The sequence below is a fragment of the Actinia tenebrosa genome, unplaced genomic scaffold (genome assembly GCF_029948245.1).
Source record: "Actinia tenebrosa isolate PJP-AT-01 unplaced genomic scaffold, QUT_ActTen_1.0 PGA_scaffold4__44_contigs__length_22323623, whole genome shotgun sequence".
Classification (NCBI taxonomy): Eukaryota; Metazoa; Cnidaria; class Anthozoa; order Actiniaria; family Actiniidae; genus Actinia; species Actinia tenebrosa.
The window spans coordinates 14,197,654-14,257,035 of record NW_028292581.1 but is presented as its reverse complement, the minus strand read 5'-3'; the positions used below and the strand labels follow the sequence as shown (position 1 = coordinate 14,257,035).

The 59,382-nt window shown below is 38.4% G+C and overlaps 3 protein-coding genes across 3 annotated transcripts; all 3 read right to left on the bottom strand.

Moving 5' to 3' along the window:
* Positions 1 to 3,201: 3,201 nt before the first annotated feature.
* On the bottom strand, positions 3,202 to 58,943 carry LOC116288109 (spectrin beta chain, non-erythrocytic 5). Its single transcript, XM_089036369.1, has 62 exons — positions 58,534 to 58,943; positions 58,020 to 58,119; positions 57,400 to 57,467; positions 56,789 to 56,902; positions 55,861 to 55,931; positions 54,971 to 55,051; positions 54,454 to 54,569; positions 53,700 to 53,812; positions 53,404 to 53,588; positions 52,926 to 53,108; positions 52,441 to 52,483; positions 51,951 to 52,082; positions 51,250 to 51,332; positions 50,846 to 50,984; positions 34,889 to 35,095; positions 34,198 to 34,377; positions 33,584 to 33,784; positions 32,969 to 33,064; positions 32,469 to 32,594; positions 32,092 to 32,262; positions 31,380 to 31,426; positions 30,910 to 31,115; positions 30,629 to 30,744; positions 29,941 to 30,027; positions 29,548 to 29,619; positions 29,344 to 29,474; positions 28,902 to 28,961; positions 28,677 to 28,803; positions 28,177 to 28,241; positions 27,700 to 27,781; positions 26,852 to 26,929; positions 26,147 to 26,274; positions 25,667 to 25,826; positions 25,217 to 25,294; positions 24,567 to 24,706; positions 23,535 to 23,658; positions 22,924 to 23,070; positions 21,915 to 22,309; positions 21,372 to 21,759; positions 20,465 to 20,695; positions 20,156 to 20,338; positions 19,718 to 19,863; positions 18,568 to 18,845; positions 18,329 to 18,459; positions 17,703 to 17,906; positions 17,238 to 17,387; positions 16,637 to 16,927; positions 15,830 to 16,168; positions 15,002 to 15,319; positions 14,456 to 14,691; positions 13,421 to 13,583; positions 12,778 to 12,963; positions 12,157 to 12,498; positions 11,255 to 11,796; positions 10,863 to 11,020; positions 10,227 to 10,456; positions 8,614 to 8,844; positions 7,830 to 8,129; positions 7,090 to 7,323; positions 6,446 to 6,663; positions 4,330 to 5,807; positions 3,202 to 4,249 (listed from the first exon to the last, which is right to left on the bottom strand). The coding sequence occupies exons 1-62, from the start codon at positions 58,645 to 58,647 to the stop codon at positions 3,639 to 3,641; spliced, it is 12,354 nt and encodes a 4,117-aa protein (XP_088892495.1). The 5' UTR covers positions 58,648 to 58,943; the 3' UTR covers positions 3,202 to 3,638.
* On the bottom strand, positions 37,726 to 39,620 carry LOC148907166 (uncharacterized). Its single transcript, XM_089036404.1, has 2 exons — positions 39,117 to 39,620; positions 37,726 to 38,994 (listed from the first exon to the last, which is right to left on the bottom strand). The coding sequence occupies exons 1-2, from the start codon at positions 39,618 to 39,620 to the stop codon at positions 37,726 to 37,728; spliced, it is 1,773 nt and encodes a 590-aa protein (XP_088892530.1).
* On the bottom strand, positions 46,561 to 47,181 carry LOC148907165 (uncharacterized). The gene has a single exon (XM_089036403.1). It carries the CDS (start codon positions 47,179 to 47,181, stop codon positions 46,561 to 46,563), a length of 621 nt encoding a protein of 206 aa, XP_088892529.1.
* Positions 58,944 to 59,382: the final 439 nt, after the last annotated feature.

The window sequence follows — 59,382 nt, the reverse complement described above, 5'->3', positions numbered from 1 at the left end:
GAGCGTTTTGTTGTGTAAATCATTTTCCCGCCAAACGACCAACGTTTTCCAGGAAATGTTTGTCATCTGCGAGAAGATTATTCCTGGAATTTGTACAATATGATTAATTTCTTTTCAATAAAACCCAAGGCTATATATCACTACAATGCATTCGGATTTAATAAGAAAAGCTTTTAGATAAGTGCTCGGTGTTATTGTCGAATAAATCATATCTTATTCAGGTAAGCTGACAGGTAAGGCCAGATATTTTATTCAATGAGCAGCGGGCGGTATCAGGCGTTGGAACTTTCTTGAAAAATCTAGAAATTTCCATTCAGCATCAAGCTATTTGAAAGGAAAAGAAAAAAATACATTAAATGACAGAATTACAGTCTTTTTGTAGTCTTTTCGAGGGAAGTTTAATGAATGTTCATTGAAAAGGCAAGAATTATACCAAGATAACAGGTTTTAGTTATTGTGTCAAGCGAGTCCGTCCATCACTCGTCGCTTCAGCTAGTGCGTACGTGCTGCCATATTAAAGAAGAGACAGCTTTGCACTTTAGTAAATCAGTTAAAAACCAAATAACAACTGATTGAAAAGAAACATTTCAAACAATCATATGGCAATGAATTAAAGAAATGGCAAAAGTAAAATTTCGATAGAATTGAAAAGTAATTTGAAAGATGTTTTCATAAATTATATGTATCTGGGGCATGCATATGCAGCGATATCAAAATCTAAACTATCCAGCTTTTAAAAATCTTCCGAGTTTAATCTAGGCGAAGTTAATCCGGCGAACACTCGGAAATCGAGTTCAATCGAATAAGGTTGATGAATCCGATTCCGAACATTCTGAACAAAATCGAAAACAATCGAATCTGTATCGTATCGAACGTTCGATTTTGTTGTCCGAGTGGAACCATTTTGTTGTGAATTCGACTGTACATGTGTTCGCTAATGGTTCGATGTCATCGCACGTTCGATTTTTGTTCGAGTATTTAAAAAAAATGAAAATTCAAGATAATTATTATGCATTTTTAGTGCAATTGTCGAAAAGATAAAATCAATTTTCAGCCATCATTCAAAATTCTGTTAAATATCGATTCATGGGCAAAATATTGTCATACATAGCATTTATGTTTGGAGATAATTGCCCTGAGTGCCGCGTGTTGAGAATAATTTCTAAAGCCGAAATCATGAACAGTCAATGCAAGTTACGTTAGACTTCACTCGAGAGCGAGTGTACGTGACTTCAGTGTCAAGACCAAATAATCCTTCTGTGACGGTGGGAACTAAATACGTACTTGTGAAGTATAATATGCGTAGGGTTTCCCAAGTAATTTTTAGTCAAAACTCTGCAACTTGTCTCGCAACAGCGTTGCGACACAATTTGCAGGAGTGGCGCAAAGTAGAAACGAATTCTGCATTTGGCAACGATTGCTGCAACTTGTTTCTCAACATTTTTCAAATTGCGCTGTGGGTTACACGCTGCAATGCTCCATGCAACTTGTGTCGCAACGCTTTTGCAACACAAGTTGCAGAGAAAATTGCTCCGTACGCGTGCTTTAAGCCGTTCACCCAGCTATGATCAGCATTGAGTGGTAAATGCATTAGACTTTTTAATTTTTTTCAGAGTAACTAGAGTTTTCACATAGAATCTCGTTTACGGCTATGTCGACCATTAAGAAATTCTTTAAAATCAGTAGAAAAGAATCGCAAAAATAGTCAAGTCAAGTAGTAGGTACCTGCCCTCCTGTTATTGTTGGTTACTGATACAGCAATAAAAAGGATCGACACTTCATAATTATAAATGGTTCTTTCAGCAAATGTATGTCAATAGTACCTCGATAATCCTTTATGGGCCAAGATTAAGCATAATTTATTAGGATATAAATAAGAAATTTATTAAGATATTTTTAGTAATGTACAATTAGGCAAAAGCTATTATTACAAAGGTTGTCGAAAACATTAGTAATGGATTCCCTTCTGGGACCCGTCATCACAAATGAACAGATTATGTTTGTTCTTTCCTTTGCTTCAGGGTTTTTCTCCGGTTCTCTAGTTTTCCTACCTCCGCAAAAATCGATCGACTTCTAAATTCTAATTGAATTTTTTTCACCTAGATTGGAACATGGCTCTCTTGCAATTAGTGTTCCACACTTTCCTTTGTATTGGGATAACTAGTTTATTTATAACCAGCGAAAAATATCAACGTCTGCCATTGCGATAGAGATATAAGCTATTGTTAGGGAAACACGGGTGGCGTAGCGGTGAGAGCGCTCGCCTCACCAATGCGACTCGGGTTCGAGTCCCGCTGAGCTCGGTGTCGTATGTGAGTAGAGTTGTTTGTTAATTGGTTCTCTACTGTTCTTCGAGGGTTCTCCGGCTTTCCTCCCTCCCGCAAAAATCAACTCCTAAATTCCAATTGGAATGACAGTGGATGAATAGCTACTCTGTAGAAATGCCACTGCTAAATCCCATTTATTTATTTATTTATTGTGTCACTATCAACCTCTTATTAACTTTATTTTGTTCATTTGGTGGCCTGGAAATCCATAATTTCAGGAGGAAAAGTGGCACTTCAGTTTTGCAAATTTTCTCGATTCTAATTGGCTAACATTTTAATCTCTCTCGGATCAGCTGGCTATGTGGTTTGAAGAATCAAACGGGAAAAAAATCGTGGCTTTTTCGCTGTCGTACCACATAAAAGGCGATCAAAATAATGAAAGTTGGAATCTATTACAAATTGGGAAAGACGTACGAGTAGCATATCATTAATAGTTTAGTCTCATCCCAAGTTAAAATCTTAGCATATTAAAATAGGGATTGTCCTGGGACAAACAGGAAAAACGACCACTAGTGATGAAAGAATGTGTGCCAATCCTTTTATTTCCCACGCATCCTAAAATAAATAATCATGGTCCAGTGTCTTCGTTGTTTTTATGATGTGCCGTTGTGGATTCCGGTAAATATTATCTCATAAAAGAGCTAATGTCGAGGTGTAAACAGAAAGCTCCTAAACTCTAAGAAAAGAAACGAATCTCTCTTTAAAGGTCAAGATCTAAAAAGATAATTGAAAAAATAAAATAAATAGATTGAGTAAATTTCTAACATATCGTTTCAAAGGGTAGTTTTCATTAGAAGAGGGGCCAACCCACACACACCCACGCCAAGATGTAAAAAAAAAAAAAGACTGAACCTCGTATACCACAAATTTCAAATATCTTCGGTTATCCATCAATTTTTATTAAAAATACACTATGACCCATGATTCCTAGTCTAGTTTTAAATAAATGAACTTTTGTATAATAAAATATATATGTAAAAATATTTGATCTACGTACAAAATTAAGCAGATCATGCATATTAAAAGGATAACATTTTGTTTACTATGGGATGATAAGTGTTTTATTGAGCGGGGCCGGGTGGGAGGAGGAAGGGAGTGGGGGAGGTGGGCAATTGCCAGATCTTTATAGCTGGTATAGCCTTCCCCATTTTTACTCATTAAATAATTATGACCCTTGTATTGAGTCAACAAGGGAACAGCTTTTGTCAAAATAAAAAGGTTTACCCTCCACAAAAATTTTACTGGTGCACCAGCCATCCCCCCAATAAAAACCGTACCTTCCTTAATCATAAATACAGCGATGAATTAGGATTACTTTTTCTTTTTCAAAAACCCAAACATTCCTTTCTTTTTCTCGTGTTTTTTATCATCGTGGCTGTCCATAGGTTTGGGTTTGGGTTTAACAGGCGGTTTTGGCGGGAGAACGTTCGGCGAAAAGTCGTCTGAATCTCGGCTATCGGAACGATATCGTGCTTCCCTTGGAGGTGGAGGTGCACGTTTTTTTCTTGAAGGTCTAGAAGGCTGCTTACAAGCATCTGGTTTTGTTGGTACCAGAGGTGTAGGTGTGGAAGGAAGTCCTTCGCTACCACTAGACAAGTAAGCTGCTTCTTCGAGCCCTAAGCTTGGCGCAGGCTCTTTAGGGAAAGTACCAGGGGGTGGAGGGGCTTTGGGGTAATCAATCAAGTCGTCTTCATCTACTGCCCCCTCCTCGAGGTCTCCGAGGTCGAATGGCGGCACGTCGGGAGGCGGAATGCATGGAATGTCTGGGATCATATTATCGTTGAAATCTGTAGGGGCATCGGGGTAAAACTCCGGATGTATGTCCTCTTCGGATAATATATCCGTGTATTCGTCGGCGATATCTTCGGGATAAGTGTCGCGGTTGGTTTTATCGTGGTTTTTGTGTGTAGAGTCTGAAGTGTCTGGTTCAAAGTTGATATCAATGTCTTCTGGAACCACTGGAGGTGGTACGTCAGGAGGTAGTGCCGTGAATGATTCTAACAGGTCACCACCATCAATAATATATCGTCATCATCATTTTCTTCACCATTATCATATATATTAACATTGTCATCATTCTCAATTGCTTCATCACTATCGAAACTCGTAACCTTGATCACTGGAGTCTGAGGGCGAGCGATTTTCTCATTCTTTACTGGGAAATCATTTGTCGTCGGAAGTAAATTTGGTGGTCTCGGAGATTGCAGACTTGGTCGCGAAACCTGTGAATGTTTCTCAATACATTTGTTTATCTCGCTAATCCATTGAAAAGAATCCTTTTCGCTTTTAGAATTGAACAAGAAAACGGAATCATTTTCAAGCTGTAAACGAAAAGCATTATTTCCCGACATGGCTTCGTCAAATGCAGTACAAGAAGCACCTTTTAGGTTAATAGCATGCGACGCATGAGTTTCTTGCCTTGATGCTCCACTTTTATCACTAAAAAACTCGAGTTTCCCATCTGCTAAAGTTGTATAAAAGGTTTTCCAGCCTCGAATCCCAGGTCTTTGTCCTCGTTGATCTAACTCGTGTTTTCTTTGAAGGAATCCTTCACAAATGTTATGGGCATCTTGTTGTGCCGGCGAAGAAGATTGCATGGAAAGCTGCTCTTGTTGAATTTTCGCTTCTTCAATGCGCTGTTCTTCTTCCAGCATTTTCCTTTTCTCATCTTCTTTACGTTTTTCTTCCAATATTTTCTTCTTTTCCCTGTCGATTCTGTTTTTTTCCCTTTCTTTTCTCTTCAATTCCTCTTGTTTAATTTGCACATCCAATTGTTTCTGTTTTATTTCTTCGTCCCGTTTTTGTTGTTCTTGACGTCTTTTCTCCTCTTGTTGTTGCTCTTCTAAAAATTCTTTTCGCTTCCTCTCTTCTTCTTCTCGTAGGGCTCTTCGTCGTTCTTTCTCCAGCCGTTCTTTCTCCTGTTTCTTTTTCATCTGTCTTTCCATCTCTTTTTGCTTTTCCATTTCTCTTTCTTTTTTTATCTTAAGCTTTTCATTTTCCATCTCCTGATTTGTAAGCCTCGTCAGATCCTCAAAATGCTCGCCCTTGGCTAACAACATCTTTTCAAATTCATCTTGTTTCTTCAGTAGCTCTTCCACCGCCTCTAGAGAATCTCCTACATCTTCTGATAAAATATCAGAACCACGTGCATACAGCCAGCCCTCTAACTGGTCTGCCTCTCTTTTAAATCTTTGTACCTCTCTAACTTGTTCCAGATGGTCTTGTTTATTGTCAACGCTTTCCAACAGCCTAGACCACGCATCCTTGACACTTTGGCTCTTTTCCTTGATGTCTGTACTATTTGGGTGACCAGATTTAATCAACTTTTGAGCCGCTTCCTGGAATTCTTGTACACTCTTTTCGTGAGCAGCAACTTCTGTTCGATATTCCTGGTGTTGGGCAAAGAGTTTTTCTGCAGAAGCAAAGTCGGCTGCGACTTCTCTTGATGCTATGGAAGAAGCCATGGTGTCGATCCAAGCCCTGAAACATAAATGAAGTGTTAATATGATGAGGTCACTGAGGATCGGCCTATGGACCTCTTGCTTAGCAGGTAGCACACTAACCAACCAAGCAACACTTGCTCCTTAAAACAAGTGTGTGAGGTCATTGAGGATCAAACTAATATGAACCTCTTGCTTAGCAGACAGCACTCTAACCAACCAAGCCACACTTGCTTCTTAAAACATGTGTGTGAGGATCAAACTATGGAGTCTTGCTTAGACAGCAGCACACTAACCAACCAAGCAACATTTGCTCCTTAAAACAAGTGTTTGAGGTCACTGAGGACCAAACTATGGACCTCTTGCTTAACAGGCAGCACACTAACCAACCAAGCCACACTTCCTCCTTAAAACTAGTGCATGTATAAAGCGCCCGAAGTTGCGCCCTTTACCCCCTAAACTATTTGTACTCCTTATTAAAGCTAAAGCTACACAGAACGGAGACAAGTTGAAATCGAAATGGAGACCCTGAGAACTGAACTGTGGCCGAAGACCGCGTACTAACCAACTGAGCTACACCATGGTGTAAATTGCTTAAAGTGCTAGTAGCTGTAAAGTGCTTACAGCACAATTTTTTTTAAATAAAGAGCTATTTTTATGTGTACAATTACTACTTACATTAAGTCTCTGTAATCGTTGAGGAACGACTGCAGTCCCTCTGATTGGCTCAACACTGATTTCTTACTGGTCGCTCGTTGCTGCAGTTTTTGCCATGCCTCGATAATCATTTGTTTTTGTTCGGCAAAATGGTTTCTGTTCTGTGGCAGCTTGTCGATCAGCATGTCTGCATCTTGACTCAGGCTGCTCACTTTTTCACCAAGTGCTGTCAAATCGCGCTGAAAAATTTAACAAATGAATGAAAGGATGAAAGAAAGAAAATAAAACAAAGAGAAAGAAAGAAAGAACAAAAGAAAGAAACGAAAAGAAAGAAAGGAAGGAAGGAAAATGGGAGAGAGGGAGGGAGGAAGGAAGAAAGGAAGGAAGAAAGAAGGCAAGGACAAAAAAAAAAAAAAAAAAAAAAGAAAAGAGAAAGAAAGAAAGGAAAAAGAAAAGAAAAGAAAAGAAAAGAAAAGAAAAGAAAAGAAAAGAAAAGAAAAGAAAGAAAGAAAGAAAGTAGGTAGGTGGTACAAACATCTCCAAAGAATTCTTCCAACGTATCGTTTGGTCCTAGGGTATCATTTTTTTTTAACGATTTTTTAAAGGTTCAAAATCTGAACTAAGTTTTAAAAATAATTAAATTCAAACGACAAACAACCGCATACTTGAAAGCCCTCGTGTTTCCTTTGCAAAGCCTGCACGCTGCTCAAGTCAAGTGCGCCATCATCAGTATGCATCAGCGTTGCTTCCTTCTCCTGAATCCACGCATTTGTCTCCTCTACGTTACGGTTGAAGGTGTGCAAGTCCTTAGCTCGATCTAAAGCATCAAGGCGCTCATTCGTTCGTTCCTTTAGGACGTCCCATCTGGTACAAATCTGTTCCGCACGCTGTTCGATCGTCTAAATATAGAAAATTACTGTTATAAAGGGGTTTTGCGGTATATTTGAAACACGTATTTTATTTTGTATATACTGTAGATTCGATATTTGTGATATGCATCCCTTCCCATGAGAGTAAAAGGAGAAAAGACGTGTCCGCCATGTTGGTTCATGGACATGACAAAAGGCCCCAAGACCAAATCTTTTGTCAAAGTCAACCAAAATGGCGGCTATGACGTCGAATGCACCCCAAGAATATTGCAGACCAATAGACCTAATCTACTGTTTTCCAATTTCAGTCCACGTGTCATACCCTAGAGTATTATTTCTTTGTTTAACGGTTGCACGTAAGAAGACGCATGAATATGGATAAAGCTCAAACAAAGAATCTTATTCTCAAGAGAATGACACGTGGTCTGAACATGGGCAAAACATTATGCCCAAGTGAATTAGGTCTATATCAGGCCCAGAACTCTTCATTTCTATCTCCAATGCACAAGTTGGGATGAAAACAAAATTATACGTACCTCACTATCACTGTGTTCATCATTCAACAACTCCTGCGCATGCGCCGTAAGCTTGGCAACTCTCTCACCGGACATGACAAGGTCACGTGTAAATGCTTCGAATTTCTCCATCAACATATCCACGTGTTCGAGGTCACGCCCACAATCGTCTGACGTCACTATGGTTTCTTTTTCCTCGATCCAGGCTTCCACTTCATCTACCTCCCGTAAGAAGTTGAGAAGACGAGAAGATTCCAACAGACGCCGATGTCGATAAGAAGATATGTCGCTGAGTTCAGAATATCTGTCTTCTAGTTCTCTCTATGGCAAGGCAAATAGAATATCATAAAAACACGAAACATTGGTCCACGAATAGCTAACCCAAGCAGAAATCTCAAGATTAGCCACATGCGAAACATTGCTGCCTGCAACAACTTTTACTTCTAAGCTGCAAAACTGTTTCTGCTGTGCGGCAGAAACATTTCATGCTTCCAAGACGCATGGAAACAATATTTCTCGATGTTTCCTCGTTTAGCCACGAAAGTTACTTAGCAACCCTCGCTCTTTCTTGTCAAAACAAGATGGTAGCAACTTCTACTGTCGCCATTTTGTTACAACCATCGAGGGTCATTAAAAAGTGCGCATGCGCTAACCGATGTTGAGTAAACATGTTTCCCGATGTTTCCTGACAGTTTTGCCAACTTTGGAAACATGTTTCTGGAAACATCGTCTAGGGAGGGCGAAAGAAAGAAAGTAATGAACTAAAAACATGCAACTCTTCATGTTTAATTTGCTTGACAAGTACCTGTCGTTGTTTAACGTTCTCTGCATCAAAGTTTTCCCCCAGGACCAGAGTATTACAGAGGCTTCTCAGCTCGTCAATCTTTTTTCCAAATCTTTCGAATTCAAGCTCCAGCATTTCGTGTCTACGTAAGAGAGCCTGGGCACTAGTCTCGTCGCGTCCGTAATCTTCGTTGGAGACAAAGGGGAGTTTCTCTTGGACCCAGGCTTCTACTTCTGACACTTGAGAATAATACTGGAAAACGATGGATACAGGATATATCAGTGATATAGGAATCAAACACACAAACACATAGATAGCCCTTGTTTTATGAGGGTAGCACTAAGTAGATGGATACAGGGTACGTATATCAGTGATATAGGAATCAAACACACAAACACATATATAGCCCTTGTTTTACGAGGGTAGCACTAAGTAGATAGATACAGGGTACGTATATTAGTGATATAGGAATCAAAAACACAAACATATATAGCCCTTGTTTTACGAGGGTAGCACTTAATAGATGAATACAGGGTATGTATATCAGTGATATAGGAATCAAACACGCAAACACATATATAGCCCTTGGGTGGCACTTAATTCATAGTCCCGTCTCAGACAACCAATCACCGTTGAAGCAGTTTTCCCAATTGAATTTTAATCTTGTCCCTCAAACAACTACACAGTATTCGTTTTAAAGAGTATTGTAAAATTGTAATGAGGGTCTAAGCAAATGCAGCTTTAGAAATCAGGTCACATGAATGACGTGTAAACCCGATGCAAACCTTACACTAGTGGAAATATACAGTTCTAAAACAGCAGTAGCGATTGTATCTATGATTAGCACATGAATTAAAAATATATCCCAAAGGATTTATGGATTATTGGTGAATTTCACAAGAGAATGAAACGTGATCTGAAATGGGGAAAACAGTTTAATAATAAAAGCCCAAAGTGAAGAGGTCTGTCCGATAGTAAGCTAATGTCTTTCCTTCACCTAGTGACGCATTTCTTTTTCTAATTTAATACCAGAAATTTCTATTTTTATTTTTAATAATGTTTTAAGATAAAGTGTTGCCACAAATACTCTCCGCCTGTAGTTATTTTGAGGAAACATGAGCCAAACAATACCAATAAGTGCTTTAAAAATTTGAATATAAAAGGTCTTTGAAACAAGAATTAAAGTTATAGTTTTTGTTAATGGGGCGGGCTTTGTTTGTGGTCGCAAGTCTGATGGCCATCTAGATGATCGAGGAACCTTTATTCTGACATGCAATAAACCTCGAGATCTACTAGAATGGACCAAATCTCCTTGGAAGTAATATTTTGCCCATTTTCAACCAGCTGTCATTCTCTCGAGAATAAGATTCTTTGTTTGAGTTGTATCCATATTCATGTGTCTTCTTACGTGCAACCGTTAAACAAAGAAATGATACTCTAGGGAATGACATGTGGTCTGAAACATTGCGCCCAAGGTGAGTTATACCGCAAACATGATCTGGATAAACAAAGTTGGCTGGAGCAATCGTAATTTTGTTTCCCCGTAGTCTCGTTTCTGCCCATATTGTTAGTAATCAATCAATCAAAATATCAAAAATTGTTGTCTATCTTCAACGTAGTCCAATAGTACTTACCTGCTGTGTGGCGAGTGACTCTTTCAGTTTTGCTTTCCTAATTTGCGTCAGACGATGAAATTCATTCCATGACGTTTGTAGTTTACTGGAATGTTCCATGATCACACCACTGGCGTAATGCCCACGCGTGATGACATCATTGGCCGTTGCCATGACAGCCTGGACCAGTTGTTCGTGGGTCGTGAATTCGGCTTCAAACGCCTCGTGTTTCTTTAGAAGGTTTTGGACTCCTAGAAAAATATAGAGAAATAAAATAAAAAAAATTAGAAAGCCTATAAAGGAACTACAGCTCAAGTTATTTTCTCGTATCCCGCGAAGCCACCACTAACGATGTATTTGGCTCGGTTGGTTGAGCATCGTGACTTTCAATGACGTCACAGAAATACCAATGGTAACCGCCGCTGGTAGTTCTTGGGCCAGCTGTACATTAGTCAACATGGCCGTCTGGAATCTTCATTGAATTATTTTTCTCGATAAAAACTTTTAATTTAAAACAAAAAGGCAGCTGTATATTGATTACTGCAACGCAACTCACGCAATTCAGTTAATTGCTTTGTGGTAAGCAATGTTATTTGGCAACGACCCGAAAACAGACAATCTGTAAATACAAGATATTTAAAAGGCTATAATACAAACCGTTTAGATTGTGTCCATAATCTTCTGAAGACACTAACGATTCTTTTTCCCGGAGCCAATCAGTCTCTGCCTGGGCGTCATTCAGGAACTGGTGTAGAACCAGGCTGTCTTGAAGCTTTTCTTTTCGTTCTGCAGCCGGTGAGGAAAGTTGATCAAATCTAAAATATAATAATAATAATAATAATGAAGAAATAAATACATGGGGAAAAAAGAACCTTTTATGTGCATGCAGGGAATAAAACGGAAATAAGAAAGAGAAAAAGAAAGGAAGGAAGAGCGAAAGGAAGGAAGGAAAGAAAGAAGGAAGCAAGCAAGCAAGCAAGGAAGGAGGCAAGGAAGAAAGAAAGGAAGGAAGGAAGGAAGGAAGGAAGGAAGGAAAATTTGTGTTAAACCTTTCAGCAACATCAGCTGCTCGTTCGCCAATCTCTTCCTTCTGAAAGTGTCCCGCTTCCTCGAATTCCTCTGCCTGCTGCAGCAACTCACGCACGCGATCCTCGTGATTCACGATGCCTTCCTCTAACATGCCATGCTTCTTGATCAAATTCTTGACACTTTTCAGGTCTTTACCGTACTCCTTGATTGCCAAAGCATACTCTATCTCATCTATCCATGTTTCCAACTCGGTGACATTTCTTTCAAACGTCTGTTTTTGGATCGCTTCTTTTAGTCTTTTTGCTTTGTTAGCCGAGAGATCTTCCAGTAAAGTCCAAAGATCACTGAGGTCTTTGAGTCTCTTCTCTACAGTTTCACAGTGGGTTGGAGAGGTATTAATAAGACAGTTGCCATCTTTTATCACACTTTCTAGTTGTCCTCTGTTGGCACTCACTTCTGCTTCGAACGTCTGGTGTTTTTGAAGCTTCAGGTTCAGGTGTTTTGCTTCTCTGTAAGAAGCTTCAGCTGCTGTTTGGAGTTTTTCATTGATCCACGACTCAAGCTGATAAAAGAAAGAATATTGGTAATAAGGTGCGATTACATAGAACAATTTTCTCTGTAGCTTGTCTAGCAACACCGACACAAGTTGCAAGAGTATTTACACGGTGCAACGGAGACGCAATCGTTGTCAAGCAATTAAAAACGAATTCTACTTTGCTGCAACTTGTCTCGCTTTTTTTTCAAATTGCGCTTGAGGTTACACACTGCAATGCACCATGCAACTTGTGTCAAAACGCTGTTGCGAGACAAGTTTTAGGGAAAATTGCTCCGTGTAATCGCGCTTTAGTACCTCGTTTAGAGAATACCCAACACAAATAGACCCTGTCAAACGTTGAGCTTGTGAGACATAGCTAATACTGACCTCTTTCGCATCTCTTAGGAACTGGAAAAGTAACTTAGATTCTCCCAGTTGTTCGCTCTTCTCTGCCACCATTCGTTTCAGCTTGGCCCACTTGTCCAGAACTTCATCTCTTCGACTTGTAATAATGTCAGAGTCATAATGCGCCTTATTTATCAACAGCTGGGCTGAGGTTTCAAGGGATTTGATGCTTTCCTCATAAGCAGCAATTGATTTCTCAAAATTGACTTGGTTTTTTAGCAGAGATTCTACAGTGTCGAGGCTGTCTTTTGATTTGTTGTCTATCGCTACAGCTTGTTTGTTTGTTATCCAGTTATCAGCTTGCTCTGCACTAGCAAGGAAAACCTGCAGAACAAGTCGCAATAAATAAGATTAAATAGAAATAGACTCCAAAAACATTTTCAAAATACTTTTTCCCCTTGTGAGATACTTTCGATTTCAAGTTACGAAGCAGTTTAAAGTTTGTTTGCCATCCAGCAGAGCCTTCCCCAAGGAACCTTTAGCTGAATTGATTCGTTATCAAAGTGATGTATCAGCACGTGGTTGTTTGTTGCAGATGGCCTATTAATATGCAAACATGGTCCTCTATGCAGCAGAGATGAAAGGTGATACGTAGAGTCTTACCTCTAACTCATAAGACTGCTGCAGCATCTGTTGTCTGTCCACCCACAGTTCCTGCAGCTTTGAGTTCATTTCTTTCAGGTTCTCATTGTCTTCCTGTACCTCTTCAGCGAAGTTGTTCTGAGCGATCAGAGTTAATCCAAATGCAAGCGTTGCGTTTATTGTCTCCTGTCGAGCCTCTATTTCGCTCTATAAAGAATAAAGTATCAAGGTATATTGAAACAAATAAATAAAATGGGGATCTAGCAGTGGCTTTATTGTCTCCTGTCGAGCCTCTATTTCACTCTATAAAGAATAAAATATCAAAGTATATTGAAACAAATAAATAAAATGGGGATCTAGCAGTGGCTTTACACAGACATAGTGGGTCTTCATGCACTGAAATTCCAATAAAAAATTGTAAAATTTGATATTTTTTTTGCAGCGGAGTCAAAGTCGGAAGCAGTAGGTCCATTGAAAGTCTCGTCATAAGAATAAGAACAACCCAAGCAAAAGGAAACCATCCCACTTCTGACTCCGATTTCGTCGCAAGTAAAAACTAGGCCTTAGACTGACACATTCGGGATCGTGTCAGAAGTCAGCTAAATAGAAGTATCACAGCCTGAACGAGTTGACTACATGAAAAGTACTAACATACATAACTCACTTTTCTTTCCTTGTGCAAATCCAACAAGGCCTGCGCATCTTGCACGCTCTTGGCCAATTCCCCGGATGAGATCTTGGAGGCGAGGTCGCTCATCCAAGACATGACGTCACGATAATCGACAAGGAAAATTTGACGCAATCGATTGGCTTCGAGTTGGCTTTTCCTGCAAAAAACCCACAACTACCTCATTATTTGTAAATAGAAATCAGGGACAATGGTCCCTCGATATAAGAGAATACAGCTAACGGACTATGATGACAGCTATGGATAGCTAGGAAAAAAATCGAATTCACAGGAAAATTCAATCCCTTTTATGTAAACCTTGGTGTAAGGCCTTATGCGCAACCGAGCGCGAAGAGGTTAGGTGAGGTGAGATTTAGTCTTCTCTGCAGCCGTCATTAGTTTCGGTCCCAGATCCTCACGGGCCCAAATGTTACCCTTTTAAAAAATTAAGATTTCATGTTAATTTATATGTTTTATTGTTCTCTTCTCCTGCCATCCAAAAAAGACCTTTTTTGAGTTCTAAATTACCGCTGTGTTCCTTGATTACAGACTCATTTACTCATAAATAATATTCACAAACACCAAGAGTAAAAAAAAAAAGAATGCACAACTTCAACAATGCAAACACTTTGACATTCTATGGGCCTTCACAGATCAAGTTAATATTCTGCAGGCTAACCCTGAGCAACAGAGAACTAGAAACTGGAGTAACAGCGTTTTGCACAGATGACATCATAATTGTGCATCATGAGATTGAAATGCAGACAAGCCAAGCCAATCGCCCATGCTAATATGTTGCAACAATGTTTTGTAGTCTCATTGTTTCCATTTCATGGAAGAACTATGGCTTTACGGCTGTTACTATTCATCTTTTCCTTGTAATCGAAGCCTATATTTGCAATGTTTGTCCGCATTTCGATCCCAGAAGGCTTTGCAATATCTATGTTTAGTAACCTTAAAAAATGCTATTCCTGCCGTCTAGTGATCAACCAACCCTTTGACCCTCGATTACAATTGTTCTTCATTACCAACCTCTCATCAAATTTGTCATTCAGTCGTTCCCAGTTCTCTATGATTTCAGTCTGTTTATTTTGGACGGTGCGAGCCATGTGAGGCTGGGAACGAACTAATCGATGAGCCTCGTTCTCAAGCATCTCCATTTTGTTCTCAATGACTGTCAGAGCTCTTTCTACGTCATCATGTTTACGAATGAGAGCCTCGACGCCAGGTAGATCACGACCCAAATCATTAGTTGACAGTATTGCGACCTGAAGAACAATATAAAAAACTTGGTAAAGACAAACATCATAAGAATTCATAGGGAGGAAAGAGGCGAGCTAATTGAGCTTCTTCCGTCAACACAACGGAAAACAATAAAAAAAGCATCTAATTCTTCAGTTTTAATTTTTTTTTTTTTTTTTCTGCTGAGGGGGGCTTCAGCCCCCCTTCCCCCCTTCCCCCCTGGATCCGCCCTTGGGGCCGGAAGAAACCTCAGAAAGAAAACCAACCAAGTCAGCTCATATGGGGCGCCTGGGATTCGAATTGATCATATTAGCTAGCTCAACATATTAGCTATACCTTCTCATTGATCATATTAGCTATTTCAACACAGCTTTGATCAAATGCATGGATCTCACAAGCTTCCGCCAGTCTCTGTCTCCTCTCGCTCGCTTTGTCTTGAAGTGCATTCCATCGCTCGTTAAGCGCTTGTTGTCTGCGGTAAATTAGATCACCTCCAGCATGGCCCTGGTTTATTAGCTTATCTGCTAAGTGATTGATGGTGTAAACTCGGTCTTCTTCTACTGCAAGGTCTTGGTCAAACTCATTCATCTTTTTCTGCAAGCGAATGCAGTGGTCGTAGTCTCTGCCTATGTCTTCTGATGAGACAATGGCTTCCTAGTGTGAGATAAGACGTGAAAAAAGGATGGATGTTACATGGGTATAAGAACATATAACACAAGGATGATAAATGGCTGGCTGGGTAAATTAATAATCAATCAAAACCGGCAATGATAAAAGGATGGATGGATGGATAAGAGAATAATGGTCGTATAAATGGAAGGGGGACTGAAGAAGTAGATGAGATGAATGGATACAAGTAAAGATTCCTTGGATGGGCGCATAGTGATAATTTGATGTATTCAAGAAACAGTTAATGACACATTTATTCAATAAAGCCCATCGTTGCTAATAAGTGACACTAGATTTTTATGATATTCTTTTAGATTTTCTTAGAATCCTTCTAAGATATTCATTATATATTACTATGGTTGCTTATGACAGTTAGATGCATCCTCCTCCTCCTCCTCATTATTCTTATTGTTATTACCATTATCATTGTTATTATTATCATTATTAATGAATAAGCAAACTAATGAATAAATAGATATACATATCCTCCCATACCTTATCTGCGATGCACGAGTCCGCGATGTCCACCTCTTGATTAAACATCTTGTGGTCCCTAGCTTCTTCCAGCTTTTTCGCCTTGTTCTCAGACGCCTCAAGTAGTTCTTCCCACTGAATATATAAAGACTCAATCCGGAACTCCACTTCATTGGCAGCAAAATGCCCGGATGATATCAACTCTTCACCATTCCTCTGTACAGCATCGATAACACCCCTATGTGCAGTCAGCTCTGCTTCGAAAGCCTGATGCTTTTGGACTTTACTTACAAGGTTTGACGGATCTTTATAACATTCATCTAAGGCTGTTTGAAGTTTTTCAACTATCCAAGATTCCGCCTTAAGAAAAATATTGATCATAATATTAGACAATAATTTCAGTAAGCTATTTCTCATTTCGCATATGTGGGAAGATTTTCTTTACGTTTCTGTACGAAACCAAACAAAGACGCGACAAAATATCTGCAATTAGACAATACATTTTTGGTTTTGTTTTAGGGATATATGACGTGCACTCTATTTTGGACCATTGTTTTGATCTTATTGTCTAAGTTTATTCCCCGATAAATAGTTTGCAAGGTTATTTTCTAATAGCCCCTTTCACAGGTCCCTGCGACATCTTGAAAGATAGCCGTGCCTCGAAGCGAGACGAACGGTGAGCTCGAGACCTTTTTTTAACACCTTAAGATTATTCACATGTATCTATCATTGCAAGCTCACCGCTCGTCTCTCTTCGATGCAAAGGCACGGGCTACCTTTCAAGATGGCGCAGGGAACTGTGACGGGGGACTATTCAAATATCCTCACCTCAATTACATCTTGATAGAACTGAGAAATCTTCCTCGAGTCTTCTAGCTTTACTCTTCTTTCTCGTAGGTCCTTTTTCAGCTTGTTTCTTCTTTCATTGATGACAGTGAGTCGTTGACTTATCATACTGGAATCCTTATGTTTACTTTCGAGTAGTTGTTTGCCGAAGGTATTGAGAGCATTGACCTTTTCGTCCTGCGAGAGGACCAGCTTTTCTACGTTTTCATGCTTCTTGAGGAGAAAATCTACTTCATCAACGCTGTTGCCGAGCTCAGCTTTTGCAAGAACAGCCTGTAGAACAAATAGATCACCTTTGATTAGGGTGCCAAAAGAAACTCCAATATCATTGAACCCTGAAACAAATGATCTCTGGTCTGAACAAGTCAGCACACCGCGGCTAACTCACAGTTCGAACCCTGAAACAACCTCTGGGCTGATCTAAGTCAGGGCATAACTATCTCACAGAGCGAACCCTGAAACAACCTCTGGACTGATCTAAGTCAGGGCACGGCCAACTCACAAATCGAACCCTGAAACAGCCTCTGGGCTAAACTTAGTGAGAGCACGGCAACCTCGCATATCGAATTGGAACGATAAATACCTCTTGCGAACTGTAAAGCGAGTCAACTTGTCTGGCATCCCTTAGGAATACATGTAGATCACAGGCCTGGTCTACTTCTGTTTTCCTGTCGTCCCAAGTGGCGTATAAACTCTCTCGTTCAGTCAGAAGCAGCTCCAACCTCTCTGTCAACTTTTGTAATGAGAGGAGAAAACATGAAATCTTTTGTTTGAATATGTTGGTCAATGTCAACATTGGAAGGTTTTTCCTTAGTTAACGAATTAAACATTGTACTGTACGTACGACATTCATTCATCCATTCATTAATGTCTTCAAGTAATTCATATCCATTGATATTATTGATTCATTAATTCATTTAAAACCATTCAATCATTTATTCCTTCCTTCCTTCCTTCCTTCCTTCCTTCCTTCCTTCATCTATTCTTTGTTCGTTCCGCGTTCGTTCGTCGTTCGTTCATTCATTCATCCTCTCCTTGATCTAGTTACCTCTTCGCTAGCAAAGTGACCATCTTCGATCATCTTCTCCCCAGTCTCCAACAACCGAGTAAAAGTTTCTTCACGTGACTCCATAACCACGTGTTGCTCTTCCAGCCGACGTAGCATAGCCTCGGCATCGGACAGGTTGTGGATTGGTTCATCGGAAGAGATGACGCGTCCCATATCAATACACCACGTGACCTGATCGCGAATCTAATTTGACCAACCATCATAAAAAAGCAGTTAAAACTTTACCTTGGGATCAATATGCCATCCGATTTCAGACCATGTGTCATTCCCTAGAGTATCATTTCTTTGTTTAATGGTTGCACACGAGAAGACAAATGAATATCGATACAACTCAAACAAAGAATCTTATTCTAAAGAGAATGACAAGTGGTCTGAATTGAGACCGTATTACGCCCTATTATATCTTCAGCGGTTACTTACAGAGCTGTAGAGTTTATGAAACGTAATGTTGTCACGCAGTTTGTGGTGTACGTGCATTTTTTGTCAACGGTTACTCACAGAGGTGGTGAGTTTGTGTAACGCAATGTTGTCACGCAGCTTGGTTTTTGTATTCCTCATCAGCGGTTAATCATAGAGTTGTTAATTTCTCATCAGCCGTTACTTACAGAGTTGTTGAGCTTGTGTAACGCAATGTTGTCCCGCAGTTTGTGTTTCTTTCTGGAGGATTTTCGTTTCAGTTCTTCCCACAAACCAAGTAAAGACTGCTCGTGGTTTTGAATTGTTTGAGCTGTTTGACCTGGGAGTGAAAAGGAAGGAAAAACAATGAATGAATGAAAGAAAGAAAAATGAATGAAAGAAAGAAAGCGGTAATTTGGAAGGTCGAAAATGTTTCTTGTCTGCCTACCTTTATATGTGTTTTGAAGTCGTCTTGATTCAGTTATCAAAGTCTTGACTTGTTGTTCTACAGCCACCAACTCACGCTCAAAAACATCGTGCTTGCGCTGTAGAGCCTGGGCACTAGCAAGGTCTCGCCCCAGGTCATCAAGGGTGAGGTTGGCATCCTTCTCCTGTATTCGACTGATCAGTTCGTTCAAGTCTCGGTTAAAACGGTGGATTTCAGCTGCGCTTTTTAAGCGTTTCTTTCGTAACTCGATCTGGTCTTGAAGTTGAGCCCACATTGATCTGGTAATACAAATTAAAATAAAAATTATAATTCAGATAAAAGAGTGTTCATATCTTTAAAATGCGGAACAAATTTTGCATCAATGCTGCGATAAGAAAGAATTCAGTTTCCCAGGGGGAAAAGACTCTTTTGTTGTGCCTCCTGTCATGGCTGCCATCATGTGATGGTGCAAAACCTCTATAGCTGGTTAGGTAAACCTATTATGTGCGTTCATTAGATTGAGTTTTGTATGGCAATGAAAATGCGCGGCACGAAAGAGGTCACATGGCATTTTAGTAGTGGTAGTAAAATGACGCCATCATGCAAACGGCCTATCGACGTTATTTTTTGAACCCTGAATACAAGCATTAAGATTTCCAGCTTTCAGGTGGCGAGGACACGGAAACTTCACGGCCACAGAAGGGGATGTTCACAGTCATACACGAAAACGTCTTTTCTCATGTAAATCAGATTAGAACAGATTCAATTGCTACTGCCTCTTGTTATGGCTGCCATCATGTGATGGTGCAACGCTTCTATTGCGTGGATATGATTTGTGTGAATAAGTAAATGAAACAGATTTACTGCTGCCAAGAATATTGCCAGATCTTACACATTTTTAATTTTCTTAATACATTATTAGGTAATAATGAAGAGAAGAAACAAGGATGTGAGGAGGAAGCAAGGAAGGGGGGAACGGTGGAGGAAGGAATATATCGAGAAGGAAACGGGGGAAAAAAGGGGTGAAGGAAGGGAAGAAAGGAACACCGCAAGGAATCGAAGGAAAAAAGGAAAAGAAAGAACGGAAATTTAAAAGGAAGAACGAAAGGATGGATGGGAAAAAAGTACCTGAAACTAGGAAGTTTGTTCTGAACGTTGTTGCCATACACACCTCAATATATCTTGCTGTTCTTTAATAGCTACAGTGTCTGTGTGTCCCTCGGCTACAAGTTTCTTGGCCAGGTTATCTACAGCCCGATATGTTTTAGTGTTTGCACCAACGCTTCCTTGGAAGTCATCAAATTTATTTTGAACAGTCTGAACATAACGACAACAGAAATAAGTCAAGAAAGCAAAAACTGACCAATTTACTGCTAATGAATAAACATCTTTGTTTTAAGACCAATTTAATTGAGCTTGACATTTGACTCAGCCGGTCGAACTTAATTAAATGAGTCGATCCGATGATACAGTTTGGTACGGCTAACTAAGTTCGTCGTTGGACCTTAGCCTAAGTTGGTAGGTGGATCGATATCATTTTTACAGCAACATCATAAGGCCAATCAACAAAAACCAAGCATTAAAAAACAAACATTCAGGACATTCAAACCTCTAGATGTTCAAAATCTTTGCCATAGTCTTCAGAGCCCGCGATATGCAGTTGGTCGTTTATCCATTCAGCGGTTTCGTCCACTTCACGCATGTAGTGGTGTAGCTTCTTGGATTCGTCAAGTCTCAAGCGCCGTGAGCTTACTAAAGTCCTCAGACCTGATAACTGCTCTTCGAGGTCCCTCTGAGAACGATCAAAAAATAATTTGTTTTATTCAAGAGACCATGAATCATGGTAAATCCATGGAAACGCCTCAGTATGGGAATAAATAATGGACCGAAACATTACAGTAGATTTAAATCAACGTACCTGCATTAATTTCACTTTATTCGCATCAAAATGGCCACTCTCCACCAGTCTCCTCGCGTCCTTCCCCAGATTTGTGATGACGGTGCTGATTGACTCGACATCGGTCTCCAGAGCTTTGTGTCTTGTCAAGAGCTTCTCAGTAGCTGCGTCATCTTTGCCGTAGTCCTGGCTTGCTGCTAGACCTGCTTTGTCGTTCATCCATGAATCAGCTTCATTTGCCTCGGCGAAATACTGGAAGCAATATTTAATATTTTACTATTTGAGTGCCATTGATAAGGACGGCACTTTTCATTCAATTTTCATTCAAAAGACCTCTTCACCTTGGAGGTAATGTTTTTTCATTTCAGACCATGCGTGTCATTCCCTAGAGTATGATATGATTGGTTTTAAGGTTGCGCACGAGAAGCAAAAAGGATCGTATTTTCAGGATAATGACACATGGTCTGGATTAACTGGGAAAACATATATTTACACCCAGACGAATAAGGTTCACAAACTCCTTGAAACAACCGCTGGCTAACTCAGATTGAACCCTAAACAACCTCTAGGCTGATCTAAGTCAGGGCATGGCCAACTCACAGATGGAGCCCTAAATCAACCTCTGGGCTGATCTAAGTTAGGGCACGGCTAACTCACAGATTGAGCCCTGAATCAACCTCTGGGTGGATCAAGTCAGGGCATGGCTAACTTAGATCGAATTGAAAATTGGGTTGTTACGTTTTGTGGAGCGAAGCAAAACCGGAGAACTCGAAGAGAGCTACCAAACAAAATATATTCCATGTGATGCCAGTTCAAGAATTCGAATCTAATCCGAGACCCCAGAGGTGAGACGCGAGTGCACTACCGTTACATACACTACCCTTGATTCCCTCGGAACACAAAGCATTTATAAAAGGCTCTTACTCACTTTCTGTGATTCATGTGACTCGTCAAGTTTCAACTTCCGGTGAGCTGTAGCCTCCAACAGCTCTCCCCAAGCCGTCCTTAACTCATCAATGCGTTCCTCCACTTTATCTGACGCATGATGACAGCTGTCAATCAAATCCTGACCACGTGTTAACGCCGATTTTATTTTCGGCTCATGATTGGTCAACTCGTTCTCAAATGCTAGGTGTCGTTTTTGAAGCCGTTGGACAGACACTAAATTAGATCCCAGATCCCCGGAAGTAGCAAGCTGCTCATGTTCTCGTACCCAGGCCATCTCCATTTCAATGTCGTAGAAAAGCTGGTTCAACCCGAAGGAATCCTCGAGTTGCGCTCGACGACTGGATGAAAGACTTTTTAAATCTTTGAATCTGTAAAGGATAAAGGATCAATAAAATAACTTTAGTAACCATCAGATTCTTGTGTTTACATGATAAAATAAAATGAAAATGAAAATATAACATTGAGGGGGGGAGGGGGGGTAGAGTCTGAGAACATATGTATGTGATATAGTGAGAACGATTACCTTTTAAGACTGTCTTTCATAGTACGTTGAATGTCTTTCGCATTAAAGTGGTTATCATCTATTAACTCCTGTGCTTGTCTGCTAAGAGCCTGGGCCTCAGTCACGTGGACCTCAATGTCTGCCTCGACTAACTGATGCTTTTTCAGTAAAAACTTGACACTTGATAAGTCTCGTCCCAGGTCCTCAGATCCCAGTAAGGCCTCGACATCATGCATCCATTCAATAAAGTCGCCCAGAGATCTGTTGAACTGCATTTGTGAATGTGCTTGGTGAAGCTTGCAGCCCTTGCTGGAGGAGCTGGCGAGTAGCTCTTGCCAGTCTTGGTTCAGCGTTTTGAGCCTCATTTGAACTTCTTTAGAACCAAAGTGCTTCTTGTGGATGAGATTTTTACCAACCTGAAAAACGTATGTACATGAAGCATGAAAAACAATTTGATATAATACCACAATGATACAACGTACATTCAAAGATGAAACCCTGAAACAACCTCTGGGCTGATCTAAGTCAGGGCACGGCTAACTCAAAGATGAAACCCTGAAACAATCTCTGGGCTGATCTAAGTCAAGTCACGCTTACTACCAGATGAACAACCTCAAAAACAAAAAACAACCTCTACGCTGATACAAGTCAGAGCTAGCACGGTTAACTCACAATTGGAATCGAAATTCAGCCCAGGAACAGAACTCAAAACCAAAGAGGTGAGAAGCGAAGAAGCGAAGAAGCGAACGCACTATTGCTTATTATCAATCACGTTACTTTTTGGAGTTGACTAGGGGGCAAACAAGTGGTTGACTGAAGGGCAACTAGCGGATGTTAAGTCGAAACATGTCAAAATAAGTCCTCTAGCTATTGTATTTGACTATTTCTACGACATGAAACCAGAAAACAAGAGATCAAAACAACCTACAAGATTCTACAAGCCATTAAAAGCGCAGCTATTACCAGCATTATTGCATTATTAAAAAACGCAGCTATTATTTCTCTACCATTGTTCCCCACATCTCCTTACCGTATTGATGCGGTCGATACCATCTTTGTTTGCTGTAATTTCAGCCTCGAATGCCTCGTGTCGTTGTAGTTTTCCCTGGATGTTTTTAGGATCTCGATAAGACTCATCAGTCGCGATCTGTGACTTTTCGAAGATCCAAGCCCCAAACTAAAACAGGCAACAATTAACATAAACCAACAATAGAAAAGAAAAAGATGGAAGGAAGGAGGGAGGGCCTTCGCGCCCACGGGGCCCGGGGGGAGGGGACATGTTTTAACAATAGGTAACAACAGACCCCTTGTAGCACGTCGGAATGCAGCTTAATTTGGAGGACATACGTTTCCAATTCTCAGGAGATTGAAATGCTTATGTTTTGTCCTCCAAATTGAGCTGCTTCGACGTCCCATTCGAGGGGTCTATTAAATATTCATTTTTTTGTGATCTTGTGTTACAAAATGACTTTGTCCCTTGTCAGTGTTTCAAGGCTTGCTACAGAGTAAGGAATGCCCGAAAGAAGGAAAGATCTTAGAGGAGGAGGGATGAAAGGCGAGAAGCCTGGCGAGCGAGGGTTGTCGTCCTCCTTACTCAAATCATTCTAAAGGTTGCTTTTAGTGATTTGGTTTTTTAGATACCTCGTCAGCATCCCTTAGAAAATTCTGTAGTAACTGAGACTGGATCAAAGATTCTCGTCGTTGTCCTGCGTGATGTTTGACGGCCTTCCTTCTTTGTACCACTTCGTCTCTACGCTTTGAAATCCTACACTCGGTCAACACAAAGCATTGTTAAAAAAACTTAAAAGAATAAAACTACTTTTTAACAACCTGGGTTTATAGGTAAACGTTACCTCTAACTCTCCTCTAACTTCAATTTAACGAATAGTCCCTTCACAGTTCCCCGCGCCATCTTGAAAGGTAACATGTCTGTGCATCGAAGCGAGAATGACCTCGAAGGTTAATAGTCCCTTTTGGAGTTCCCTGCGCCACCTTGGACAATTATTCACATGTCTCTATCATTGCAAGGTTACCGTCGTTCTTGCTTCGAGGCACAGGCCCGATTAGCTTTCAAGATGGCGCTGGGAACTGTGAAGCCGTATTTAGTCTTCACGAGTGCGGTTGTTGTGAACCTTGTTGTGAACCAAATTTTAACGACACCCAGAAACAACCCAGGCTACTCAAAGTAAATGCATGGCTAATTCTCAGATAGAATTGCAATTTAGTATGTTAGATTTGCGGAGGGATACCAGAGAAAATCCCTCAGATCAAGGGAGACAGACACCTGCATGAAAAATCTCTGCTCACATGTGATGATGCCAAGCTCTCTTTTACTTCTGTGCAATGTATTCCCATTTCAGACCACGTGTCATTCTTTTGAGATTGTTCGTTTGAGTCGTATCCATATTCATGTGTCTTCTCATGCGCAACCGTTAAACAAATAAATGATACTCTAGGGAATGGCACGTGCCAAAGCTAAAGTGGTCTATTGAACCCGAGATCCCAGATGAAAGCAAGTGGCACTATCTCTACGCCACCCTTGATTCCCTCGTGTTAGAATTCGCGATTAAAATTTTTTTTAAATCAGGGGCAAAAAATATATATTAGCAACAGAATATTATGAATCCAGGAGTGTTGTTCAACTGTATAATTTCATCAGCTTGTTGTACTTACCAGTTCTTTTCAAAGTGTTGAGCTCTGATCAAAGAGGTGGCCATGTCAGACAAGTCACGCACTCTTTCGTCCTGAGCGAGTAACGTTTTATCCATGTCTTCATGTTTCTTTAACAATCTTTCGACGTCATCAACGGTTGCCTAATAAAGATTTAACTGCCCTTATTGAGATTTCATTTAGTTATCTCAAGAACGGTTGCCTTAAATAATACCCCAGGAGGAGGGGGGCTTATTGGAAAAGGGCGGACAGAGATATTCGTTGTACCTTTTAGGATTTTGGGATTTCAGACCTCACTGCGATTCGGTACCTATTAGGGTGACACAAAATTAAAAGGACAACCAGAGAGTAATCCGGTACCTTTTAGGGTGTTTCTCAGGTAATACGATACCTGAGATCACATGAAATGACAGCCAGAATGGCAGTTGTTTTGGGTTCATAATCCGATTTCTATCACCTACATGATATATTGGTACCTTTTAGGGGTAAAAAAAAAACATGCCGCGCCCACCTGAACTAGACTTAGGTACCTTTGAGGGAACACTTTCAAAATTTCCGACGAGCATCCCCGCCCTTCTATCTATGGGATTAGCTTTCCGGGCTAATTCTACAAAGGGAATGGTGCTTAAATAATGGAATGAAACATTACTCACCCCAAGGTCTTTGTTAGCAAAGTATGCTTCATGGGATGCAGTAGCGGCATCCAAGTGTTCAGCGTCACGAATAAAAACCTAAAATGATCAAAAACATTCCTTTGAATACATTGTCAGTCTCCAAGCTACATCAAGGACGTCCTTATTAATAAATAATAATGGGACGTCCTCATATGTCGTGCATTACTCGTGCGTCTCAATTCGCTTTATAATCTTTAATTTTCAGTGGAGGACTTTACTGGCTGCTAGACCGAAGCACCATTATTGCAAAGGCAGCACTTTATCAGTTATTTTAACACCCTGGGTGTTGTTCCGGCCGCACAACAGATCGATGCTCCACCAATTGAGCGGTTAAAGGACGTCCCTCAACTTTATGTTCCTGAAAGTACCTAGTAGATTTTCAAATGCAGTTTTATAATAATCTCCATGCGTGCTGCTTTTAAATCTTACCTGTAAATCTTGTGCCTGTTGTAAGCGATCATTTCGTTCGGCCCAACACCTGCTGAGCTTGTCCTTTGCTTCGTTCAAAGATGCTACATTCTGTTTGACTTTCACAGCCCGTGGATTTGCAGATAGGAGTTTCTGGGAGTAATCATTTAGACGGTCAAACCTAAATGACAAAGGAATATAACAGCTAAGCAGTTTTCTTTCTTGACTATAACATTATAAACAAATAACCAGATGTGTAGCGAGGTCTTGGTTAAAAGGAGGAGGTACAATGAACCATTTTCCCGCCAATACACACGCTTGCAATTTTCCCGCCAAATAAACCGGTGTAGTGCAACCGGCCAAACCTTCAGTCTCACCTGTCATAATATGTTTGGATGTCTTCAATACAATCATTTCATTGTGTTGTGGAATAAAACTATCGATGACAACAAGTACTGACCCCTCCCCCCTCAATGTTACTGACCGAACATTCAGTCTCACCTGTCTAAATGCGTTTGGATGTCTTCAAGCATTTCATTGTGTTTTTGTGTCATTGCTTCAGCGCTGCTGATGTCATGCGGATCCTCTGCTGAATTGAGTGACTGTGTGACTTCATTTGCCCAGGACAACTACATATATAGGAGAACAAAACAATAATAGTACATTTTCTATTTGGTGGTAAGCAACCATTCTCAAGACACTTGAGGGACAAAGACATGGAGGTTATGTTAGTGCCATTAAGGAAAATGAGAAATCTTTTGTCTGATACCGCCAACATGGCCGTGTTAAAACATGGCACCCAAGTTGGAGGTGTCAACAAAGAAGGCTCATGAAAAATCTTTTGTACCTCCAACATGGGCGTGATGCAAAGACATAGGGATCATTCTGTCTAAGCTAAGGAGAAATATTTTGTTAAATACTGCCAAAATGACCATGATACAAGGACATGGCGGCCATGTTGGTGGTATCAACAATGGAAGCTAATGAGAAATATTTTGTCAAATACCGTCAACATAGCGGCGATGACATAACGTGCAAACAAAGATAGGTGAACCTTCCTTTGTTTGCATGTTTTACTTATTTTTTCAGTAAAGCATTAAAACAATATTCTTCTATCATTCCTGCAGTCTGCTTGTTTGGTGTTTAATTCATGTTGATAAAAACGGATGATCAAGTGGATCTTATTCTTCACTTCCTACTACTTACCAGATCTCTTGTGTCGGCCAAGAATCCTTGTTGCCCATACGCATCATCCAACACAGCTTTTCTTTGAGCTGCTTTCGTCTGAGAAAAAAAACACAAACAAGATAGAATCAGAACATATTAACAGTTTGATTTAGTTTGCGTACGATTTCGAATCAAATATCTACCTTCATAAAGAAAAATACTATAGACGCTATGCACCATCATGTTGCTGGTGTCCATAATACAGCTTGTACTGCCTGTGGTTAGATGGCAGAACAATTAAATCCCTTTGCTCTTGGGGTTGAATTGAGTTCTTTCTCGTGTAAAAAGATTGTATTGTTCGTGCCATCTAACATGGCTGCCATCACGTGATGGTGCAAAGCCTTTATTAGGAATTCCAATGTCAAGTTTAAAAATCTGGATCGAATTGTTATCGCAGTGCATTGTGGGACAGTTTTAGGTACGAAATAGACACCATCTTCGAAATCTTTCCCATAAAACATTCCCATAATGCACTGCAATCCCAACTTGACCCAGTTTGTTCCTCATCCTCGGAAAGCCTAAAAATTGATTTCTCTTTCGCAGGTCTTTCTTATTTACTATTTCCATTTCTAGAATCTCCATTTCATCTTATTGTTTCTTTTTTCATTTTCTATTTTGAGTTTTGATCACCATTGATTTATATCCCTGTTCTTATTCCCTATTCTTCTTCGCAGCTGTCTTCATTTTAGATCTCAGATTATCAAGTGAGGGCTCGTGAGCATCTGGGACCGAAACTATGACTACTGCAGGTGCCGGAGAATATATTTTTTCTTGATGATACTGTAATAATAATTCAATACCCTAGTATCATTTGTTGTTGTTTTTACCTTCAGTCCGTTCCATAGTCGAATAATCTCTTCTTCTCTCGCTTTTATTTGACGACCTTGACGAGGATGTTGGGAAACCAGCCTGCATAACGAAAACAGATATAAACAGAATGCTATCCCTTAAGGTATTAGGAGGGGATTTGATTCCCTATAGATCCTATCAGCGCTACCTCAAAATTTTTGCGAATTTTACAATATGTCTTGAACGCAAAAAAGTAGTTGGGTTCCTCCGAAATATTTGAGTAACAAAAACGGCTTCTTTAAAACGTTATAATGCATTCGGATTACATCAAATCGAACTGAAACTTTGGATAATAATAAATCACTAAATGATCTAAAGATTGTCTCAGATTTTTGTTTCTGTTAATTTAAGAAATATAGTCTATTTTGCGGTCACAACCACCGAAAACTAAAAAAAAAAAACGGGTAAAAACTGGGGCCAGTTGTTGCGCGCAATGCTGCGTTAGGTTTACTTACGATTGCGCTTGTGCTTTTAGTTTTGTTACTTTGTCCTCTACGGCTGCAAGGTCTCTCTCGACGCCCTGAAAAAGTTTATAAATCGTAAATTATTTATTTAAGATATGAATTACTGATATGAATAGCACATCTAGCGCATATGCAGTCTCGTAATTTAAGGCGAAAGTAAAGAAACAGAAAGAAATGCATTGATCATTGGCGGGTCAAGGGATCGAATCCGTGACCACATCGGAAAGCGGCAATACATTAGAAGCGCACACCACACACTAACCTGATGTCTCCTTTGTAACGCGCGCACCGTCTCAATATCCCTACCAACATCTTCATCATATAGCATGCCATCCTCTTTAATCCATGACCGCATTTCCTACACCACACACTAACCTGATGTCTCCTTTGTAACGCGCGCACCGTCTCAATATCCCGACCAACATCTTCATCATATAGCATTCCATCTTTCTCTTTAATCCATGACCGCATTTCATACACCACACACTAACCTGATGTCTCCTTTGCAACGCGCGCACCGTCTCAATATCCCTACCAACATCTTCATCATATAGCATTCCATCTTTCTCTTTAATCCATGACCGCATTTCCTCGCAAGAATTGAAAAATAATTCCACGCTGAAATGAAAATATTTTTCATGAATAATGACAGACTAAAATTAATGATAACTAGTTTCTTAAAGCATGAAGAAAGTCAGTGTTACATGTGTCCTTACCCGTGTTTTTCCTCGAGTTCCTCTTCTTTTTGTTGATTTAACTGCTGTAATCTTCCCCATCTAAAAAGTAAATATGCAAAAACGTTTAAATATATTTGGACTACGAAGTAAAACAAGTGTGTGAGGTCACAGGGGACCAAACTATGGACCTCTTGCTTAGCAGGCAGTACACTAACCAACCAAGCCACACTTGCTCCTTAAAACAAGTGTGTGAGGTCACTGAGGATCAAACTATGGAGTCTTGCTTAGTGAGCAGCACACTAACCAACCAAGCCACAATTAATCCTTAAAACAAGTGTGTGAGGTCAATGAGGATCAAACTATAGACCACTTGCTTAACAGGCAGCATACACTAACCAACCAAGCCACACTTGCTCCTTAAAACAAGTGTGTGAGGTCACCTCTTGCTTAGCATGCCGAATACCATATCTATATATCTAACCTTTCATTCAGTTCCTTTCTTCTTCTTTTCACATTCACAACATCATAGTGTCCATTATTGATCAGTTCATCTGCCAGGCGGTTGATTTCTGACATGGAGCTGTTTTTAGCCGAAACTTCGGTCTGAAAGCGCTGTGGAGTAAAAAGTAATTAAATATGAACTATATTTTACAGTCAATAGTCGAATAGTAACTACATCAGGTACCTCTAGGTTCTTGCGAATAGTTTGGATGATATCACCAGCTTGGAGAGAGTCTTTGGAGTTCAACTGCTTTTCCTTTGAACGTAAGAAACAGTAACGTGCTTAAAAATGACGTTTGTCCCAGACAGCGAATAGACCACATGGGTAAACGTGAGCCAGTCAGGACGACGGTACTAAAATTGTTAGTCATCCAATCAGGAAGACGGTACTAACCTTGTTAGTCATCCACACTATCAGGATGACGGTCGGTACTAACCTTTTTAGTCATCCAATCCGCATGACGGTACTAACCTTGATAGTCATCCAATCAGGATGACGGTACTAAAATTGTTAGTCATCCAATCAGGAAGACGGTAATAACCTTGTTAGTCATCCAATCAGGATGACGGTACTAACCTTGTTAGTCATCCACACGTCCATGTCATCACATTCACGACTAAAGTGGTAAAATTTGATGGCGTTCTCTAAATTCTGTTCCCGAATCTGGAATCGGAAGAAAAAAATGGAAACACATTCAAAATCCTAAAAATTGAGTAGAGGTACGAATTCGAAGCCATTCTCCTAATGGCTGACGGAGCGCACGAAAATTCGCCGCCCAGTCATATTTTGCAAGGCTGAGCAAGGCTGCTCATTCAAAATAAAGATGGATAGCGCGAATTCAGGTCAATGTGCTTTTACATCTTTTATTGTGAACTAATTGCCGGATGAACTTGTTTTAGTGCACTTGTCAGTCAATATGATAGTGGTGTATGGGTGGTTTGCAATTCCTACAAGGAACACTACATGGCGGTCATGTTGGTATTTATGACGAAGGAGACAAATGTGAATTTTTTCTGAATTAAGTCAAGATGCGAGTAATAGGTCGAAATTGTAGTCACTATGCGTAAAAAGAGAATCCAATCCAAACATTGCAATTCAGTCTGAGTGCACATATTCTAACCAAGTTCGTACTGGAAACAGGCAGCAGCTTTGGTTTAGAATACCGACTCAACGACAGCATTTCCATGGTTTTATTGAAGTTTGCTCAGCACCACAGAAGCGGCTGCAAAGATGAGATTTACATTAAGAAGTTATTGATCTTTACCTTGGATACTTCAAGAAGTCTGTTGTAGGTGTTAGTAAGTGTTATCTGCCGTACAGCTACGTTATCGCGATCAAAATGAGCTGTAAAATGACGCTTGAGACCTCGCTTTAGCTTGCCTGGATAAAACACAAGCAGAAAAAAATGTGTTTGAAACTTTACATTTTTCTCTGTCGGTATAATAAAAAGGACCATGATTAAATTTTTCTCCTTGATAGAATTCCTGTGGATTTGGCGGGAATTTTCGCGCCATATTACGCGCGCGCGATCTCATGACGTCATACCTCTTCTTGGTGACCGAGGTGAAGCGGCAGTATTGGCGGGAACAGGTCTTTGTCTTTCCACAGATACCATCTTCTTGACTTTTCTTTTCACTTTAACAGTTTGTGGTACCATTACTTTTTGTTTGGTTGTTTTCTGGACAACACGAGGCTCGATTTCCTTAACGTATTTGGCGGGAACATAACCAGCTTCTTTGGTTTTTGTGCGTCTACAATCATTTTGAAAATCTAGCAATAAGATTGACTAAACTAAACAGTCATCATGCAGAGTAGTTTTACGGCAGACATGGCATTGGGCAAAACAATATCAATTTTCTCCTTTGGGAATTCGAAATGAAATTTCTAGTCATGCAAAAACATTGATTTAATTGTTCCTGTCGTAAAACATTAGACAGTAAAACAATAGCGAAAGTCGTTTTCGTAAAATATTCGGTACGATATTCATTTTTAGTGAATATCTTCCGCGTCCTTACCTTACACTCCACCAGTCCTTATTTGTCTTGTTAATCAAATATAGGGCCTAAAAACAGTAAAAAGACTCGGCTTAAAAAACGGGTCCAATGAAACACTTGATCTTCAAAAATTCAAGAGTATATCCCTACTAGCAGAGTCTTGCCTAGTGAAAAAAAAACATTTCGCTACCTAAGGGACACTCTGCTAGAGGCGAAGGCGCTCATAACTCATAACCGGGGAGGGGGGGGGGGGGGTGGACTTACACCTATTCAAGAAACGTTGTCATCGCTAAAGGCAAAAGGCGATCCTTTTGTCATTCTGACATGGAAATGGTTTCGTTGAATACAAAGAACATTGAATCAGTCTCAACAATAAGGTCCATGTTCTTGACGAGAATAAGAAACATTAACACACTGAAGTCATTCCAGCTATTCTTGGATCTTGGAGTGACATATCTCCCATCGCCTATCGCCTTTGGCGATGACAACGTTTTTTGAATTAGGTGTATAAATTAAATAAATTGTATTCCTTTACCTCCCCCTTTCTCCACTATCTAAGGGGGACTATGATTAATTGCATGCATAGAAAAAAAATTGGACCGAAGGATATTGTATTTGCGTTTGCATGCCCATCAGTGAATAATCTGGGGAGGGAGGGGGGGGGGGGGGGCGCTCAGATAACTGTGGGTAGCAATAAATGGGATTTTATTGCAATCATTTACAACCAGCTTACCTCCCCTTTTTCGACAGCGAGACCTTGACCACCTGCATAAGGGTACAACACTATCACCTGTGGGACCTTCACTTCCCGTACCACATCCTGTAAGATTTCTTTTTCGATCGTCTCTTCCACCTCTTCGTCTGTCTCTACTTCCATTTCCTCTGTGTATGACTCGTATGTTGGCTGAAGATTTCAGATAACATAAAAATAGTATTGTATTCTCGGTGATCTCACAATGTGAATGAGAGGAGAGGCAGGTCTGTTCTTTTCCAAAGAACCAAAACAGCTCAAGAGGGGTAGGGTGGATCGAACTTATTACCACAGGGATGAAAGAGCGCGCATTAGCTGAACTCACCCTGCATCCGCACTTCAAGAAAATAAAGACTAACCTGGGATTGAGCAGTAGCTTCCTTGCTAGATTCACCCATCAATTTGCTTTGTTCTTTAAGTCTTGAAATATCGTCTGCAAACGAGCTGATTTCTTCTTGTACTTGACGGTGACGTTGAAGAAGAGACTAGTGAGGTGAGAACAACAAAATTAAAGCAGTGCATCAATATCGTAAATAATCTTACAGCCCTTCTCAGTAGCACGCGTGGAATCGTCGCTGCGACAAAGTAGGTTTTTTTCGTAATCTCCCTACTAACTATGGAGCCTCTCTATAGGACCGACAATAATGACGCAAAGAAAATACGAAAAGACAGACGAGTTTTAAATGCGCAAATGTTATTATCAATACTGTAGTATTAGCGCTAAAATTTCCAAATCAGATTTTTAAAAAATGCTTATCTGGCGATATAATTATAGAACAATAAATGGATGAATACATTTATCCAAACTGACGTGCGCTGTGGTTTAACTAACGTGGGCTCCCTGTGGCCCAGTACTCACCGTTGCGCTCTGTTCATCGCGACCGTAATCGTCACTTTTTACTACTGATAGCTTCTCTTTCATCCAAGATTCCGCATCGTTTGCATCTGAATAGTACTGAGACAAAAAGACATAAATAAATATAATTAAAATGAAAGGCGTAGATAATAAAGGGGGGGAGGGGGATAGTAATAGTAGCAAAAACGCAAGCAACAACAGAGCAGCAGCAGCAGCAACAGCAGCAGCAACAACGACAGGAGCAAAAGCAACGAAAGAAAAGCAAAACGAATAACAGCAACAGCAGCAGCAATATTAACAGCGCTAGCAGCATCAACAGCAACGACCACAGCAGCAACAATAAAAACAACAGAAAAAAACCCAATAGCAACAATAATAGGAACACAACAGCAACAACTAACAGCAGCAATAACAAAAGTTGCAGCAACATCAACAGCATTATTAACAGCAGCAACGACAGCAGCAACAGCAACAGCTTAACAGCAGTAACAACAGCAATAAACTCAACAGCAACAACTTAACAGCAGCAACAACAGTAACAATAACAGCAAGAGCAACGACAACAACAGCTAGCAAGGGCAGCGATAACTATCAGGAAAAGAATAGTTTAATAAATACCTGAAGGGATTGAGCTGCATCTTTCAATCGTTCTCTTCTATTTTGAGACAACTCTTTCACACGTATCCAGTTCCCCTGAACTTGTTTAATCTTTGCCTTGATCTCCTTGGAAGCGAAGTGTTCTTTATCGATCAATGACTGACCTCGGGCACAAACCTGCTCGCAATGCGCTAAACGTCCACTGATCTCCGCATCAAGGGCCTAAGAAAATGCAAACAAATTTTGGATGTTTTTATTTGCCCAACAATTATACCAGATAAGCCGTCTCGATGTGAAACACCACCTTATAGTGTTTGAGCGGTTTGCGTGTTCCAGTGACCCCTAGAGCTATGCCGGCGGGAGTCGTGTACTCCTGGAAGGGTCACTTATGCCGGACAGGTCAAAGGGTAGGGGCCAGACGAAGAGTGATCCCACTGGTCCTCCAGGTTGGTGGTTGGGCTTAGGGCTGTTAACCCGCTCTCATATAAAAAAGGGTTATTACAGAACCAAGGTCCTATGTGGCATGAGGCGCGAGTAGGATAGGTACCAAGTGGGATAAGGGCACCGATGAGTTGATGTGATGGGGTTCAATCGACGATCTTTAGTTGATACTGAAATGCGTGTACTTGTCTTACCTCGTGTCTTTGCTGAAACCTAGTTAAACTGGCGAGGTCTTTCCCGACTTCTTTAGAAGATGCTAATTGTTCGGTTTCTTTGATAAATATATCTTCTTCCTCCAAGTCTCCAAAGAATTTGTAGAGCTTGAGTGAATCTTCCAGCCTAGCTCTTCGTTCTTTTCCTAGTTGGACTAATGCCTAGAAAAACCCGCGCAGCAAAGTATGATTAGACAATTTACGTGCACAGACTAGATACTCACATGTGCATGTATAAGATTTGGAAGCCCTTTACAACTTGGTCAAAATCCAACTAGAAGTAGTCTATCAGCAATGCTGCGTTCTGATTGGATGAGCTACTACTAGGCTATAAGTTATATCCCACTAGTAGCAAAAAGTGCCTGCTTTGAAAACCAAATTAAAACATCAACTCTAACTTTAAATATTAGGCCGACTAGTTGGATTTGACTAAAACAATTAGTTCTCTCGCCCTCATAACCTATAATTCAATAGCCCATTCGAGGTCGAGAACTACTGAATTGCTAAATTCTCTGATGAAACATAATTTTCACCCAATCAGAGAAAGCGAACGTAAAAAAATATATTATATATTTCTATGTCTAGTTTCTATGTTTGGTATAGAAAGATAGTGTCTAGTTTCTATATTTGGTATAGAAAGATAGTTTCAACGTCATAACTATTATGTTATTACCTGATAAGCTTGAGTAATGAGTTTTTGTCTTTCCTTGATCACTTTAGTCTCAGGATGATCAGCGTTCACAAACGCGAGCGCATGCACATTAATCTTCTGAATTCTCTCGCCTTGTGCTTGAATTTGGGATTCCAGGAGGCTGTGCTTTTGGAGGATGTTCTCAACGTCAAGAAGATGGCGGCCGTAGTCCTCAGAACGAAGACCGGTCTATGAATTGAAATATTTACTCAGCAAAGGAATGTTTGCTGCATGAGGTTGAGCGAGTTGGAATGACAACTCGACCCAGGTTTTTCTCAACCTCAGAATGGCTAATGCCGCTGTGTTCATTAATTGCGAACTCAGAAACCCATTGAAGAGACAGGTTTGTGGGAAGGCAGTTACAAGGTTTTCCTGTTTTCCTCCTTCCGCAAACCCAATGTGCTAAATTGCGATTCGATCTGTGAGTTAGGCGTGCCATGACTTAGAACAGCCCAGAGGTTGTTTCAGGGTTCGATCTGTGAGTTAGGCCTGTTCTGACTTAGATCAGCCAAGAGGTTGTTTCAGGGTTCGATATGTGAGTTAGGCCTGTTCTGACTTAGATCAGCCAAGAGGTTGTTTCAGGGTTCGATATGTGAGTTAGGCCTGTCCTGACTTTAGAACAGCCAAGAGGTTGTTTCAGGGTTCGATCTGTGAGTTAGGCGTGCCCTGACTTAGATCAGCCAAGAGGTTGTTTCAGGGTTCGATATGTGAGTTAGGCGTGCCCAGTAGAGGGCACTGGCCGATTCGGGGACAAAATTCTCTATTAGATTTTTCGACTGGTTTTTTGGAGTAATAACACCTGATTAAAATAGTGTCTGGTTTTTTGAGGCTAAGACTCCCGATTAAAATAGTGCCTGGGTTTATTGATGAATTATGAAGATTTTTATATTGGAGGAATGATTATATAGGAATGGCTTAAAGAAATAAATCTTTAGTATATTATAAAGAAATGTGTTTTAATTGTTTAAGGGATGGTGATATGACGAATGATGTTCAAGAAGTTTATTATAGATTGAAAATTAGGGAGAATATTGCTAAAAATATGCGTGAAGCGATTAGGGTTTTAAGAGAAAATGTAGATAAACATGGGTATAACGTTTATATTTTACGTGATTATAAATTAGACCACGATTTCGATGTACATTTAGAGGTTCAACAAAGTAAAATTCTTATTAGGATAGATAGTCCGAGGGTTTTAAATGAAGAAGGAGCTGTCGAGAATATTTACATGAAGCTAACTTGTAAACGATGTACTCGGAATAATAAAGTTGAAAGACATTTTACTCGGGATAATAATTTTGAAATACCTTTATCGATTGATATATGAATTTCGGCTTAAAAAAATAAAACGTATTAAAATTATGACTGAAGAAATGCAAAATAGAATTATTATTAGTGGAAAATCATATAATATGCACCCCGTTTATGATAGGTATTCTGGTAGTGAAGATGGGGTTATTTTTAGCATAATTAGGATGAAAACCATGAAAGAGATAATTGGGGGTAATGGATATTCACGAGTAGCTGTTAGGAAGAATGGGGAAACTGTTCAAAAATTATATTATTCGCACCGATTTATATGGGAATGTTATAATGGGTTGATCGAAGATGGTAAAGTCATTGATCATATCAATAATGATAGAAAAGATAACCGATTGTGTAATTTGCAACTAGTAACGCAACAACAGAATTGTCTGAAATCTGCTGCGAATAGAGATTATTCATTCGTTAAGAATAATCATAGAAATAAGAAATACGTTAAAGCTATCAATGTCGATAAGGATGATGAAGAATCGTTTTACGGTAGCATGTATGCAGTGCAACAGCATTTAGGGGTAAATGTCGGGATCGTAAAGATGGTGTGTGAAGGATTAAATAATTGTAAATCAGGCATTTCTAAAGTGGATAAACATAGATATAAATTCGAGTATATCGAAAGAGAGCAATTGCCAGAAGGATATAATAAGTCTGCCAACAAACGTCCAAGAAAGAAGAATGCTAATAGTCAGAAATGATTTGTATATTTGACTATCGTATGATAGTAAAGACATCATAATATTTATAATGTAATTATTAGGGACATTATAAATAGATAGTCATTACTTTAAACCATTTTTGGTTAGCGGAACATATACCAAGATAGGTCAGCAACGACGGTAGTAATACCTGTTAGGTTCGATAGATGGGGTTGGTTTTATGTCAGGTTTATTGATCAATTATGTAATTTGGATAATTTACGAACTAAATGACATGATATCGTAAGAGTTTTTAATAATTTTGTTTGTAACTAACCACGAGACTAAACTCGTTACCCTTGATCGTTCCAGAGCTTTGATGGACACCCACATTAATTAATCTTATATTTTCGTAATTATCGATATTTTTCAAATAATATTTTTCGAATATCGAGTAATTATGTGTAATACCTGAGTTATCATTTATTTGTAAATCTGTATAATTTGATATGTTCATAGTAAAGAAATTAGTTTCAATTTTAGTATTATCGTTGAACACGCATTGTAGTATGAATTTTAAATCAGAATTAGAATCCAAACCCCCACCATCATTATCAGTACCTAGTGATACAACCAAAATTCTAGATGTGATGTTTGGTGTCACATGCATACAAAAACCGTTAATATCCCCAGCTGTAAGCGCGCCAGGATACCTAATAGTACTTCTAAGTCCTAAATACGTCCATTCTCGCCAAAAGTTTAGTTTATTATCTATTTTTTCAATTATTTGATTTGAGTTGAGATCGCTAGTTATTACCATATATATTAGCATACATTTTTTATTCTTATATGCAGCTTAACATATTATCTAAACATATACCAAGCTAAACCAGCAACGACAACAGTAATAGCTGTTAGGTTAGTATCATGTGTTTGTGATGTTTTTGTAGGTTTTATGATTGGTTTATCCGGCGTACTAGGTTTATTGGTTGTATCTGGCTTTTTATTATTAGTTTCTGGTTTATTGGTTGTATCTGGCTTTTTATCGTTAGTTTCTGGTTTATCGACCTGGTGTGGTAGTTTTGTCTTTGAGCCACCCATATTATGCTTTTTTATACCGGCTGATTTAGTCTCATTATTTATATCATTTACACCGAAACTCATATCGTTTGTAGCCCTTTGTAATTTATTATTGTACCCAACAGTTGATTCAGTATTTATGATTAAAGTAGACGGTAATAACCAACAGCCTGGTGATATAGCTAAATCGAGCTTTACTTTTGCTTCTTGAATAGCAAACTGGTATCTCTGAATGCTTTTAGAAATATCTTTTTCGATTATAGAGTCTCTAAAAAGTTTTAAGAACACATCTTGAGTTTCTTTGGCCGAACCTGAATCGCCAATGATTGATGATCTAGTATTGACCTGTGAGCCTAGCACGCAATAAACGAATGCTTCAATACTTTGGTTCAATCGTGACAATCCTGCTTTCGTGATACCATGGCCCTTCTGAGGTATAAACCAATTATATTGACTACGATCTTTGTGGGTAGATGTATAATATGCTGTCAAGCTATCTTTATAGGGGCTTCTATAATGGAAATTGAACATGTCTTCTTCTGTGGATTTACCTTTGAATCTGAAATCTGGGTTTGATGAATCGATACCAAACTCGTTGCATAATGACATTAAAGCGCTCTTATCATATCTAGTACCATTCCATACGAACGTGTTATCCCATGGTAGTGGAACTTTTAGATCGTTTAGGATGCATCTGATCGTATATACTACATGGAATTTTAGGATAGATCCGATTTGAGTATCAGGCTCTATGATATGATAGCTAATCCCACATCCACTAGTTGCACACCAGCAAGCGAAATTTAGCTGTTGAGACCAGTATTTGAAATTCGGCTCCTCAATCCATGCAGTGTAATCACTTACATTTTGTACTACCGGTGGTGTCAATTGAAAGACATTGTTAAGAGGAACGGAGAAGCTTTTCGAGGAAGTAACATATATTTTTAGCGGGTTTAGAATTTTATTAACATCATCTGCTTTATCATATATATCGACAGCTGGAATTGGATAGTTTTTGTTAGTAGGCATGACCTCCTTTGGGAATTTATTCATCTATTATAATATATTATAAGAGATAAACTTTTATACGTTTATGTTTTTGTCATACCTTACCTTATACATATACCCTCCAAACGGATCTCTGTTGAATGAAAGAGTTATTTCTTTTGATTTACGAGTTGGTTTACAAGCTCCTTTTTCAATTCCTCTCTCAACTTGTTCACATCCACATCGTTTTTTAAAAGATTTTCGTTTTTCTTACGCCGGATACTTGATTTGAGTTTTTCATATTTAGTTAGCTCAGTCATTATAAGTTCGAATTCTTTCTCGTCTATATGATTGTTGTGTAATGCTTTTGACACGAGATCATTTATACTATTTTCCTTTGATTTGATGAGTTGAATAGTCTTTTCATGTTTCGAGATTTTCTTAGTCAGTTTCTTAGTCATAACACCACAACCAGCTGAAACCAATCCAAGGATACCTCCAACAGCGCTGAGAGGTACACCAACTACAACACCAGGACCTGTCAAACTTGTCCCAATCCCTGAAGCTGTTAGTATACCACTGAGGGTTCCTGTCGTTATTGCTGTTCCATGGAATGCTGATCTAAATCTTGTGTACTTCTTTCTAACATGTTCATAATGTCTATACTCCCCACCTAGTTGAGATAAGACCATGTTTACTTTATGCAGTCTAAAGTTATCACCATTTTCTAATACATTTTTTGGTAATTTAGGATAAATTTCCTCTGTGATTATATCTTGATTTGACATGTATATAATATAGTATTATACTATATTCATTTATATGATTTCAATATCTAGATAGGTACTCTGAATATTTGTAAGTTTCTGCAAACTATTATCGACGATCGATATTGTTAATTGTGGTAAGATTTTGCACGCTAAATCGATATATGTCTTATGTATTGTTTCGAATACTATCTGATTATCGTTTCTTTTATTTATTAGTAGGAGTAACTTTGACTGTGTTCCATTGTAGAGTCTATCACTACTTATTTCTTGACATAATATACTAATTTCATCAGGTATTGAATTATTGGTAAGTTTATGACAACAGAAACTAATGATATTTTTGAAACATTTTGTAGTGGTAAATCGATATACTGTATAAAATCATTTGGAGAATTTGTATTTTTTATTGTCAATAGAACCATTATAATATATACTCATTTTTTCTTTTTATACCTTTCTACGATATACAAAACGACAGCTACTATGAGGAGCCATGCATTCTTAGCAAGGAAGCCAACGACCTCCCCAGCTGTTCTAAATATGAAACTAGCTATTGCTCCAATCATACCAGGTAGTATTTGAGCTAGTTTCTTACCAATAGTTTTCAAACCATTACCAACACCCTTAGCAACACTAGTTAAACCAGCTTTCAAACTATTAATTATAACACCAATGATAGTGCCAACAGCTAGAGCAATACCTGTAATTGTAAGACCATAACGTTTTATTATTTGTTTTATACGTTCTCTTAATGGCAATTTTTCATTGATTTCACTGATTATATCTTCCTGCATTTCTGAATTAGTTTCGAGTTCGTCTTCATTGACCCTCAAAGCATCGAGTCTTCCTTGGATTTCCTTATCTTTTTCCAACCCTTTCTCATAATCACTTTTTAATTGTTTTAACTCAGTTGGATTAACTTCTTGATTATCCATCTGTTCCACCAGCATATTTAAATTAGAAGCGTTTTCCTGATATTGTATCTCTATTAAATCTATATTTGTACGAACTTTATCCAGTTTTTCCCTAGTTTTCTTTAGTGCTGCTTCAGCATCAGCCCTTCGATCGAAATTAGATTCACCTAAATCGTTTATAATTTCTTTAGTTAATTGAGAAACAGCCCCTCTATAACTTTTCGTGTAAAAATCTCCAGATTTAGTATGTAATTTCCTCCATTTTTCATTATTCCTTTTTATTGAGATAATACCGTTCTCCTCTTTAAGATCATATCCATTTTCCCTAGTTATTTTATTGTTCTCGAACCATGAGTCTATATTTCGTTTGATTTTATTATAACGGGTTAAATGTTCTCTACTCCAACCCAATGATTTTTTTACCTGTTGAGGTAAACTATTATCATCTTGGGTTAGTTCAACCCAATCTTCTTTTATTGGTCTATACACATCTAAACCATTATCACCCACTCGAAAATATTTGAATAATTTATCACGATCACCATCATATCTAAACTCTGGATATCTATGACTTATTTCAGTAGCCAGCACGACAGCATATTGTTTGCTATCCTCTTTTTCCTCCATATCACCAAGCTCCATATAGACTGGAAGATTCTTTCCTTTGTTTTTGGTTTTAAAAATATCATTGATACGTTTGATTCCATACCTATAATATTTCCCAAATTTTTGTTTCATTCTAGAAAAGAATTTTAAATTATCTTCACCATCCTGAGGTATTAATTGATCATATTCATCATCAATTACATCATTAACATCAGCCTTACCCTCTTCAGTTAATGGATCAAAGTCGAGTCCGCCTTCAGCCATCTAATATATATTAATATACTAAATAGTTTTTTATACCTATTTACAAGAATTTCGACGCTAAATAACCAACGCCTAACATACCACCACCAACATAAATCATCTCATATTGTTTCTGTTTATTACTCGGTTTATAATAGTTACTAAACTTTGGTTCATCCTCAATATCGAATTTAGCATCTGGGTGAGCTTTGCTATATAGTTTGAACGCCATATCTGTATTATCCAAAACTTCATCAGCGTTTTTCTTATCGATATACTCCTTATTTAACCAGTCTTGGTATGCCTGTCTTTTCTTTTCGTACTCGCCCTATTTGTCTTTGGTATTCTTCTAGAGCCTTGTCATGTCTTTTCTTCTCTTCATCAACTCTAGATGAACTCCCATCGAGTGTCTTAGCTAGATAAGAACCACCCACAAATGCTGTAGCGTTTAATACAGCCCCAGCTACCATTACAGCTATTGTTGCCATTTATACTATTACTCATTATAATATATTTATTTTTTATACCAATTACAAATTTGTTGGTATAATCTTTTTAGTTTCGAGATAGTCCTTCAAATACATTGAACCAGCTAGGACTAACACCCATTTTCCATAGTTAGGCAAGGAGCTTGATGGATCATTAATAAATGATTCTCTCACTACTTTCTTTCCCACATAACCAATACCAGCAGCAATTCCTACAGTTACGCTAGCATCCATGACAGTTTTAACCAATTTGTTTTCTGTTGAGCTTGACATATTATATAATATTAATAAATATTTTATTTTTATACCATTTTACTCCATACCTATTCTCGGCACTGGTATTTTAGATGATTTAGTTTGTTTTGGTGTTAATTGTAGCTCATTCATAGATGAGGGTGTTGTTAATTTAGGCTTTTCATCTGTATTGACAGCATGAGGTGCATTCAACTCATGTTTATTCTGCTTTCTCCATCTAAAATATAAATCGACAGCAGTCAGAGTTATTCCAACCATTGTTAATGCAGTTGTTAGTGATATTTCAGGCATCCACTTATGTTCACCATTATCTTTTTCCTCAGTATCAGTATCAGCTTTAAGGGCCAGTTTAGCTTTCTTATGGTACTCGGCCAAACGTTTACCTGCTGCTACCTTCTTAGGGTCCTTAATGCGTTCTACTTTCTGTTCAGGCATCTTAGTTATTTGTTCTATTTGTGCGCTATCGTTTTCAGACATTCTATATATGAATAACAAAATAATTATTTATATACATTTAGCTCAATAGATGCTCAAGAGTCTGCTCAAGAAATCGTCAAGAGAATCATCGTCTGCTCAAGAGTCTGCTCAAGAGGTGCTTAAGAGGTGTTTAAGACTGCTCAAGAGATTGAAGAGTAGTATCATGAATGTACTTATCCATGTCTTCTACTGCTTCTTTATTACTAGTATGGTTAAGATCTATATGTTTAGCAACTTGAAATAATCCTGTTGCTAATGCAATGAATCTTCCACCTTTTAGGATAGCATAACCAGCTGCGTTAGTAAGCTCTTGTCTTATCATCTGATTTTCCTTAAGATCACGGGATAAAGATTTTTTATTGTCTATAGGCAATATATAACTAGTTAACTCAGTTGCAGCATCTATTGTCGTATCGACTAATGTCCCTGCAACTTGTGCACCCATGATTACTTGATATCTATTATATAATCTATCAACATCTTTTGCTGATAATTTCTTAACATCCCCGAGACTCATCTTATTACCTGTGTATACCTCGATTGTCCCTAGAACTGCTAAAATACATAGTTGTTCACGTTTTTCTTCTACATCTACACTATCGTCTTTCTTAACCGTAGACTTTTTCTTTCTAATCGGTTTCTTTTCATCTACTATTTGTTCTTCTTCGTGTATGGTTTCTAAGCTATCATTATTGAACTGATCTAGAACTGTTTCCATCTTATAATTAACATACATATTTTATCTTAAAGCATTTTCGGAATTTCTACATATGAATTGAATGGGTGACGTAGACATATGCAAATCCTAGCATACTTTTCTGATTTCAGCATTTCCATATAATTCTTCCTAAGCTCAGTATCTAGATCTCCACCATATTCATCAAATAATGTTTGATTAGATATTCTGTTCGGTGTGAAGAAGCTAATTATACAGCTTATGTTATCCCTAAAAGGTTTAGAAATAGATGTCAAATGTTGTGTCAACACCCAAACTGATATATTAGAATGTCTTGCGCTAAATGCTAGGTTAACGAATTGATTAGACCGTTTTTTTACCTCACTACTAGATGCAACATCGTCTAGAATTATTAGTGTTGTATACCCACTGAAAACTGTTTCGACATCTAGTAATATTTGGTTAAGATCATCTATATCGCTACTATCAGGTTGAATTACTATGAATCTAGGGTCATTATTAGCAAAACCTTGGTATGTTTTATTTTTAGAATACGTGGGGCAAACTAGGATAATATACTCGAATCTGTCTTTATAACCACCTCTAAGAGTATCGACTAAGAATCGCGTCTTTCCACAGTTAGTAGGACCAACTATTATACAGTTATAGGGAATTTGATTTATTAACTCTTCCATATATATATTATAACGCTAATTTTTTAATACACTATCGATTTCAAATTAGATTTTTCCACTTCTAAGACAGCATCACCCACAACATACATGTAGCATTTCATGTTGCCAGATCCTCCGGTCGTACGATTAATAGTTAGACGCACACCGTCTTTCGTGCTATTCAGATGAAGACCTGCACCGTGTAAAATATTGTCATAAAATGTTCTTAGATCAATCCATACAGCATATTTGTCAGTATAAAATTGTTTTTGTGTGATATTATCGCTTAAACCATATCGTTTGACAATACTGTCCCATATATCTATAGGGAGCATACCTTTACTAAATAGTTTATTAGGCATTCCATCGATATTTAGCTCAATTTTTGTGATATTAGGATTTACAAATTTCTCACTATCTCTCGCACCTGCTGTATATGGTTCTACAAACAGCATTAAGATGCCTGTGAGGCTACGTCTTGGAACGTTTACATGCTCATTAATAACACTATCAGCTGCTTTAGCGATGGTGAATGATTTGTGAAGGAGTACATTTTCATAGTAAAACCCTTTTCCAAGTTGATAACTATTAGCTGCATCTTGAGAAAGATATTCACTTTGAATTGTCTCATACTCTAATTCGATATTACTCAGGCTATATGCATAAGTTTCTGTATTATCGCTAGTTACACCTATAGCGCTACTCTGCGCTAGTGTCAATTCAAACATAAGATCGTTATTCAAAGCTCTCATATTCAAAACACCATGTTTATCCAAAATTTCATGTGGTATTGCTATTTTATACTTATTACTATGGATATTAGCCAAAGCAACTTCTCCAGTATCAGTAGTCACCTTGTCCCCCGCATTTGTCCTTAGCTTACGCATATTAAGACTTGATACACCCTCACGGAGCATGTTATCACGTTCTCTAACAAGCTTGAACAGATCCTTATACGTATAGTATAAATCATATCGGTTAATATCCGTTATAACCTCACCTCCATATATAACCCTCATCCTTTCTATAAGATTCCTACCTAGGTTGTTAATAACTGTATTGTTAGCTTGTCCCATATTTAGTGTTAAATTAGTAACCAAACCAATACTATTTGGAACATATACATACTCATTTGATAGTTTTGGTATATTCACATACAATGTTTCCTCTGGGGATGCTTTACTAGGGTTAAATGTTACTCTATGTAGGGTTCTTTCAGCTTTCAATGCGAATGGCTTTCTTGATTCGTGATTGACGTCAAGCACTTGCGATATCGATTGACTCATTATATAATATTATAAAAGATTATTGTTTTATATAATTTATATGATTAGCAAGAAATTAACAAACCATTATTACAACCCACAGGGTTATTGGAAGGGTTATGAAGCTATCGATAAACTAGCTGACGCCACTAATATTGAAAAACAATCTGTAAAAAAATGGTTGGAAAAACAAGCTTTGTGGCAGATATATTTACCTAAACCACATTATATCCCCAGATATCACTGGAATGTCGAGCGTGTTAATCAGATACATCAAGCAGACTTATTATTCTTACCCCATGATAGAGTAAGAAGAAAGTTATACAAATATTCACTCGTGGTCGTTGACATTGCAAGTAGATATATAGATGCTGAGCCCTTGACGTCTAAGTACTCGGCAGAGGTATCTAGAGGGTTTGAAAAAATATATTCCAGACGTTTGAAATGGCCTGAAACAATTATCGTAGATCCTGGTACTGAATTTATGGGTGAAGTTACTAGAATAATGAAAGATAAATCTGTTAAAGTACAAAGATCGGAAGCTAATAACCATAGATCCCAAGCATTAGTCGAGCGCGCTAATCGAACCATTGCAGAGAAACTATTTAGTCATCAGTATGCAAAAGAAATGATTATGGAAGGAAATGAACGATCCCGTGAATGGGTTGAAAGGCTGCCAGCTGTCATACGTGGTATAAACAGTGGTGTAAAGAGAATAACTGGAAAAGCACCTATCGAAGGAATAAAATTGAAAGAAGTATATGAAAACCATGTTAATTACGAAAGACCTGTTGGATTATTAGAACAAAGATTACCAGCAGGTGTGAAAGTCAGATATCTTTATCAACCTGGTGAGTTGGAAGGTGGTGGTAAAAGAGCAACAGATCCTGTATGGTCATTGGAAATATATGACATATCGAGAACTGTCGTGTCAGCTAATCAACCTGTATTGTATTACCTCTCTGATGGTGCACCGAAAAGAAATTTCGTCAGAGAAGAATTACAAGTCGTACCTGAAGATACTATGCTCCCACCTATCCATCTATAGTAATGTATTGTAGACCGGCACAGCTGTGCCGTGACGTCACAACTTTCGAGATCTTACTTCGATAATTTTTTCATTACCAACTTTTGTATACCAACTTTTTTAATATGATTTGCTCTTCTTACTTGGTTTATCGACTTTCTGTGAAGCTATCCTATCATAATGATCAATTACACCCTCATAACGTTTTACGAGTTCACCTTTTTCATGATCATATAGTCATTCATCAATATTTCTATAGCCTATAGCCTTAGTACTGATACCATCTGATTCTATTTCTCTTTTATCATCATCCCTCGATAATGCTACTTTGTTAACAGTTTCCGTATATATTTGATGTTCATGACTCCTGATTACATTCATCTTCCTCATAATTTGCTGCCCCTCAAATAGACATTCCTTATAGTCCTCGAATGATATCTCCCCTTTAACGACTGACCTTTTAACACCCTTACAACGTTTTGCTTCTTCAATATCTGTTTTATAAGCGTATAACTTAGCTCTAAGACCTACAAATTCAGTAATCTCTTGACCTGCTGTCTCATCTTTCATCATACCAATAACCTTTTTATTAACCCTTTGTTTTACTCCTTGGTGATCTTCTGGATAATTACTCGTATCAAACTTTGCCTCGATATCTTTCTTAATATCTTTATAAAAGTCATCTGTTTCAATCTCATACATAAGACTGTCAGTATCTGTGAACAGTAGATTCGATCTATTACCATATTTTGGTTTTATATAATTATATTGAAAGTCGTACATCAAATTCTTCGAAAGATCAAGGATTGACATACCTACGTATATAGGTTTATTGAAAACTAACTCTGTCTTACCCATATGAATAGCAGCTAGATTTTCTGAAAATATCGTCCTTTTCTTATAATTGGGCATATTAATTAATTTCGCTGTCTGTTTTTCATTTGTTACTAGTCTAATATCCTGTCTGTTACGTATGTTCTCCATCGTCTTCCCAAAGACGCTATTGTTCATCAGTTTGAAAAAGTCTTTTTCGAAATCATTTTTAGCCTTTGTACGGAGTTCTGTGTTAAGACTAATATATTGTTTCAACCACTCAGACTCATGAAATGTAACACCTCTGTGGATATTCGTTATTTTCAATCCAAGGCTTTCATACAATTTCAACGTCTCATGATGTACTACATATTTAGTCTTATCAGCTAGGTTAGGAATAAGTTTTTCTACTCTATTAATCATTAGTCTCTCAGGTGCTAATGGGTACTCATTATGAAGATTATGCAATTCAACTGGATAACCTAAATCTACTTCTAGGATGCATGGGTGTTTTCTCCAATTCTTGAGCTCTAGTTTATTCATCCATTTGAACCCGTGGGATGGTAACTTCTGTGACATAGCCCATCCGTATAAATTATTAGCATCTAGGTATTTGATGAATTTCGACTTTTCCTTATTATTGAACGATTTCATGTATTTGTTATTAGCTTGTGCATAACGTTTACTAATCATTGAGATCCCTCCTCTTATTCCAGATTCTATCATTAATAGCATTTCACTATCTGACAACAACTCGAGATTAATTTTCATCTTTTTCAGCATAGCATCCCAAGATAGTCCCGGAGCTGTGTAATACCAACATGGGTCTAACTTATAATTCTCCATACACACATCTCTGAACGCCTCAAACACATCAGCTAATAGGATGACATCACTCTTAAGATATAAGTCATGATACTCTTTCATAGATTTTATTTTGAATGTTTTCCATATTTCTTGTGCATGTTCGTAATCGGTTATGGTAGTTGGTGTATTATTCAACTTGTTAAAAAATGCTTCTATCGGGGGTAGAGATGTTTCATTTAATTTATCTAATGTACTAACATAGTCATATGGATAAACACCTTTTCTAAGTAATAGATCAAGCTTTTTACCCTTATAGAAAAAATTCATATTCTTACACTGTTTCTTCTCTAGATTGCTAACTAATGAATCTAGACTTGAGGCCATAAATTTTAAACTGTCAATGAATCTAATCTCACGTTTAATGTTAACGACCTTACCACTCTTGTCTTCAAATGTATCTACTATTATCTCCTTTTTGAAACTAATATACTTTTCTTCGTTGTTGGGAATACAATCTATTTTCCCTTCTGTAGAACCTAGATTTTTGATAAATAAATGCGCATCATAACCCGCTAAATTATGGAATATCACTGGTATATGCTTCGGTATCTTGTAATTCAAATTACACTCGTTATGTGCTGCACCTCGATACTTACCTGTAAGATGGTCATGATCTAATACCTTATCACCATTCAACTCCTCATCACAAATATGACATCGTGTAGCTTTATCATAATTCATATTATCCTTGTCCGTCATATTAACCTTCTTATTGTAATGATATTTTTTATAGATATTTTTAACAGCATTTTCTATCGATTCTACAAATCTTTGACTAATATCCTCATCCTCTGACTTAGCTGTATATCTATACAATTTTGGTTTATATATACTATCATCATAACATTTTACCATATAACAATAACCAGATGGTTCATGTTTTTGGTATCGTTGAGTATATGATCTTTCATCATTTTGTTGGCATGTATCGATACTCTCTGTGAAGCATTCAAAATCTGCATAGATGGTAAAGGGAACTCGCATGGAGTGTTTATAATTGTTAAACGAGATTGTTGACCCCTTTTTTGGTAATGTAATTTTCACTGCATCATGGTTCTTACAGTATTCAATATGCTTATCTAAAGACTTTTTCGTTTTGAATGAGTTGAGACACCTTTCACAATAGTATCTACTATGCCCGTTATTATTAGTTTGAGAATTAATCAATCTAGACATACTTTTTATCCAACAAAAATGATTTACCTTTTCATTCGATATTAATAGGAGGTTTATTGTTTTTTCTCGATCGTTGTTTACACTTATTCTAATCGGATATACTTCTTTCTTTTCTTCATAACCGTATACATTGATTGCATATTTCGAGTTATTCTTTTCGAAGACTCCTATCTTATCTATTTGAACAGGGAATTCAATATCATCCCAACATAGTTTTTCACTATTATTCCTAAGAGATTTTGAAATCCTTTCTTGGTGCGCTTTTACTGGGAATATAGCTGTTGTAACCGCCCATTTGAAACATTGATTATCCTTATTAATAGGATTAACAATAGCCTCTTTACTCTTCAATTTTCCTGGTAATGGAATATAAGATTTTGCTGCTATAGGTTTATATTTATCTATATGAATATCTAAATTCTCCACTTTATTGAATATCCAACCCGATCCACTATTTTGGAAATTACTAATCTTTTCTAATATATCACCTGTCAATGTTCTATAAACATCTTCTATATCCGTAGCTTGTGTAATAATGACTATATTACTATGAAAATATCCAAATGTGTATACAATCTCTTTTTTCTCCTTTTTATAAAATGCACACTCTAGTACTAACTTCATTTTAATTGGCTTTTGCTGTTTTTTAACCGTTCTAATAACTATGGTCTTATACTTTTCTATAAACGATTTGGGATCAATCTTTTCCTCACCTTTTATTCTGTAAGACGATAAAAAACCCTTCATTGCTGACTCTTTCTTCTTCATGATTGCTTCCTTCTTCAAAGCTACTACCTGCTTCTTAATCCTATTGATATTCCTCTTATACCCATAATCATCTCTTGGTGTGTATTCTCTTTGCTTCACTGAGTACTTTTTATTCATTACTTTATCAAGATTAAGATATTCATCTGAATCTGAAACAATATCTTCACCCTCATCCACCTTATTATTATGGTAGATAGTATCTTCACCTAGGTATGTGTTATGTAATCCGCGATCTCTCGATAGATGTAAAACATCTGGTGTATCAAGATCATATTTCGACATATTATTATCCATTATATTATTATTAATCAGTTTATTCTTATATACTTTTTCCGAGGACATTTTCATTCTCTATATAATATACTAAAGATTTATTTCTTTAAGCCATTTTTATATAATCATTCCTCCAATATAAAAATCTTCATAATTCATCAATAAACCCAGGCACTATTTTAATCGGGAGTCTTAGCCTCAAAAAACCAGACACTATTTTAATCAGGGGTTATTACTCCAAAAAACCAGTCGAAAAATCTAATAGAGAATTTTGTCCCCGAATCGGCCAGTGCCCTCTACTTGCCCTGACTTAGAACAGCCCAGAGGTTGTTTCAGGGTTCGATCTGTGAGTTAGGCTGGCGTGTCCTGACTTAGATCTAACCAGTTTGTTTCAGGGTTCGATCTGTGAGTCACCCATGCCCTGACTTAGATCAGCCAAGAGGTTGTTTCAGGGTTCTATCTGTGAGTTAGGCGTGCCCTGACTTAGAACAGCCCAGAGGTCGTTTCAGGGTTCGACGATTCAGTATGAGTTGCCGTGCCCTGAATTATGATGAAAATGATCATTCGTTTGTTCGTTTGTTTGTTTTAACAGGTGTTAAGGTCACACATAAAACACGTGACCTACCTCGATATCCATCATGTCCGAGTGAGCGCTGTCCATGTCCCTGAACACACCCACTAGATCCCTTAATCCCATCAACGTAGTACAACGTCCTTGCAGCTTGTTGACCAGTTTGTCCCACTTAGTCATAATCACCTCTTCTCTGTGGAGTTTAAAACATACGAACGTTTACCTCAAAAGAACTGAGGTGGTCACTCCTCCTTGTTTACCACGAAGGGTGGTTACGTAACCCCTGGAACTCTCCCCTGCACACGCCCTTGCAAGATGATAATTTCTTTGTTTAAAAGTTGCACATGAGAAGACACATAAATATAGATGCAACTCAAACAGAGAGTCTTATTCTCGAGAGAATGACACGTGGTCTGAAATGGACTAAACATTACGCCCAAGTGGATTAGGTCCATTACCTTTTCCTAACAGCATCTGCTCGGTGATAATCTTCATCGATGAGTTCTTGCGCGAGATCAAACACCATTTGAAATCGTTCCTCCTAGAAATAGGACAAAACAAGAACGTGCATAAAACCATGCGTACACAGAAAACTACACAATTTGATAGTGTAACTACAATCTTCTGCAAAAATAATGTAAACTTTCCCCCCTTTCCCCCTAGCAATGTTGGTCAAGGAAGTTTTCTACACTGTGAAGCGGTTGGCTGGTAAAATGCATGTGAGACAATATTGCTACGGGGGGAGAGGGGGATGGTCCGCCTCCAGAATACTAGGTGACATATTTTATTTTGCAGAAGATTCTAGATTTACACAGAGTAACTTTCATCTCGGCTCTTTCTAGATCGAATTAGAATTTGGAAACCGATTTTTGCGGAGGGAGGAAAAACGGAGAACCCGGAGGAAAAACCCTCGAAGCACATGAGAACCAACAAGTACATGGAGAAAGTTTCTATTGTTTTGCAATTTGTACATCAATATGACTACCTTGTTACATGAGTGAAAACACTCTAAAGTGATTTTCATTAACCCGTGAAACAAAAGTTACTTATTAGATGGTAATAGCCAGATTCAAACAATAGAAAACAAAGGAGTTAGAGCGTAATAGTACTAAATACGTTAAAATGTATTTCACAGGTTTATGAAAATCACTCTATATACCCTGGCTTTGACGTCCGTGCTAATGGCTTCGTGTCTCTTTAGTGCTGCTTCTACTGTGGCTGCATCTTGAGCGAGTCGTTCTTCTTCTAAAACATGCATCATGTCATCCAGCCATGATTCGCGTAACGCGGCCTGATAAACAAAGACAAATGAAATAAAACTGGGGATTATGATAGCGTTGTTGCCGGCAATGCGGCGTAAAGTCGTACCAAAATAATTGGAACTGCGGAGGATTAGAGGATTAACATATTTAACTATCTACCTCAAGATATTGTTATTATATTGATGTTATTTAATTGACGGTTGTTGAAATGTTATTCGGCGAAAGAGAAATTGAACTTCGCAGGTCGCACTTTAATGATGTAATGGTGGTAATGCAGTTTTCTTTTTTCGTTTAAGTTATTTAAAAAACTTAGAGGATAGAAAATGAAAATATGCTTTGACCAAAGAAGCAGCAGACGCCATACAAAGTGTATCAATAAAGTTATACCTTTCTTTCAAACTTGTCAGCCATTTTCTCCAGCATTTCTTGTCTAAATGGAAGGGAAAATATAAAAAAGTATAAGCAAGTCAAAATTTAAACAAAAAACAAAATGCTAGGGATGTTTGAGATCCTAGAAAAGGACGAAATCTCTTATTTCCACGGAGAAACATCAATTAAATAAAGTAAAGGAAAGAACTTTTAAAAATGCTATGGGATTTTATCTGAGGACATAGTCTTATTGCGACGGGAAAACATGTAAACGAAGGAAAGCAAAGAAAAGGAAGAAAAAAAAAAAAAGAAAAGAAAAGAAAAGAAAAGAAAAGAAAAGAAAAGAAAAGAAAAGAAAAGAAAAGAAAAGAAAAGAAAGGAAATAAAGTGGTTCTTCTTCTACTGAAAGTAATTGAAATTTAGCAGTTGGTTTTCTCCGGAGGGAACAAAAATTGACGAAACTCTACTGATAACTCCATCAAGTATTCTCCATCAAGACTTACCGAATGAGTTCGTTTCTTAGAGCAAGTGCTCGATCGTGTTCCGCGCTCTCCATCTCTTGCCACGCCATATTAACGTCCTTGACAAACGACCCCTCAGGGGGTATGTAGGGCTTCTGATTGTTAGCTGTGCGTTTGGTTTGAAGACTAAACAGGTGAGCTTCTATGTTGACTCTTTCGGCGTATCTGGAAATAAAAAATGCTGGTATAACTATAGCATCCTTGCAAGGTATCGCACATAATTACCCGGTTATATCATATTCAAACGTTTTTGGCTTCTGTCAGCCTGTATACTACAGTACTTAGTACGCGGCATGCATGTAACTGGCTATGTGTTTTAACAGATCACACTGATCACCCTACTCCCTTCAAACGACGTACAATTGTATCCACCAGTCCGTCCGTTCGTGCGTCCGTCCGTGCGTCCGTCCGTCAGTCCGTTATTGTTTACCATAAATATATTGTAAATATTTGTACTCACTTAGGAGGTTTCTCGATGGTCCTGAAGAGCTTGAATGCTATCATTTCTTTCTTCACGGCTGCCAGAGATTTGTGGAATGGTTTTGCCATGTCTTTGATTTTGTTGTTAATCCAGGACAAGAGATCTGACACCATGGATTCATATGTACTTTCCATCTCCTCGATCTCCATCAGCACACTGATTATCTATGTTCATACACATTCTCTGATATATAAATATGGTTTTCCCAGCGTTTCGACCAATCACAGCGCGCGTACTAAAATTGAAGTAATTTATAAATATATTATAACCGTTACCTTGGCAACGCGTCTGCCGCCTGTTTCCTCTGACTTCATCTTGGCAAAGAACTGATAGTAAGCAGACACATACGTCATGACAGAGCGATCATCTGGACGAGCGCAGTCCACATCTACGAGAAGAGAGTTTATAAATATCCAGTGAAATATTGTCTTCCGCTTACATTTTATACAGTCTTTTCGTTGTGAAGTGTGATCGTCCGGGTGAGTGTAGTCTTGAGAAACACTATTGTTGGGTCCTGTTGTTATTCGTTTTCTCACTGGACTCTGAAGATGACTTCCGCTAAGGTAATCGAAATGTCAGTCACCAACGACAGTCTTAATGAAGACTACACTCAACTGGACGATCACACTAATTCACAGCAAACTTCAACTCCTGGGTTCAGACCATTTTCTCTTAGTAGTGTTTTTATCGGTCCGGTTGGTGAAGTTGCCTCTCATCTCTGGGGTCTCGGGTTCGATTCTTTGAAATGGTATCACACGTGAGTAGAGTTTGTTAGCTTGATCCCTCCCTTGATTTGAGGGTTTTCATCCCTCTGCAAAAACTAACACGCTGTCTGTGTGTTAGCCGTGCCCTGAATTAGATCAGCCCAGAGGTTTTTTCAGGGTTCTATCTGTGAGTTAGCCGTGCCCTAACTTAGATCAGCCAGAGGTTAGTTAGGGATATCGATAGAAATTGAAGGTTTGAGGGATAATCGATAGGAGGTGCAACTGGAATCCCTGTGGTTTTCTTGACATTGTTCTGAAGTCTTACCCTCGACATCCAATAGTCTGGTGATACCCAGCCTCTCCTCGGCCACTTTGAAGGCGTTGGTCAGGTTTGCCTCGTGTTGACTGGGTCTTAGGGAAGCGTAGTCAATCAAATCAGGCCTGCTCAAAGAAACATTGAAGAAAAATACGATGTGAGATCCACTAAATGTTTTTATTTTTGATCTCTTTGAAAGGCAAACGATTGGCAGTGCTTGTCAATAGCACGCGCGAACCGCCAAAGTAGGTTTTGGTGGACGTCAATCAAGGCGCTTCCATAGGTCCTTGAAAACCTTGTTGTGTGTTTTCCAACAATGTCAAACCTCAAAACACTTTGATAGACGTCTACCAAAACACTATTTTTTCGTGTAAATTGTACGATTCTGCGCATGTGCTATTGAGAAAGCACTCTAATGCTTAACAACACCCTTCCGATGCAATCCTATTAAAGCTGTCCGAACTTGTATTTACCATAATACGTTTTTATTCAAAGATTCACAATCAATATTACCATATTGCGTTACCTGTGTTTGTGAATGAGCGCGTTGAACGCCAACCCATTACGCCAGCTGGTGGTGAAGTTCTTGATGTCAACTCCTGGATATCTGATTTGCGCAATCAAAAATTTAACGAACTGAATAGGAAATCAGTCATTGCTTATGGGGAAAGCGCTGATTAAGGCTGATTGCATGGGGATGAGTAATATTATGGGAATAAGGATACAAATGGAAAACAAAACCAGGTAGGGAGGGGAGGGAGGGGGGAAGAGAGAGGATAAAAGAGATTGTGCATCACAGGTAAGGAAGTTCAGAAAATTTTGCACAACGAATCAAAAACTGCCCTGTTTTTCAATCTCCCTCACGGCCTTCATGTTGTTAGCTAATGATCGAACCACCGTGTGTAAATGAACGTGGCTCGTTCATAAATTCGTTCGTTCATCCATTTTCTTTTTACTTTAGCTTTCTGACAATTTTTTTTGTTTGTTTGTTTTTTCTTGTTTCCAATTCTTCATCCTTCTCCTGTCTTCATTTCCTTCCCTCTATTCTAACTCATTTCCACATTTTTCTCTCTCCTTAATCCGGTAGTTTGGACTAACTGACTACATGGATTCCAATACCCTCTGGTCATTCTTCGGCTTTTTACCCCATTCTTTTTTTTTCTCTCTCTCTCTCATCTTTTTCCTTCATTCCTTCCTTTCTATCACTCCCATAAATCAACCTTCCCTTCCTTCCCCCTTTATCCAGACGTGTTGGCTAATTGACTATATGCACTATACGTTCCTATATGTTTTTTGACTTTCATCCCCTTTTTTCCCCTTTCATTCCATTTCTTTCCTTCCTTCAATCCCTTCTCTAATCGACCTCCCGTCCTCCTGTCCTCCCATTCTTCCTCCTTAATCCATATGAATTCTTACCCTCTTGTCATTCTTTGGCACCACAGCAGAAGAGCCTCTTTGGCAGACTTGCGTTCTCTAGACATTTCATCCTAAAACAATGAAAATATAAGATCATGTAATAACCAAATTCAACTTACAGTAAAACCACTCTTCTTGACACAAATTTTGAATACCTGAATGACAACAGGCTCACCATCCAAACAAATTGGTTTTATACAGAAAAAACTTACAGTCTCCAATTATCCTCTACAATTACTTTTATCAAAAGAAAATTAACCAAGAAAAGGAATCCCTATGCTCCATCATGAGCACTCTTAGTCCAGATGCTGCCCCTCTTTTGTCTGCTCCACTTTAGATGGAGGGGCCAGCAACTGGACTAAAGCACTCTTTGATGCTATTTAAAAAAATCATTAATGCTATTTTTAGAATTATTTATTTGATTGTTCGTTTTTGTGCATGAGCGTACTGCACATACTCTACCCTGTTTGCTCATGTTTCTTTATGTTTTTCAAAAAACTAGAGCAAAAAGCATTGAGTGCACATAGCATATATGCGCGTGCAGAAAAACAATGGCAAATGTGATTCTAAAAATAGCATCAAATGGTGCCAATGATGGTTACAAGCATTAATAACTGAGATTTCTTCTCTTAGTTCATGCTCTCTTGGTTTTATGCATACTATTGTGCTATATTTATTAATCTAAGCTTCCTCCCCCCCCCCCCCCCCCCTCCCTTTTAGGGTGCTGCATGGATCTTGCTACAGACTCGTATTTGAATTGTCTTTCATATAAAAGCAAAACAAGAACAAAAAAATAAAATCTGGGTATTGGGGAGGGGAGGGGAGGGCGGTGGCAGGACAGCAGGCCCTTACTCCATTCAATGTCAAGGCATTTAACTTATAAGAGAATAGTCTTAGGCATTTACGGATATTAAATTATAAAATTCACCTCGTATGATATGTCAGCAATCTGGAACCTCAAAATGATCATCCAGACTAATCCCAGTATAAGCTGTTCATTGCCATCAATGATATCTTCTGCACCAATACTTTCTAATTTAACCTGATTGAGAAAACATTTATTCACTCATTATAAGATTTCTTGAAAACTTGAAAAATCCCAGGACTTGTGGCTCAATCACATGGGTGAAGAGGGATCGGCAAAATGGTGGTGGGGGATATGTTATTTTGAGAAAGGGGTTAAATGAGCAGAGGTTATCACATATTGAGAAGCTAAGAGAACTATTGCAGGATGATGAAAGGGGGGCTACTGTATGTAATTGTTGTCTCTTCCATGGAGGGGGGGGGGGGGTGTGTTATGTTTGTAAAGCCTTCCATGTGATTTTCCTAAACCCCTCCCCCATGTGATAATAAATGAAAACCCTCTTATAATTGTTACAACAGAAATAGTTTCATGCACCATGTACCAATACTCTGAGATTTTTGTAAAAAATCAAGAACTTGGTTGATTTGGCTCTTGAGCCCCCCCCCCCCCCTCCCCTGCTCAGATGCTAATGATTGGAACACAGACAGTTCAATGTACAGTATACCAATACTCACAGATTTTTGTAAGAAATCCAGAGCTCTATTGATGTTCTGAATTTTATGAACACGTAGTTTTCCACGTGCTGTAAAAAGAAGATAAAAGATTGATTTGATCAGTACAAGGACCTGATGCATTCACTAGGAGCTATGGGGACTGCACATGCCTGTCAATAGGGCTTCTTTCGGAAAAGGGTCAGTTTCACATTTGCTATTTTATGGTTGAAGTAAGAATTATAAAAAGAAGGAGAAAGAGGCTGGTTTGTTCACACTTTTGATACATCCTTAGTGATGGGTCTGCCACTCAAGTGCTGTGTATATCTAGGAAGGGGGGGGGGAGGGGGGGTGGATTGAGAGGCTATAGTTACCCCCTTTGAAAGGGAAAATTTTTCATTACATTATTGGCAACCGCATTTGATTGATTGATTATTGCCCAAGGCAGTTTTGACAAAATAGCTCCATGAAACAACAGCATAGCATAGAGCTAAATCTCTGGAAAAGAATCGGTCACAAAAAGAGACAGGGGCTGCATCGTCCCCCCACCCCCCCTCCCTTAAAAATGTCCCTAATTGATTACAATATGATATTCGATTGGTACATTATAAGGGCTGCTCAATAACTAATAAGTCAATTGTTACCTGCAACCCCAATTTTCTCTCCAGAAATAATCTCAAGCAGACTGATAAGCATTTTGCCATCAGCAAGATCCTCAAACAAGTCATCCACATGTAGATTTGACTGAATTAAAAAATACAAAAATATATAACACCAAAACACAACCTAACAGCTTTTCCTTGCAAATGAAATAAATCATAAATTTTAAATTTTAAAAATAATAAAACGGTGTGACCAGAAGCTTGAAAAATTGATTATTAAAAATTATTCGAAGAAAACGTATCTATATAAATGCTAAATGCATTTGTGATACAGAATTAGAGATTTCGACTTAAAATCCGGTTTGTAGTTTCTCACTCTGTGGAAGTTAATTAAATAGTTTTAAGAATGAAGAAAATTCCTTCCTCAAGATACGAGGAGCAAAGTCTTTAAAAACAATTTACTCATATTTATTTTGGCGGTAAATGCAAACATGCGAAAACAGTTCTGCGTTCCAGAACAATCAACGTGATCTTTAATTCGACTTCCTGCACTTACCTTGTTTAAAAACGAGTTCATCCATTTAGTAAACGTTTTCTTTTGAGAAGATATTCTTTCATTTTTCAAAGCACGGATCCTGTCTTTCTCAAAAGTAGGAGCTTGTGAAGCCATTTTTGGACAAATTCTGACGGCACAGTTCGACAACGACGAGATGACTTGACTTTCACACTAACTTTAACTTTTTGATTAAGTTTTCCAACTATGATTTTTCATAACAACTACTAACCTTTTCAGCTCAAAGATACTAAGAAATTTAGTTCAATGTCTAATAAATGAGGTAACACCACACTTGCCATTATAAAATACTCGTTTGAAGTTGAAAATACTTTCTAATGTGAACGCTCACAACACAACCGAACTATCTCGATCTGATTGAACCAATTGTCAATAAGTAACTTATTGAATTGTCACAGTTAATGACAAACCAAAGCCTAGTGCGACAATTTTTAAGCCAAAATAATGAGGTTGAAAGATTTTTTAAAACTTTCACCAAGGACGCTTATGGTTGCGAAGGAATGCTTTGAAACATTCAAAAGCCCATTTGACTGTAACAGCATAACAAAGGTTTGTAAACTGCTGGACCGAAGGAGTTGGGAACTTGGATTGATCCAGAGCCTTTGTTTGCAAATAAAGGTTTTTAATTTCTGAATTAACCTTTCTGAGCTGAAATTATATTTTATGATGTCATTGGAATTGGATAAAATGATTCTTTTGCAATGTTATCGTATTTTTAGGGGAGGTACGTTTGTTTTTATACTGGGGGGGGGGGGGGGGTATGGAGGGGGGGGGGGGGGGGGGTAGGGGGTGAGGAATTTAAAGTAAACTTTCTAAATTCCAGCAAGGAAA

Bases quoted from the DNA above. Each gene is read 5' to 3' on its own strand.
- LOC116288109 (XM_089036369.1), bottom strand. From the start codon at position 58,647: ATGGCTTCACAAGCTCCTACTTTTGAGAAAGACAGGATCCGTGCTTTG. The intron at 53,109-53,403 runs GTGAGTACAAAT...TTTTATTTCCAG, and splicing joins ACCATCGAGAAACCTCCTAA to ATACGCCGAAAGAGTCAACA. The intron at 27,782-28,176 runs GTAAGTAAACCT...TTCGTTATGCAG, and splicing joins CTAAAAGCACAAGCGCAATC to GCTGGTTTCCCAACATCCTC.
- LOC148907165 (XM_089036403.1), bottom strand. From the start codon at position 47,181: ATGGGTAAGACAGAGTTAGTTTTCAATAAACCTATATACGTAGGTATG.
- LOC148907166 (XM_089036404.1), bottom strand. From the start codon at position 39,620: ATGGTCTTATCTCAACTAGGTGGGGAGTATAGACATTATGAACATGTT. The intron at 38,995-39,116 runs GTAAATCAAAAG...ATATTATAATAG, and splicing joins AGGAGCTTGTAAACCAACTC to ATGAATAAATTCCCAAAGGA.